At 39.6% G+C, this 72,089-nt stretch overlaps 1 protein-coding gene and 1 pseudogene across 2 annotated transcripts; both read left to right on the top strand.

Moving 5' to 3' along the window:
- The first annotated feature begins 17,014 nt into the window (after nucleotides 1-17,014).
- Nucleotides 17,015-18,040, top strand: LOC127105905 (heavy metal-associated isoprenylated plant protein 39). 2 transcript variants are annotated; one of them, XM_051043119.1, is made up of 3 exons: nucleotides 17,015-17,181; nucleotides 17,355-17,433; nucleotides 17,614-18,040. In XM_051043119.1, the coding sequence occupies exons 1-3, from the start codon at nucleotides 17,173-17,175 to the stop codon at nucleotides 17,841-17,843; spliced, it is 318 nt and encodes a 105-aa protein (XP_050899076.1). In that variant the 5' UTR covers nucleotides 17,015-17,172; the 3' UTR covers nucleotides 17,844-18,040. The 2 variants fall into 2 exon arrangements, with proteins under 2 accessions (XP_050899076.1, XP_050899075.1); XM_051043118.1 differs by having other exon boundaries at nucleotides 17,017-17,181; nucleotides 17,599-18,040.
- A 129-nt stretch (nucleotides 18,041-18,169) lies between these two features.
- LOC127105906 (high mobility group B protein 15-like) lies at nucleotides 18,170-22,273 on the top strand (annotated as a pseudogene).
- The last annotated feature ends 49,816 nt before the right edge of the window (nucleotides 22,274-72,089 follow it).

Raw genomic sequence — 72,089 nt, 5'->3', positions numbered from 1 at the left:
ACCTTTGCTCATAGACTTTAGTGCAATTTTAATCACACAATTGATAAGTCTTCTTCAAGCAAGCATATCAAGCATGCAACACTTCAATAATTGAGCACTGTTGCTATTAGCAACCTGTGGTTGTACACCCTCTTTCATTCAACTATTTGCCTTGAGAGGTGGTAAACCTTGGCACTTATTACTTGCCTTGAGAGGTGGTAAACCTTGACACTTGTTCTTTGCCTTGTAAGGTGGTAAACCTTGGAAACTCATTTCTGTGCCTTGTAAGGTGGTAAACCTTGGCAATTCAATTCCTCACCTTGTAAGATGGTAAACCTTGGCACTTGTTCCTTTCCTTGAGAGGTGGTAAACCTTGGCGATTTAGTTCTTTTTTCCTAGAGAGGTGGTGAACCTTGGCAGTTTAGTTCCTTGCTTTCAGAATTATAAACACTGGTAGTGATACCTTGCCTAGAAGGTTGTGAACCTTGGCACTCCTTTTTCAGCCTTGAAGGGTTATGTACCCAGGCAAATCAATGTATCTTCCTTTGTTTCAGCCGTAGTAGGTTGAACTACAAAAGCTCTGATTTTCTCATTGCACAGTCAGAATATGTAGGCCAGAGAATTCATATTCTCCACGAGCTACCTTATTTATTATCCATCATTCTTTCATTAACCAATACCATCTTTTTGAGATTGAATACTTTTCTCCTTGGATTCCATAATCAATGCTTTTCTGTGAACTAAGAGTTGTTTGGCTTATACCCAAACACTTATTTCTCTTTGTTTTTGGTTATGACAGGAGTGGGTATGCCTATGTCCCTCCACATCCTATTCTATACCTCTTTTGCTCTTCGACTCAGGATTTATTCCTTCATAGATCCAAGGCCATATTTCTCTTTGATCTCAAATTGTTTTTTCCCTAGCAAGTGATATATTCTTCCTTGTATCCAAACAACACTTTCTTGTGGGTCCTATACCCATCCTTTTAGGACATTTGTCCATCTTATGAACCAAGAGATGTTCGCCTTGATGCCAAACACCTAATTCATTCTTTTTGGTAAGACAATACAGTGGGCATGCCTCTGTCCCTCCTTATCTTAGTCTGTACCTCTTTATTCTTGGGTTCAAAGCCAGTTTGCCTTTATGGGTTCCCAGGTTACCATTATGTTGGTATAAGTTATGTTGTTCATCGTTGCAACCATGTCCTTGAAGTTGTTTGTCTTGTTAGTCCTAGTTTCTTAGGAAAACAGTTCCTTTTCTTTGTTTTCATGGTTCCACGAACTACAAATGATAATTCCATGGGTTGTGTTCTCGGTCAACACGACGAGACAAGTAGGAAAGAGCATGCCATCTACTACCTGAGTAAAAAATTCACAGATTGCGAGTCGAGATACTCAATGCTTGAAAAGACATGTTGTGCACTTGCATGGGCTGCTAAGCGATTGAGACAATACATGCGATTGCGAGTCGAGATCCAGTCAAGTATATATTTGAGAAGCCAGCTCTCACCGGAAGGGTTGCTCGTTGGCAAATGGTACTGACAGAGTACGACATCCAGTATACATCCCAGAAAGCCATCAAAGGGAGTATTCTGTCAGACTATCTTGCTCAGCAGCCGATTGATGATTATGAGCCGATGAAGTTTGATTTTCCGGATGAAGACATCATGTTCCTCAAGATGAAAGACTGTGAAGAGCCAGTTGTTGAGGAGGGACCTGATCCAGATGAAAAGTGGACTTTAATGTTTGATGGGGCTGTCAATGCCAAAGGAAGTGGAATTGGTGCTGTCATTACCACTCTGAAAGGTGCCCACATGCCTTTCACCGCTCGTCTGACTTTCGAGTGCACCAATAATGAAGCTGAGTATGACGCTTGTATCTTGGGTATTGAGCAAGCCATTGATTTGAGAATCAAGACTTTGGACATCTTCGGAGATTCAGCTCTAGTGATCAATCAAGTGAATGGTGATTGGAATACTCTCCAGCCTAATCTGGTCCCCTACAGAGATTACACGAGAAGACTGTTGACTTTCTTCACAATAGTAAAGTTGTATCATATACCTCGTGATAAGAACCAGATGGCAGATGCTCTTGCTACTCTATCCTCCATGATCAAGGTGATTCGGTGGAACTATGTTCCCAGGATCGATGTTATGCGCCTTGATAGGGCCGCGTATGTGTTTGCTGCTGAACTGGTAGTTGATGACAAGCCCTGGTATCACGACATCAAGTGCTTTCTGAAGAGTCAAGAGTACCCTGCAGGGGCATCCAACAATGATAAAAAGACTTTGAGAAGATTGACAGGCAGTTTCTTCTTGAACAAAGACGATGTGTTGTATAAGAGGAACTTCGACATGGTTCTGCTCAGATGCGTGGATAGACACGAAGCAGACATGTTAATGCAGGAAGTTCATGAAGGCTCCTTCGGTACTCATGCCGGCGGACATGCAATGGATAAGAAATTGTTGAGAGTAGGTTATTACTGGATGACCATGGAATATGATTGTTTCAAATATGCTAGGAAGTGTCATAAATGCCAGATTTATGTGGATAAGGTGCATGTGCCGCCAAATCCTCTGAATGTGATGTCTTCGTCGTGGCTGTTTGCTATGTGGGGCATTGATATGATTGGAAAGATTGAGCTGACTACCTCCAATGGGCATCGCTTCATCCTTGTTTCCATCGACTATTTTACCAAGTGGGTCGAAGCCGCGTCATTTGCGAAGGTCACCAGACATGTGGTTGCCCGATTCATTAAGAAAGAAATCATTTATCGTTATGGGGTTCCCGAAAGAATCATTACTGATAATGGTTCTAATCTCAATAACAAAATGATGAAGGAGTTGTGCAAGAACTTCAACATTCAACATCACAATTCTTCCCCTTATCGTCCTAAGATGAACGGTGTTGTTGAGGCAGCAAATAAGAACATAAAGAAGATTGTGCAGAAGATGGTCGTTACGTACAGAGATTGGCATGAGATGCTACCCTTCGCCTTGCATGGGTACCGTACATCAGTACGTACATAGACCAGGGCAACCCCTTACTCCCTTGTGTATGGTATGGAAGCAGTCCTACCTGTTGAAGTGGAGATTCCTTCTCTAAGGGTCCTGCTGGATGTCAAACTAGACGAAGCTGAATGGATTCGGACAAGGTTCAATGAGTTGAGTCTTATCGAGGAGAAGTGAATGGCAGTCATTTGTCATGGGCAGTTGTATCAAAGTCGGATGAAGAGAGCCTTTGATTAGAAAATGTGTCCTCGATGCTTCCAAGTCGGAGATTTGGTGTTGAAAAGGATCCTTCCTCCTCAGACAGATCACAGGGGCAAGTGGACTCCTAACTATGGATGGTGAAGACTTCACTTCCCCTGTAAACTCAGACGCAGTTAAAAAATACTTCACATAAAATAGACCCGCTGGACAATAAAAAGAATAGTCCAGGCAAAACAATGGGCATCCCAACGAACCAAAAAAATGAAAAAGGTTCGGGCAAAAGTTAGGGATTAAAAATGAAAAGATTGTACACCCGGTAAGTTGAAAACTTGAAAAGGCAACTTAGGCAAAAATGGGTATCCCGGTGGATTGAAAACCCGAAAGGGCAATCCAGGAAAAAGTTAGGGATTAAGCGAATGACTGCGTTCTGAGTAGTTATGAATCTCATCTCATGTCGATAACTGGAAACTTTTGAAGGATAGGAAACAGTCCAATCACCTTTTTCAGAAAGCTGATCATCTGGAGGATCTTGAAGACGAGCGAGTCATATCAGGATTGGAACCCGATAGAAATCCATTTCACATTGCCATTAGATTAATTTTTGTTTTTATCTTTTGTGCAATTACCTCTTTCCAGGGATTGCTTCCTGATGTAAATGCCTATTCAGAGGCCATTCAATCAATAAAATCACGTTATTCAGTATACCTCTGTGTTCATTTTTCATTTTACTATTTTGTTTGTAAAAATGACGTCCAAATTTTTGATAAACATTGCATCATGAAACATAAGAGCTTTACAGGTACATGCTTAATGAACATTTAAAATTGCTGTAAATTTTAAGTGCTTTGGATCGTCTATTCAGAACAGGTACACTTGGGGCATTTCCTTGAGGTTCCCAACAGATGATCACGGATGTTTTTCTTCAACAGTTGGTATTCGGTATCTTATCCCTGCAGAGCTGGTCCGAGCATTGGATTCTTCAATCCCCAGCAGTTTCTCACTACTGCACTTCCCCAAGCATTTGTTTCAGATTATACACTCCCCAGTAGAGTCGACTGTGCCAGACTGTATATCCCTAATAGAGTCGATAGTGCCAGACTATATATCCCCAGCGAAGTCGACAGTGCCAGACTGTATATCCCCAGCGGAGTTGACAATGTCAGACTGTGTATCCCCAGCGGAGTTGACAGTGCCAGACTGTATCTTCCCAGTAGAAGCGGCTGCTCCTCAGAGTTCGATACCAGATCGACGATCTCGACGCTATATCCGTGGTCTCTTTCCTTGAAGCAGAATCTCGATACCGTATCGATGTTTGCTTCCCCTTCTGAGTCGTCAATCTCACAAATTATGGTTGCCAGAACCACTGTCATTTTCCTCAGCAACAAGCTTTTAGTGTCATTCTCTCCCCAGTCAGAGTTTCGGTATTTTGTTATTGCCAGAACTCCGCGTGGGTGGTCATTTCCCCAGCAGAATTCCTTGCCTCGGCTTGGTGTTCTCTCTAACCTAGCATTTCGCATCCCTGCATGTAGAATCATATCGCATTGCATCCTCCCAAATTGCGTAGCATTTCCATTTTCATGGAGTATTACGCCATTGAAAAATTCAAACATATGCATGTGAAGCATAAGACATTCTCAAGATCCCAAGTGATAAGCCAGAAGTTTATTTCCAGTACTCAGACTGAAGTTTGTTCATGACTTATTATTCCTAGCAGGGGTCGTTGGCCCACGCGCCGCCTCAATTATCATCTCCCTATTTCTGTCGATACTGACAGGCATGACAGTTTCCGGTATTCAGACCGAAGTGGTATTCAGGCCAGTTTTCCGGAATCCAGACCGAAGTGGCATTCAGGCCAGTTTTCCGGTATCCAGACCGAAGTGGCATTCAGGCCAATTTTCCGGTATTCAGACCGAAGTGACATTCAGGCCAGTTTTCCGGTATTCAGACCGAAGTGGCATTCAGGCCAGTTTTCCAGTATTCAGACCGAAGTGGCATTCAGGCCAATTTTCCGATGTTCAGATCGAAGAAGTTTCTGACGTTCAGGTCGACGTAACTTGTGGCATTCAGGCCAGTTTCTGGTGATCAGACCGAAGTTGCATTCAAGCCAGTTTTCCGATGTTTAGATCGAAGAAGTTTCTGACGTTCAGTTCGATGCAACTCGTGGCATTCAGGCCAGTTTCCGGTATTCAGACCGAAGTGGGATTCAGGGCAGTTCTTCGATGTTCAGATCGAAGAAGTTTCTGACGTTCAAGTCGACGCAACTTGTGGCATTCAGGCCAGTTTCCGGTATTCAGACCGAAGTGGCATTCAGGCCAGTTTTTCCGATGTTCAGATCGAAGAAGTTTCCGACGTTCAGGTCGATGCAACTTGTGGCATTCAGGCCAGTTTTTCCGGTATTCAGACCGAAGTGGCGCTCAGGCCAGTTTCCCGGTGTTCAGACCGATGCTTGATAATCTCATATCTTCCGATGCTCAGATCGAAGTCATTTCCAGTATTCAGATTGATGAGCCGCATTCAGGCCATGGTTATTTCTGTGTTACCATTTATTTTGGTATTCAAGCTAACATTCTTTTTTCTGTGTTCAGACCGACTCTCACCGTACCAGACGAATTCTTTGTTGATACTCAGATCAAGACCACCTCTTTGCCGATCCTGACAGGCATTATTACTTTATTTTTCACTTTCCTACTTCAGTGTAAATTTTCGGGCTTTTATTGTATTCAATCCCTTGATACCTCGAAAGTGTGAAAGTCGTTGCTATCTTCCTTTCGGGTCTCCAACTAATTGAATATGGGCAGCTGTAATACCCTAAAATTTACCCTTCATTTTCCTGGAAGTATAGGATTGTGTTTCACACTTCATTGGCATCGTACTAGGTCATACTCATTGTATACTGCATTAGTGACTGGGGAATCGGGTTTTTGATTGATCACTCCTTAGCAGAAGGAACCTACACAAAGCAAGATTAAGAATTGGACTTCATTTTCTAAATATACACGTCTCAAGGGTCTCAGGGGGCTCCAAGTATCTTATTATGGTCCTCAGTTCATCAATGAAGGATTCAGAGCCATCAGAGTGTTCATCTGGATTTAATCAAGAAATTAGGGTTTCATGGCTACCTGCAACAGGCAATGTTTGGTTGGAAGAAGAAGAGCTCATCCATGTCATGATTAGAGAGGTATCTTGGCCTAGGAATATTCATAATTATCTCAGAAAGATTCATTAGCAATCAGTGCAATCAGTTCCTGATCATTTTGCCCTAAAATTAGAGTTTGGTATAAAATCAGTTTATTTCTGATTCTTTGGGTAAAACTCTTTTCCATGGCCCTCCATATGTCCACAAGGGTCTACATACAAAAAATCAGCTCTTTATTTGAGCCAGAGGTGCTTCAATTGATCATTGGAATCGGGAATCAGACAGTTTGGGAAAAGTCAACTGTGGGGGCCAGAAAAGTCAACTCCTGACATTTTGAGAGTGGAATCTCAAAATCCATGCCTAGGGGAGCCTACATGTGAAATTTGATCAAGGTTGGATCATGGATTCATCATTTAATCAGGAATTGGAGAAGTTACTTAATTTGGAAATGGTTGACTTTCCATTTATGGCAAGTTTTCATGATTGTTGCACTCACTTTAAGCCCATTTTCCATCAGGATAAAAGCTCCATTTGAAACATTTTCCAACATGAAAGTTGTTCCTCTTGTTCCAAGCTTTCTATAGATATAAAGTTTTCTCCATTTGGATCAAGATTGAGAAAGTTATGCTTAGTCAAAGTGAGACATTTTTTAGGACACTTAGAAAAATTTCTAAGTCCAAAATCTTCAAAGTTTGTCAAGACTTCTTGGCCAGTTTACTTGCACTTCAAGGCATCATTTAAAAATATTTTCTTCACAATAATTATACCTTTCCATGTCCTCTTTCACATCCTTATTGAATCATCTCATTTGGATCCTTGGTTTGAGAGATACATTCACCTAAAGTGGGCACCATGACATGACTTTCTAGGCAGATTTTAGGCCAAACTGGCCCAACCAGTTCTGCATGATGAAACCTGAACTTGAGGCCCATTTTTCACCTTCTTCCATTCATCATTTCAACTTGTGCTCAACATGAAAGTTGCTAAGCTCCATGATATCTTGCTATTGTTTGCATTATTTCTCTAATTGGTGACTTGAGCATCAAGTTACATGGCCATAAAGTCACCATCTTGGACTGTTTTCTTACTTGCCAAGCCATGCATAAAATCAGGACACGTTTTTTCCTCACTTGGCCACGCTTTGGATATTTAATCACTTAAGTTTGACCCAAAATAACAATATTTCACATGCCCTAATACACCTCACTTCACACTTTTATTCTCATGGATAAATCAATTATTTAAAAGCCCATGAAGCATGTGACCTACCTATTTAAAAGCATGAAACCCTAAACCTAAGAGGAAGCATTGGAATTTCGTGGTAAGGAGGCAAAGCTTCATCACATATCAGATTCCATTCCTCTTCCATTCCACTTCTATTTTTCATTAGGTAATCATCTCTTCCATGACCATGTTTTGATATATCTATGCTTGCTTACCATGTTCATCATCATTACCATGCTAGTCACCACATGCTTGTGTTCTTATTATTAATTTATGCATGCTGAATTTTTTGCCTTTGCCATGTCCATGTTGACCTCTTGTGGTCAACTTTTCTCCATGATTAAGCCATTATTTTTACTAAAACAAGTCACCATGATAATCTACACATTTCATACTTGAATTTTGGTCTTTATTTCGTGGCATTTGGTGCACTATAGAGCTTGTAATCTTGAGTGGAAGTTTTGAAAAACTCACTGCATATTTTCGTGGCTGTATGAGCTGCATGGTGTTAGGGTTTGGCTTGTGAAGAAGATGATTATGTGTCGCGTTACGAACCGTTAGATCCATCATGCATGTTTTAATCATAGCCGCCCATTATTTTTTGTCTTGTAGTGTTTAAGTGGACCTTGCCCAATTGATGTTATGTTGACATGATTTTTAAATTAAAATGTTATTTGGTCGTGTCACATGCTGAATAAGTGACTTGGACCATGGGCCTATGCATTTCGCTTTTCACACCCCACTCTCAAGGCCCACCAACAATCCATTTTATTTTATTTTTTTAATTCCATTTAATTTCTGTTTTTCTTTTAATTATTTAAAATATTTTCTTTGTCCATAAAATTATCCAAAAATATTTTTCACTTTTCGTAATGTCTTATTTAATTTTATTTAATTTTTATTTTCATATTTATTTAAAATTATTATTTTATTTTAATTATTTATTCCAAGTGGTCCATTTTAGCATACATTTTACTATTGATTTTATTTTCATGACTTAAAATTGTTTTTAGCTTTTGATTTTTGGGATGAAGGTTCACCACTGTCTCATGGTCAACCTGACCTTTTCTTGGAATTTTATTTCACATTTTCAATTTATTTTGGATTTATTTTTGACCTAGTTTGGTTGGTTGACTTTTAATTTGACTTCTATATTGTTTCAATTAATTTATGAACCAATTTTCATTATTTTTGAAATCTTTTTGGGGGATGATGATGTCCTGACCCCATCTTATTTAGTTTAATTTTTCATAATTTTCTTGATTAATTTATTATTTATTCTTGAGTTATTTCTAACCTGGTCTTGTTGGTTGACTTTTGGTTTGACCTTTGTTTTGTTTCAATTAATTCAATAACCAATTTTCATTATTTTTAAAATCTTTTTGGGGGATGATGATGTCCTGACACCACCTTACTTAGTTTAATTTTTCATAATTTTCTTGATTAATTTGCTATTTATTTGGTATTTTTTAAGTTGACTTGATTTTTCAGTTGACTCCTTTATGATCGATGTTTGACTTAGGGATTGCTTATGGCAATTGAAGAGATATTTTGATCCTCCCTTGTTCATCTCATATGCCATGTATTATAGGCCTCTCATCTTGATTTTATTTGATCCTCACCTCATTTCCTGATTAAATTATTCAGTGGACCCTTTTGTACATATTTTCATTTGTCTGATCCATCTGTCATTTGTTATACTTGTTTCTTTCATCCATGCTTTCTATTGCTTGATTGTTTAACATGTTCATACTTCTCATGCATTGTTTAATTCACCTTTATTTCATTGTTTGATTCTTTGACTTGATTATACACCTGTTTACTTATCTATTGTTTGATAACTGTTGCCTACTTGTATGATGTATGAGGCATATACTCTTATTGTTTGATTGCCATGAACAATCCCCATTCATAACAAATGTACCCCTCTCCCATAAAGTGTATAATATTTATTTCTTTATTTCTTTATTCATTTGTTAATACAAGAATTAAAACGAACTTCCGATAATCATTTCAAAACAAGATCAAAACCTCGATCCAACATCGAGTAATCATTTTCAAAACTTAACAGAACCAACACGTATTCATCCATCCTCTTGTAAGTCGATCGCTTCATGCATCGCCATTTCTCTTGTAAGTCGATTGCTTCAGGCATCGCCATCTACCTATAAGTCGATTTCCCCAGGCATCGCTATCTACCCTTATCCGTGACTCCTCTCCTTGCTCCATCCATCGACTCCTGTTCCGTTTAGGTAGCACCCATTAGGTAGAACCCTTTGTATGATAACATAGGTAGAATTCCCTTATTCTTTGCATGCTAACATTAGGTAGATGTTCCCCTCAAATCCTAACACATAGGTCCACATTGCATGACAACTCTAGGGCAGAGCTTCCCCATTTTTAGACCTTCCGTGCGTCTCCGATCCTGTGGCATGTCAGTCCGTTCTATTGCAAAGAGGTAACTTCCTAAGACTCAATTCAGCGAGCTGCGACACCTACTGCTAGGACGTTGAACACATTGCCCACTTTCCTTTGACACAGCTGGTATCTTCTTTTGTAAGTCCATGTTCAGATGGCAATCCTTAGCCCCTAGTTAGGCGAACTAAGACAACTCTGATTCTCATGCTCATATGAGATACGTAGGCACGAGACGCGATGTCTTGCCGAGTTTGATTTACTACTAACAACTAATCCTTGCTTGCTTTCGCCCTTGTTGTGATTCTTTTCTCTCTCCCTCGTTGCGATTGAGACTTTCCCTTTCTCTTGCCCTAGTTGTAATCGAGACCCTTGTTCCCGTAGTTAGCTGAACTACGTTTTGCTCTGATTCTCATTCCAGATGAGATACGTAGGCATAAGACGCGATGTCTTAGCGAGCACACTTCTCTTTAACCCATAGGTAGCTGAGCTACGAAGACTCTGATTCTCATGTTCAGATGAGATACGTAGGCAGTGAATGCGACATCCTTGCGAGTCATTTTCTTTTAACCTTCTTTTAGCAGATAGTACATTAGATAAACCTACACCCTTTAGACTAGAACAACAAGAGTGGATCCCGTAGAGTACTACGGATGCGTAGGGGTGCTAATACCTTCCCTTCGCATAATCGACTCCCGAACCCAAGATTTGGTTGCGAGACCTTGTCTTTTCCTTCTCTTCAGGTTTTCTTTTAAGATGTAACATGTACATCCAAACTGATGAAAATAAGACATTATTGGCTTTCTTCCGTTGAAAAGCACATATAAAGTTTTATTCAGAATATGCCTAATATAAATTCTATTCTAAACATAACATGTTGTGTTTACAGCTTCTACCCACAAGTATTTAGGTAAATGTTTTCATGAATCATGGTTCTATCCATTTCTTGTAAAGATATATTATTTCTCTCTACAACTCCTTTTTTTATGGAGTTCTAAGAGAAGAAAACTCATGGAGAATTCTATGTTTTTCACAAAAGATTTCAAGTGGCTCATTTTTAAATTCTCCTCCATGATCACTTCTGACTTTTAAAATCTTTGATTCTTTTTCAGTTTGTACTTGTATGTAGAAGATGTTAAACGTATCATATGACTCATCTTTAGTCTAAGGAATTTGAGCAAAGTCCATTTGATATAGTCATCAACTATGACTAATCCATATTTTTCCCCATTGATTGATGTAGTACCAACTGGACCAAATAAATCAATGTAAAGCAATTCTAAGGGTCTGAAGGTATAAACAATGTTCTTTGATTAAAAAAAGGTTTTATTAATTTTTCCTACTTGGCATGCTCGACAGGTAGTGTCTGAGTGATAATTGAGTTCTAGAAAACCTTTGACTTGTTTTAACTTTCTAAGCTTAAAGATTAATCTCCAGTTAGCATGTCATAGCCTTCTGTGCCATAGCCACTTTTCATCACTCACCGATAGAAGGAAAAGTACACTTTGATCAACCAATTTAGAGAAATTAAATTTATAGAGATTGCCTTTCCTCCTACCTTTGAATACTATGGACTTGTCATACTCATTCATGATTGTACAGTTGTTCTTATTAAATATCACTTCATAACCACTGTCACAAAATTGACTAATTCTCAATAGGTTATGTTTTAGTTCATCTACTAACCAAACATTATTAATAGAAATGGAAGCATTACTAATAGTACCTATACTAATGATCCTTCCTTTTTGGTTTCCTCCAAACCCCACAGTTCTTTCCTCTTTCAGAGTTAGGGTTTGGAAAATATGCTTTTCTCCTGTCATATGTCGTGAGCAGCCATTGTCCAGGTACCAAGACTGCTGCTTTGATTCTCCCTTGAAGCATATCTCATCTTTTTCTTTAGAATCTGAACCAAAATCTGAGTCGGATTATGTGTTTGAAGATGTTAGAGCCATTAGAGCTAGATTGGCTTGTCAAATTCTTCTTCATTGTCAAGAATTCTATGTTTCCATGAGACTCTGCTTGTTTATGAAGTTCTCCTTCTGATAGCCTCCTTTCTTCGACTTGTCCTTCTACAACTCTGGACAATCAACAATAAAGTTACCAGGATTCTTGCAATTGAAGCATCCCTTCTGATCATCTTTCTTGTCTTTGGAACTTGATCCTATGAAGCCACTACTTCTACCAGAGAAAATTTTTTCTTTTCTTTTTAGCTAGATACTAAAATCTTTTGAGTGTAAAAGCCATCTCTTCATCATCAATGTCTTCTTCAGAACCTCATGCATGAGCAGCTTCTCCAGGTTCCCATACTTTAGGAGACTTAGCAGGTTGACCAACAGATTTCAAAGTAAGAGACTTTGATTTATTTTCAGCTTCATCTCATATGAGGTCCATCTCATGACTCTAGAGATTGCTTATCAGACTTTTTAGACTTATTGTATTCAAGTCCTTGAATTCTTGGATGGTTGTCACCTTTGGTCTATATTTTATAGGAAGACTCCTAAGAATCCTCTTGACATGATCAGAAATTGTATAGCTCTTGTTCAAAACTTGAAGTACAAACACATGAACTTGAAACCTTGAGAACATGGTTTCAATATCTTCATTTTCCTTCATTTTGAACTATTCATATTGTTGGACCAGAAGGTTAGCCTTTGCTTCTTTTACCTACAAATTTCCTTCATAGGTAGCAACCAAGGATTCAAAGATGGTTTTTACAATATATTTGTTGATTATTTTGAGGTACTCGGAATGGGGTAGAGCATCTACTAGAATGTCACACACTCTGTGATGTTTTCTATAGGTCTTCTTCTGAGCAGGAATGAGGCTCTTTCTATCAGCCATCATAGTTTACAACAGTGTTTCTAGGACCAGAGGTTTCAGAAACATCGGTCATGTTTTTCTCTCAGGATCTTTTTTGTACCACTGTTAAGTGTTAGAGTACGGACCAAGATCTGATGCCAATTGAAGGTGAGAAAAACACCAGAAGGGGGTTGATTTGTGTTATCTTTTTCTTTCTTTTCTCTAAGTTTCTTATCAGATTCTGAATTAAAAGTCAACAATCTGATACTTAGTTAAGAGTTTACAGCGGATAAAACAAGTTTAGAGAGAGAGAGAGAGATAAGAAGATTTATCCCAGTTCCTCCCATAAATCGAGAGTAATTCATTCCCCTTGTATTTCTAAAGGATTCTACTATAATCACAATTGATTACAATTTGCACAAACACACAAGCAAGAGACTTTCAATGCTCAAACATACAACTAAGAGACTTCTAATGCTCAAGCACTCAACAAGAGATTTCATAATGCTCAAGCACTCAGCAAGAGACTTCATATGCTCAAGTACACATGCAAGAGACTTCTTACAACCTAACTTACAAAGAAAAGATTATTTGTTTCTTACAATTGATATACAATCAGAGGTGTAAACAAAATACAACACACTAAGACTCTTGAAGACTTAAGAATTTCTAAAATGTACAAGTGTTAATAAATTATAAATTAAACTTGTTCTTTTTGTTTGATAGAGTAACAACTTTTTTATTGTCAAAGGTTCATTGTTAATTTCTTCAAGTCTCATCTCCTTATATAGAGAGATAGAAAAGAGTTGTTGAAGAGAAAAGCTTGCACAAATGTGTCTTGGAGAATCTTGATCATAGACGTTAGAATGTTACTTGATATGGATAAACCCTTTGAAAAGATATTTGAAATCCATTTTCTTTAAGAGGAATTATTCGTTGAATTCCAGTTGTCTGTGAAGATTTTTTTTAAAATCTTCACGTGATCAGAAGAAGACAAATTGCTCTGAGTCCAAATGTGACATATTAGAGTCTCCTTGAACCTTACGTTGAATGACCTCAAAGTCTGATAGTAACCTATCTGAGTCTTCTTGATCCTTGTGTTGACTGACTTCAGAGTCCGAGTCTTCATAGTCTCAGGTTCTGATCCTTCAGAGTCTAAGTCTTTAGAGGCTGACTTTCTTTTGAGTATGGTCTTTAGAAGTTAACCTTATTCATAGTCAGAGTCTTTAGAATCTGGTTCCAATCCTTCAGATTCTGGATATTTTAGCTTCTCTTTAAATGTTCATCTTTAGTATCAGAACTGACTTTATATCAAAAAATTTAGTCATTGGTGTTGTACACTTGAATATATGTTAGTATTCCCAATTGTTCTTTAAATACTTTGCTATCATCAAAACCTTAGAGATATGGTACAAACTATTTTCGTTCCAACACAGAGTTCATGGTAGCCAACATGAAGCAAACAGTTTCATTGACATCATCATCATGCTTCTTATAAGCATCTCTTTCAACCTTATGAGTAGAACTAGGAGGCTCCTGTTCAGAAAGAGGTGTCTCTAAGACATACAACGTTTTATCATGTTTCGGGACAATCCTCAAGTTTTGGTGTTAATCTAGTAAATTTGTCTCAGATAATTTTTCCTTGTCAATGATTGATAGCAAAAAGTTGTTAGATGTGTTTATTGACATGGTAATCTACATAAAAAGATTGTGAAGATATAAGTATCATTAAAAACATATTCAATTAGACATTTAATTAAACATGATGCCACTATTTTACTCAAACCGAATGACCCTCACCATTTGATTCAAAAAATTCCGTTGGAAGATTTTCTAGTGGATCAAGATCCATATTTTACTCTGTTTTAAGTTAACGTTAGGTTGATTACATAAAACTCAGTTATTTAGGTAGAAACTCCTTCCAATTGTATCTAATACAATTAGTTAAGTTTGACCCAATATTTTAGCAATTGGATATTACATTTATCTCATTGCATCTTACTAATATAGAACATGGATCTTTTGTTAGGTGAAGTCTACATTATTCGATATTAGTTTTTATGAGTGCTAAAATTTGGAAAGCATAAATTTAATATTTATTTTGAGGGAATTTGTAATTAGTTTAATCTCACCGGTTTATTTATCATATATATCACCTCTCACATGCATCAACATACATAAATAAAATGAAACAATTATGACCCCTAACGTAATTGTTCACTGAAGCTAACTAGAGAACCTAAGCTAAACCTAATAATGATCTATGATTCTCCAAGCTAGATCTCCATGGTTGTTATTCCTTTGGTCTTGTCTTCTTCTTTTCTTTATTGCGTTACATTACATCAAAGAATACTCATTTTACATATGAGGGAGTGAGATGAGAAAAGAAGTTACATAAAAAGATTATAGAAAAAGACATGACACACATGTCGTATTTAAAATCCCAAAATAAAATAAGATTAATGTTATAACCGTTCACCAAAAAAAATTAACAATAAACATATTTTTTTATTATTAAATTATATTAATTAAATTAAATTTTGACAATTGATCACATTATATATAATTAATCGAGACTTCCACTATTTAATTATAAAAGTATATCAAATAATTTAAATAAATAATAATAATAAATTATTATAATAATTTAAATGATAATTGGTAAAGGTAATACATGATAAAGTAATATCATGTTACTATACTGCATAATAATTATTTTATCATGATAATTATCTTATAATGATATTTAGGATGCATAATAATTATTTTATCATGATATTTAGGAATTTCGGCGAGGTAACGATGATTTTTTATTTTATAGTAATATCAATACCAATAATTATTGTATTATAAAATTCCACAAACCTAAAAATTAAAATTTTTAGACCATTATAAATCTTAATTTTATAACCTTCGACAAACTTTTGTGTCGTCATAAATTTTAATGCAACTCATTTATATTATCAAAAATATAATGATCGATTATTCAATTAAAATGATCGAAATTTCATTGATTCACCATACAAATTTTAGATTTTAAAATAGAATGAATATTGATCATTCATATGAAACACAATCACTATAATAATCCAATCGATGAAATAAAATAACATATCAAATATATTATCGATGCATTAGGATTATTCATATCTTACAACATTAGGGCTTCACAATATCCTAAGAATTAAATACGAGATTCAAACACAAGATTTAAGTACTGAATCTCCACATACATTACTTCTAATGACTATATTCTCAATCAAAATCCTAAGAACACCAATTCTAACAATAACCTATCAAATTCAAACACAAGATTTAAGTACTCAATCTCCACATACATTACTTCTAATGACTATATTCTCAATCAAAATCCTAAGAACACCACATCTAACAATAACCTATCAAATTAGGGAAAAAATTTCCACATGTAAATTAAGTCGAAGTAGGGATTTAAGGGAAATCCTACTACCCTAAACGCTAAAATATCCTATTAAAAAACAATATTCCCCTTACCTTATTATGTTGTAGAAAATTCATCCACGTAGCTTTCAACAATGACGGTAACTCTCTTACATAATATTTACAACGATCTTTTTGGTGAATTGAGATTTTTCTCTTAGGTTTTTTTTGAGGAAAATGATTTTTTTAAAGATAATGGCTAGATTTTGCTTTTCTAAAAAATATGAGTTTTTCTCTTTTTATTCCTCTATTTCTCTCTCTTTTCTCTTTATTTCTTTGTTCAACTAATCAGATTTTACTCTCTTTTATTTCCTTCTTCTTCAATTTTTCTCTCCATTATCTCTACTAATTCTTAAATATAATCAACTCTCAATAATTCGTATTATTATTAATAATAATAATAATAATAATAATAATAATAAATAAAAAAACGAATAAAATAATATTTTAATTATTTTAAGAGTTACACACGAACCTGTCTGATTTTTTTGTGGGACGGCCGATCAAAGTTTTAGATACACACCCTAAAAAATATCTACTCCATCTCATCGGCGCTTTTACAAAATAAATCTAAACAATTCAGACATGTCTGGGATCGGCCATAATTACAACATCATAAGTTTATTTTTCTCGAGTATGACAAGATAACTATAACAATAAAAATAAGAAAGAAAAGATAAAAATAAAAATGGGCACACAAGATGACATCACAATGTCAAACCCTCCTAACATTGTCCTTTATGTTTGTTGTTAATGAATTTCATTTATAAAGGTCCATGTTTTTTGATGTGACCCCTACAGTCACACGCACATAATAAAAGAAACCATTTCCAAAACGTCACAACCCTTTACCCACTACTATATAGGTACTACAAAATTCTCATCAAAACTCTCTTACCCTTCATTTTCTTTCTTCTTTTCACACCCTCTTCCAATTCCTCTTCTCATGGCTCAGGTATTTCCCCTTTCATATCTTATTTTATTTTCTTCATTTTTTCTTCCTTTCTCTTGTATTCTTCATCACATACTCATCTTTGTTTAGCTATAAAATTAAAATATATTTGTTTATTAATTTAAATAATGTATTTACCTTTTTTTCCTTTGTACCATTGGATTGATTCAAAGCAGAAGGTTGTGTTAAAGGTGTTAACTATGACCGATGAAAAAACAAAGCAAAAAGCGATAGAAGCAGCTGCAGATATTTATGGTAAGTAATTCACAATTTTTCTATAAAAAATAAAATTTTAATTAACTACCATGATTATATATATATATATATATATATATATATATATATATATATGGAAAAAAAATAGTCATGTAAATAATAAAGGACAGATCTATTGAATTATTGTTGACTTTTGATGAACAGGAGTTGATTCAATAGTTGCAGATATAAAAGAGCAGAAATTAACAGTGACCGGTTCAACGGACACAGTGAAAATTGTGAAGAAACTGAAGAAAGTTGGAAAAGTAGATATTGTATTTGTTGGACCTGCAAAAGAAGAAAAGAAAGAAGAAAAAAAGGAAGAGAAAAAGGAAGAAAAAAAAGAGGAGAAAAAGGAAGAGAAGAAAAAGGAAGAGAAGAAAGAGGAAAAGAAAGATGAGAAGAAATAATTATTATCATGTTTTTTTTAATTATTAAACTTTTCATTTTCTTCTAATTTTTTGTTTAGCATATTTTTCTATATTGAGAAGGACGTGTAAGCTGAAAAAATTGTTTATAATTTTTTTTTTAATTTGTGTAATATCTTTTCGAATTCGGTGTTGAAGATCTTTTTAATTAAGCATTGAATAATCTTCAATTACTAGGATGAGAATGGGTTTGAAATGGTCGAGAATAATTAAGGACTATTATTATTTATTTTTTCTAGAATTCTTTCCTTTAAACTAGGCTTAAACATTGATAAATGAAACGTTTTAATCTTAATAATTTAATCGTACGACTGATTACTATATTCTTGATTTTATTCCTTTGGGTAGGGGTGGACAAGAAAAACCCACCCGAGAATAACCTACCGAACCGGTTGTAGGTGGATGTTTCGGGTCGGGTTAATTCGGTTTGACGGGTTGGACGGATGTTGCAAACGGGTTCAGAGGGGTATGTGTGGTCGGGTTCGGTTTTGATTTTTTGGCCCAACAAAATCCGAGCCCGACCGATTCCATTACATTACTATTACTATCAAGGAGAATTTTGGCACCTTGACCCAACAAAATCAGATTGCAAAATCAGAACTTGCGCCGTCTACTCTACCCTGAACCCTAAAGCTTGCGCCGTCCACCGTCCACCCTGAACTCTGAAGCTTGCGCTGTCCACCCCTCTGAAGCTTGCACCGTCCACCCTGAACCCCAAAGCTTGCGCCGTCCACCCCTCTGAAGCTTGCGCCATCCACCCCTCTGAACCCTAAAGCTTGCGCCGTCCACCTCTCCGAACCCTAAAGCTCCGTCCACCCCTCTGAACCCTAAAGCTTTAGCGTCGTCACCTTGCTTCATCTCCAAAAGTAAAACAATTGTCAGTAAAACCTTGCTTCAGCTCAATTGGCTCATGAGGTTATGGCTATTCAGGTAAACAGTGACTCCCAAACAGAGAATACTTTTCAATACAAATATAATTCTGGGTATAAACTTCCTATCATGATCACAATTGTCATATAGCAAGGAAGAGCTTTCAAGGTTGTTTCAGTTCTGGATTTTCTGATGCATGGTGATTTTATTGGTTGTTCTTTCTTTTTTCTGTTTTGTTGTCTTCAAGGTGGATGGGATTAGATTAGATGAGATGAGATGAGACAGTTTCTCTCTTCTTATCCTTAAAACTTGTCTGTTTCTTTTTCTATTTTTTTGTCTGCATGTATAGATAGGTAGCTTAGCCATTACATTTCTATTTCTCATTAATGTTTTTGCTTTTTTCTTTATCTACAAATACTAGATGGTTTTCATCTTCATGTTATTATGGTTTTTTGGTTTGTTTTACCTTGTTTTGTTGATGGTGATGTAGACAAATATTGAAGGCTGAATATATTGTGTTGTGAATGGCATCAACATCTTGTGTTATCAAGAGTCCATTAGCTATGAAAGAGACGGGTTCAAGCTGTGGTCAGTATCCTCCTCCTATGGCAACGTATGAAGAGGTTGTGGACAATCCTAAGCTCTTTTTGCATAGCTTGGAGAAGCTCCATGCTACAATGGGCACCAAGTTCATGTAAGTTTCTTAGATTAATAAACTACTAAAGATTGTGAATTGGTTTTTTCTTTTTTAAGATGTAGAAAACACAAGCATATCATATGGAATTTCTTGCATCATGGTGTTTGATAAGTGATGCATCATGCATTTGTTGCTGCTCTATTTAATCAAGTTGTCATTATTTGGTTTTGACATTGTGTTTATAATGAGGGAGGACATTCTAATGTTACAGTGGCTGCAAATGGTTCATGTTTTGGATCTAAATGATTTTCTTGGCCTCTAGTTTTGCTTTTTTGGAAATACTAAACACTATGAACTCATTTCGATTGCATAACTTTGTAATAACTACAAAAAACTTGGAATTTTATTGCAGGATTCCCATTATTGGGGGAAAGGAGTTGGATTTACACCGCCTCTTTGTTGAAGTGACTTCTCGTGGAGGGATTGAGAAAGTAAGATGTGATTATAATTTCGATTTTTGCTCTTATAATCTATGAAACATGGACACCGGCACCAAGTGAACAAGTAGACACCAATAGTGTCAGCACATAGCTTGATAAGAGATCTATTTTGAAATTCAATATTATATATTCATCATGGCATCATAAGAACTTGTTAGCATTTGCTTCTTTGCATGTTTTTGTAAATCGTAATTGATGGAAGATCTTGCCTTGATTGGTGATATACTTGAGTTGAATGTTCTGATATCTTCGTAAAATTCTTCAAATATTTTTTATTATTCTTTTAAATTAATGTATAACTTTGGTTTTTCCGCAATGTAGTGATATGGTGATCTTATCTTGTTAATATTTCTTGCAGATCATTAAGGATAGAAAATGGAAAGATATAACTTTAGTTTTCAATTTTCCATCAACGGCAACAAATGCTTCTTTTGTGCTGCGGAAGTACTATACTTCATTACTCTACCATTATGAGCAAATCTATTATTTTAAAGCTCATAATTGGACTCATGCAGCTTCAGGTATGTTCATTGGAACCACAATGCTGTTTGTACCAACATTTGGGCCTATTCTAATGTGCAAATTGTTAATTTCTCTATGGCAGATGTTTTGCAGAGTCCATCATCCACCCCAGTTCCTATTCTAATGTGCAAATTATTGATTTCTCTATGGAATGAAGTGAAGTTTCCCTGTTAACCATTCAATTTGGTCTGTTTTAGAACTGCAATATCTTTAACTTAACCAGTATTATTTATTCTCTTGTGCTCTCTCAGCTATGGCATCATCTTCGGCAGGGTCTCATGTTGTCGGGGTCATTGATGGGAAATTTGAAAGTGGGTATCTAGTTACTGTCACAATTGGTTCAGAGAAACTCAAGGGTGTACTTTATCAAACTCCACAGAATACTGTGTTGCCAGCACCCGACCACAGTGCTTCGGTTAATAACAACAACGCAGGTGTCCATCGTCGCCGGCGTAGGAAGAAATCAGAAATGAAGAAGAGAGATCCTGCTCACCCAAAACCAAACAGAAGTGGATACAATTTCTTCTTTGCAGAACAACACGCCAGGCTAAAACCTCTTAACCAAGGGAAGGACCGAGAGATCAGTAGGACCATCGGTGAACTCTGGAACAAGTTAAATGAATCTGAAAAAGCAGTAAGGAATTTGTTTATCTTACAGAATGGAATAAACCATTAAAATGTTATTCTCTCTTCAATTTAGTTATTAGGGACTTAATTGATGATTTATTCCACAACATAGGCTAACATAATATGCACTGTTTTGTTATTATGTTAACATGTTAAGTTGCACTGATATATAAGGTTTATCAAGAACAAGCCATGAAGGACAAAGAGAGGTACAAAACAGAAATGGAGTGTTACCGTGAGAAGGTTTATCTATCAAGGTTATCATCCTTTTGACAGTCCTCGATCATTTATCTCTTTTGTCATATAGCAAGGAAGAACTGCTGAAGCTGAAGTTGAGTTTGAAAGGCTTCTGGGTGTATCCGAAGCAAAGTTTGCAATATCACAGTTATCCAAGGTAGATAGAGGTGACGATACTGATACTGTGAAGTTCTCTGAATTGCTTCATTGTCATCATTCTAAAGGTATATAGTTTTTTATGTCTATCTCTAGGAAAGTCGCGTCATTGTGTGTTTATGTCATTGTTATTAGCTTGTCACTGGTTTCTTTAGGTATCCAAAAGTCATTTTTTATTCACGAGTTCGTTTTGCAGTTGTTTTTATTGGATCAACCCTATTTGCTTTACAACAGCTATCTGGTATAAATGCTGTGTTTTATTTCTCTTCAACTGTTTTTAAAAGTGCTGGAGTACCATCGGATGTTGCAAATGTGTGCATAGGCGATATCAATGATCATTCAAGCCACAGGAGCAAGTTCACTTTTACTAAACACGGGAGCTCTGTACCTATCTGTTGGTGGCATGCTAATGTAAGTATGCTGTAACTATGAATACAGATCTTGATTCTTGATAGATGCATCTGTAGTGAAAATTATGAGTTAAACAAAATTCATATTTCTAGAGTTCTAAAGTTCATTGCAATTTTGTACAGGTCTGTAATTTCCTTGTTGGGTTACTGTTCTTGCGTTTACTGGAGAAACTTGGTCCACAACTGCTTTACTCAATGTTTGCTACATTCTGCATGATGGCAGTAATCTTTGTAAAAAGAAATGTGGTGGAAACCAAAGGGAAATCACTTCAAGAAATTGAGATAGCACTTCTTCCCCAAGACTAGAGCTTCTTACAAAAACCCATTCACTGCAGTAATTTTGCATAATTTGGGGGCTATCATAGTGTCGGCTATGAGCATATTATGAACAAATGTTAACAATGATTGTTCAATCCATTTCCGAAAAATGCAGCAATTTCATAAGTTTTAAGATATATTGTTTTATTTTTTTGTTCATAAGTAAACTAAAAGTTTAAAGACTAGTATAAAATTGTGCTATTTAAATCCTAGATAAAATCCACTTGTGTTGGGTTTATTTTGGAATGAGCTCAATTATTTTTAAAACCGAATAAACCGCATTATGAAACCGAACCGAACAAAACCGAAACCGAAAATAACCGAATTGCAAACCGGTCGGTTTTGGTTATGTTTTTTCCAACCGATGGGTAGGTCGGATTGGGAATTTGGGCCCGAAAACCGATCCAACCCAACCGATGTCCACCCCTACCTTTGGGTATTAGTTTGTTTTTTTCCTTTTGTTTTTCTATTTATGACATGGCTCATGTGACTGATAATATCGATGCCAGTTGTTATGATTGCTTGTGAATTGTAAATGTTGGCAGCAGTTGGTTGTATACGATAACCGGATCAAATGACTTTTGGTATTTTTTTAATTAAAAAGTACTACTTTATGTGAAAATTAAATAAATAAATATTAAGGGTCTCGATAACTTGTGTCCTTAAGGCACAAGTTAAGAATACTACAATTAAAAAATTTGTGTGGAATAAAATAATGTTTTAAGTTTTAAAAAATTAAATATACGCATTCTAAAAAAATATTTCTATAAATAAGTCATTAACTTGTGTCCTTGGGGCACATGTTAGCATTAACCAAATATTAAAGCATTAATATTCTCAACAACATAAAAGATAAATGTCTCAAACTATATGATAAGTCTCAAACTATTATTTGTCATATTTTAAAATTTTAATGATGGTAAAATAAATTTAGATTCTATTTAACATAATTTAATAAGATAAATATTTTACGAGATTTTATTTAACTATAGTTTAATTAAGATAAATTTAAAATTAGGTAATTTGTCTAGTACACGTTGCTCTCAAAGAAAACCCAAATAGATATAATTTAATTTTAAATTTGATGTAATTTTTTTTGTCCTTTTCAACATTAGGAAAAATATAAAAATAGGTCTTTAACTATTTATAAATTATTTTTATTGAATCATACTAAATATTTGAAAGATAAAAATTCATCTGAAAACATGGTTAATAAAGACACCAATATAAATATAAATGAATCGTCCTAAAAATATGATGGACTTTGTTGTCGAGAGACCCCTTTTTAAGGGTTTGTCTTTAGTTGTCTATCATTTATTTTGTTATTATGATTTGATTTTAAGGACGTTAAAATTCTAGTGTGAAGCGTGAAGGATCTTTTTAATTGCAAAAGTCACTTTCGTTTTGTAAAATTGTGAACTGTTTCAAGTATGATATGGTTATTCTATGCGAAACTCATACAAAATATGATCCTTCAAAGAGATTTTGAGAAAAAGAAGGTTATATGATTGTTGATGTAATGGAGGTCGAAGGACACTCAGTTGGTTTGTAGGTATCAAATAATGATGCTAGGTCAATATTTATTTTTGTTGATCAACAGTGTAGTTCAATATATTAGTTTTATAATGATACAGTAATATGTCTTGAGTTTGCTAAGGAGTTTATATTAACCTAAAACCTAAAAAGAATTGTGAGCTTATCTTTGTGAATTGAGAACTCGTATTTGCAAACTGTGAATGTTATCGGGTGACTTCAATGATATTTTCATTCTCTTTGAAGAACGATAAGGTAACTTTTCTCAAGCAATGAAATATGATTTGACTTGACTGGTTTTTATTTCTTTTGAAGAAAATCCACTTGGCAAGCTCTATTAGAGTATGCCTTAAAACCTTAAGTGATGAAGAGAAAGAAAATATATTTCGAGATTGTAGAAATAAAAAATCAGTAAAAACATCTAGAAGACCGACAAAAGGTGTTGTAACCGCATGGAGGTTGTCCGATTGAGGTGGTCGACAACAGCATAAAGTGGCTCTCACAAATTGGCGCACGACCAATAGTGGAGGACGAGCGACGAATGATGGTTTGGGTTGGTCTGCGTGAAGGAGAAGGGCGATCCAAAATGCAGCGGAATTTAAAATTTCTCCTTTAGTGATTCTTACGAATGAGCATGATCAGCGATAGAATCGTTACCTCTTGTGGTGATTGTAACCTTTGATGTAGATCTACGGAGCGATCACGAACGTTGAACGATGACAACACCTCTACTCAGTCCACACGAACGGATTCCTTCAATCTCAGTGCTAGCTGCTACGAATGAAGGCTTTGAGTGAGAGAGAGAGAGAGAAACGAAATTGCAACTGCACAAATGCTTTTACACAAGGGTTCTATTTATAGAACCACTTGTGTGGGCTGCAAGCTAAAAAGCACATTCAAGTGTATGTAGCCCATATCTTATAATATGCCAATATCACTTAAGCGCGTGGTACCTTACCATATTTCGTATTCTACTTAAGTACACCGTACCTTACGATGTTCTACAATTCACTTAAGTGCACCGTACATTACGGTATTTCTTAGTTACTCTACCTCTCATCAATTTGTCCTTTTGTGTGTGACCCTGTAGGTTTTCGCGGCATTGACAATTATATTAAATCACGTATTTAACATAATAAACAGTGAGCAGTATCTAGCAACACATCACTGCTACCCAAGACACGAAAATGTCATGTGATCTAACAAATCCTTCTATGATAATACTTATGTGTACAATTACCCTTTTGCCCTTATGTCTATATTGAACACAAGGCATAAACCGTGTCATCCTTGTCCAGTTCAATATTGGGTCCATAAACATTTATCCTGTTACGTAGGATGGGCAAATTCCATCTAAGTCACTCATGTCCCTTAGCATGCTTCGTGGAGTACCCATCAACTGTCTTTATGGTCATCCAATTACGGACAACGTTTGATCAGCAATAAGGCACTCGACTCTACATCTAGGGTCCATAGTGGTTTCAGGTCGAAGGGTGGTATACACCATTATCACCATGAGAATAACTTATGACACTTTGCATAACATTCTATATAGTATTCTCATAGCGGGCCAATCTAGTATAAATATTATTCTTAATATTCATGCCTATGTTTAAGACTTGATAACTCCTTATCCATGATCCATGAGATGTGATCATCAGTCTATATTCATAACAGTCTTAATGCTTTAATGTTATCCCACTTCACAATAAAGCTCGACTACAAATACTTTAAGAATAATGTCCTTATGTTTAATGTGATCTCATGATTAAGTCACACTTGATACATTAAACGGACTATCTATTCTAGGGACTTTATTAAACAAACATAATAAAGAAAAAGCCTTTTATTCTTAATAAATAATTCGATACAAGTACCAAAAGTATTGGCCTCTAGGGCTTACACCAACAATCTCCCACTAGCACTAGAGCCAATCAGGCATACCCCTAATGCCCATAGATCTAGTATGGCCATCATGCTTCTGCTGCGCAAGAGGCTTTGTCAGTGGATCAACAATATTGTCAAGTGTAGGTACTTTGCATATTTTCACATCTCCTTGATCTATTATCTCTCGAATGAGGTGATAACGCCTAAGTATGTGTTTGGATCGTTGGTGAGATCTAGGCTCCTTAGCTTGTGCAATAGCACCATTGTTATCATAATAGAGACCAATGGGATCCACAATGCTAGGAACTATGCCAGGTTCACTAATGAACTTTTTGATCCAAACTGCTTCCTTTGCTACACTTGAGGCAGCAATATACTCGGCCTCGGTTGTAGAATCAGCAACTGTATCTTGCTTTGAACTTTTGCAGCTCACAACGCCACCGTTTAAGTAAAACACATAACCAGATTACGATCTAAAGTCATCCTTATCTGTCTGGAAGCTAGCATCGGTGTATCCAATTACAACCAACTTTTTCTGACCTCCATATATCAAGAATGAGTCCTTAGTCCTTCTCAAATACTTAAGGATATTCTTGACAGCTACCCAATGAGTATCACCAGGATCAGATTGGTACCTACTCGTTGCACTCAAAGCATACGAGACATCTGGTCGAGTACATAACATGTCATACATGATAGATCCTATTGCAGATGCCTATGGAATTTTATTCATGCGATCCCTTTCTTCCTTAGTTGAAGGGGATTGTGTTTTTGATAGACACAAGCCATGCTGCATAGGTATGAATCCTTTCTTGGAATCATGCATATTAAAGAATCTCAGCACTTTGTCTATGTACGTACTCTAACTTAGGCCAAGCAGTTTTTGTGATCTATCTCTATAGATTCTGATTCCTAATATATAGGCTGCTTCACCTAGGTCCTTCATAGAAAAGCATTTCCCCAACCAAGACTTTACTTGTTGCAGGGTAGGGACATCGTTTCCAATGAGTAATATGTCATCTACATATAATACTAGGAAAACGATCATGCTCCCATTAACCTTCTTATAGACACAAGGCTCATCTTCGTTCTTGATGAATCCATATTGTTTTACTGTTTCATCAAAACGAAGATTCCAGCTTCTGGAAGCTTGCTTCAATCCATAAATTGATCTTTGTAACTTACATATCTTTTGGGCTTCTTCTGGTATGTCAAATCCTTGAGGTTGTGTCATGTACACATCCTCAAGAAGATTCTCATTAAGGAAAGCAGTTTTGACATCCATCTGCCATATTTCATAATCATGATATGCAGCGATAGCAAGTAAAAAAATCCGAACAGATTTAAGCATTGCAACTGGTGAAAAGGTTTCATCATAGTCAACCTCATGAATTTGTTTATATCCTTTTGCAACCAGTCTTGCCTTATAGGTATGTACCTTACCATCCATGTCAGTCTTCTTTTTGAAGACCCACTTGAATCCTATAGGGTTAACTCCTACAGGAGGCTCTACCAAGGTCCAAACTTGGTTTATATACATGGAATCCATTTCAGATTTCATGGCTTCTAGCTACTTCTCAGGCTCGGGACCAGTTATGGCCTCTTGGTAGGTCACAGGCTCATCTTGATCCATGAGTAATACATCACCTTGATCAGTTATGAGATATCCATATCTCTCAGGTTGGTGACGTATCCTGCTTGACCTACGCTGGTCTTCTTCTACTTGAGCAGGTTGCTCTTCCACAACTACTTGTGTTTCCTGCTCTAATTCCTCCATAGGTGTATAGATGCTTTGTGATTCTTGAAATTCTTCAAGCTCTACTTTCCTCCCACTGATTCCTTTGGAAATAAAATCCTTTTCTAGGAAAACTCCAGTTCGAGCGACAAACACTTTGCCCTTAGAAGGATTGTAGAAGTAATACCCTCTTGTTTCTTTAAGATACCCCACAAATAAGCATTTGTCAGAATTGGGCCCAAGATTAGTTGAAATTTGTCGTTTCACATAAACTTCGCAGCCCCAAATCTTCATGTAAGACATATGTGGTTTCTTACCACTCCATATCTCATATGGTGTCTTCTCAACCTTTTTGGATGGAACACGGTTAAGTGTGTAAGCTGTTGTCAGTAGTGCATGTCCCCAAAAGGAGTTTGGAAGATCGACATGACTCATCATGGATCGGACCATGTCTAATAGGGTTCGATTTCTTCTCTCAGATACACCATTCCATTGGGGTGTTCTAGGAGGAGTAAGTTGGGATAGGATCCCACACTCTTTCAGATGGTCATCAAACTCTAGGCTTAAATACTCACCACCTCGATCTGATCGAAGAGTTTTAATATTCTTATCTAGTTGGTTTTGTACTTCATTCTTGAATTCCTTGAACTTTCCAAAGGACTCTGATTTGTGTTTCATTAAATACACATAACCATATCTACTGAAATCATCAGTAAATGTGATGAAGTACTGAAAACCTCCTCTAGCTGGTATGTCTAGTGGTCTACATACATCAGTATGTATGAGGGCCAAAAGATCATTAGCTCTTTCACCTTTTCCTGTGAATGGAGACTTTGTCATCTTTCCAATTAAACAAGATCTTCATGTCTCATATGATTCATAATCAAAAGAGTCCAAGAGTCCATCTTTATGGAGTTTGGAAATGCGTTTCTCATTTATGTGGCCTAATCGACAATGCCAAAGGTAAGTTGGATTTAACTCATTAGGTTTCATCCTTTTAGTATTAATGTTATAAATAGGCATTTCAAGATCAAGGACGTATAGTCCATTGTTCATTTGTGCAGTAGCATAGAATATATCATTCAAATAAATTGAGCAACAATTGTTCTTTATTATAAATGAAAAACCAAACTTGTCCAAATAAGAAACGGAAATAATATTCCTGCTAATTGCAGGTACATAATAACAGTTCTCTAACTCAATTATTAAACCACTAGGTAAAGTCAATACATAAGTTCCTACGGCTAAAGCAGAAACCTTTGCTCCATTGCCAACTCGTAGGTCAACTTTACCTTTTGCCAAATCTCTACTCCTTTTTAGCCCCTGCACATTGGTACAAATGTGAGAACCGCATCCAGTATCTAATATCCATGATACAGAAGTAGATAAATTAATTTCAATAACAAAAATACCTGAAGTTGAAGTCTCTACTCCATTCTTCTTATCTTCCAGGTACTTTGGGCAGTTTCTCTTCCAGTGTCGGTCTTACCGCAATGGAAGCAGGTGCCTTCCTTTGCTATGCCTCCACTAGGCTTCAAAGCAGCAACAATGGGTTTGGGTTAGGCAACTTGGGCTTCATCTGATGCAAACCTTGGATCTTGTTTGAATTCATTAGCTACTCCGTCTTTATGCTAATTGTCATTTTGACCTTGTGTCTGATGCTTTTCTTTAAGTTGATCAAGGAATATTTCATCTAATACATGAGAAGACAAAGAAGACTGCTAGCTTCTGGGATTGCTTGCTTGGATGTGGCTATCTTTATTTGATGCCTTGATCTTCATAATGTATGGATATTACTAATTGCTCATTGATTATTGCTTAATTCAAAGTCCAAAGGGAAAATGGGTTTTCTATATGACATTATTGTCTGTTGGATTGCATCCCATTGGTCATATCTTTTCAACTCTTAACTTTTAATTTGTGCTTAGGATAGCCTCTTCATCTCCTCCCACTTCTTAAATTTCAAATCTCTCCCTCTTTTCAAAACCTTCTTTGCTTGTGATTTCAATCTTAGACTCTGTTTTAATGATTAGAAACTTTGGCCTTATGCCAATGAATTTTCAAACCTTTTTCTTAAATCAAACTTGTAAACAAACTTAACCATATTGACTTGAAATTTTAAAAGACAAAATGAACTAACAAGTTCATTCAACTTTTGGGCCTTTTGTGCCTTTTTCTTATTAAACTTTTTGTTAAAAGCAATTCACTAACTTTGAAATTTTTACCACGAACTATGAGGTTTTGATCCCTCATTTTTATGTTGGTACGTAGAAATAAGTCCGAAGGTCTTGTCAAACACAAAAGTATAATCAATGAATTCTTTTCTCCCCCCCCCACACTCTATTTTTGTCAAACATATTTTATACCAAACACATATGCACACATAAGAAAGGGCTCCCTAGGAGTACCTAGGACACTTTGGGTGCTAACACCTTCCCTCTGCGTAACCAACCCTCTTACCTATAATCTCTAGCATTTTTTTAGTTTTGATTCGAAAACTTCTTATCTTTGGGTTTTGTTCGTAATTTTCCCTTTTCCTTTGGAAACAATAAAAGTGTGGTGGAGACTCTGGTTTTATTAATGATAAACTTATTCATGGCTTGATGGTCATGAATTTACTGCTACAAAAATTAAGTGGTGACTTTGCTAGGGATGATTGTTGTCCTCAGTGGGTTTAGCCTACTTTCTTATGTGTATAAATTTGTATATTTGATGTTTGAATATTGTTTATGTGATATGATCTGTCTGTTGTGCTCGGTGATCTCTAAGTGGTGAGATAAGTTCTAACCCGAACTTGAGTGCAATTAAGATAGGAGGATGGTATAGTAATGTTCAACTTGTGTGGAGTAGTACTTAACAAGTTGGCTTGAGACCAATCTACTAAGTGGAGACCATTTTGGAGTTACTCATGTCACACAAGTTATTTGTGGTTAGGAATTACTTTCTCTGATTTGGGGTCAAGAAGCTGAGGACCTAGAACATTTAACCCAACTTGGCCTATTTAGGACGTAGTACGGAGGCTGTTCAGGTGTAGACCTGATAACAGTTGTTACGCGATACTACACTCAGACAAGTTTCTCTTGAGAATATTATGGGTTGATGAGTCAGTCATCCTAACCTATAATATCCGAGAGATGGGATTAATACTTTGGGAACTTTTTAGAACATGATCTACAGGTTTTATCCTTAGTACACTCCTTTGGGATGGTTCTTAACCTAACTCCATGCTCGTGACTCGCAACAAACCCTTTGATTCTTGCTTGATCCGATCAAGTTTTGTCAATATCTATGGAACTTGGGTGTTGATAAGGTGAAAACCATAATCCACCAAAATAAGTGATTGATCTTGATGATGACTTGATCCGTCCCTAGACCTTTTCTTGTGTTTGCCTTGTGTGTGATCCCTTGTGTATGATTGTTGCATTCATGCATACATGCACATCATAACATTCATCACAAAAAGGTAAATTTTAAGGAACTAAGGTCTCATTTGCAAATATTTTCAGAGTCATGGATTATGGACGAAGGAACACTAAGAAGTACAGTTTCGGATGTTTTAATTTGAAAGAGCTAAGGAAGTTGTCATCCTTTGTATTAGATCCCTTGGACTTCAAGCAACGTCATGGGAAGCCATTGTCCGTGTTATCTACTGATGTGGTTGAAGGGCTTTTGAGTGTGTTGGTTCATTTTTACGATCCTATCTATCGGTGCTTCACTTTTCCTGATTATCATCTTGTCCCTATGTTGGAGGAGTATGCTCATCTCTTGGGTATACCCGTATTTGACAAAGTACCTTTTAGTGGATTGGAGGAGATTTCCAGATCACATATCATAGTTGAATCTCTTCATCTAAAGAAATATGAGATTGATGCTCATTTGGTGAAGAAAGGAGGTATTCTTGGGTTGACTTCTGAGTTCCTCATTGGTAAAGCTACTATTTTGCTCAAGTCGGTAGTATGGATGATTTTGAAGCCATCTTTGTATTGCTCATCTATGGTTTAGCCTTGTTCCCTAACATTGACGGTTTTGTTGATGTTAACGCCATCAAAATCTTTTTAATTGGGAATCCTATTCCTACTCTGTTGGGTGACATGTATTTCTCTTTTCATTTGAGGAATTCTAAAGATGGTGAGAATATTGTGTGTTGTGTTCCTATTCTATATAAGTGGTTTATTTCTCACTTGCCTCAGACGCCTGCTTTCTTGGAGAACAAGCAATGTCTACGGTGGTCTCAGAGATTTATGTCTCTCACTAATGATGATATTGTTTGGTATGATTTTGCATTTAGTAGCTTGGATATTATTAACAGTTGTGGTGAATTATCTAATGTGCCTCTCATTAGTACACAAGGAGGAATCAACTACAACCCTGCTTTGGCTCGTCATCAACTTGGGTTCCCCTTGAGAGATAAACCGAATAACATTCAGTTAGAAGGTCTTTACTATCAAGAGGGTAAAGATCCCCAACATTTGAAGCAAAGGATGATACATGCTTGGCATAATATGCATAGGAAGGGAAGATCCGAGCTTGGTCCGTGCAACTGTGTAACTTTGGAAGCTTACACTATTTGGGTGAAGAAGAGAGCTTTAGAGCTGAAGATGTCGTATGCTTGTGAAAGACCTATTTCTTTGGTTGCGGCTGATACATTAACTCTTCCTAACCAATATGTAGAGGAGTTGGAAGATGCACTCACCAAGATGAAACAAGAGAGAGACATGTGGGAAGAGCGGTTCCATGCTTTGAGTCGAAAACATGAAGAGTTGCAACTTGAGTCGAAAGACAATGATGCACTTATTGAGATTCTTGAAGACCGAGCAGTAAAGATACAGAGAGAGCCAGAGGGTCTATCTTCCTATAGTATACCTCATCCTTCCGGTGCTTGGAAGAAGGTTGTTGATCAGCTAGTTCTTGAGAAGGCTCAGATGAAGACATCCTTTGAGTCTGATATTCGACGCATCCGAAGGAAGTACACATCCACATCCAGATCATCTGATACATTTGCTAAGGGATCCTTAGGATGATAGTTTCCTTTTCTCTTGTATTTATACTTTGGTTTCTAAAATTGTACTCAGTGTAATCCTTCCAAAATTTATGAATAAAAAGAGATTTTTATGGTCAATCAAATTGTTGTTATTATCATTATTTATTTGCAAATAGCGCTTCATATGTTCCTTGAAATTAAAAACAATAAAAAAAACATTGCATTTCATGCATCATTTGCATATCAGGTTTTCTTCCGCCAGATGTCTTATCAGTTCTTCTTTTGTGCATCAGCCAAGCTGACTCACCGTTACAATACTCGCACTAATCAACCAAGGATCATGGAGCATCTAGAGCAAGAGAACCGAGAGCTGAGGACGAGATCACCAGATTAACGGCTATGATGGAATCTTTCATTGCTGCACAGAATAAATCTTCACCAACTCCTGCAACTCCTCCCTAGAGGAATGTTATTTCTGAGGTTGCTACCTTAACTGTTCTTGTTGCTACTGCCAGTCAATCCATGCCCTCTATGCCTGCTGGATTTCCTTAGGGAATGCCATCAAACTTTATGCCAAAAGGGTATGCACCCACATTTATTTCTATGCCCGCATCTAGCCCGATCATGTCAGTGCCACCTCCGGTTGTTCATACTCTTCCTCGTGTTGAAGACATTATCTACCATTCTGAGTCGTCAGAGGGCACAGATGTATATGAGAAGATGGATGAGATGAAAGATCAATTCCTAGAGTTGCGCAAATAATTGAAGACTCTGAGAGGAAAAGATTTGTTTGGGAAGAGTGCTGTTGAGCTCTGCCTGGACCCCAATGTTAAGATCCCGATGAAGTTCAAGGTCCCCGACTATGAAAAGTACAAGGGGAATAATTGCCCACTAAGTCATCTTATGATGTACGCCAGGAAGATGTCTACTCATACTGATAATGATCAGTTGTTGATTCACTATTTCCAAGACAGTTTGATTGGAGCTGCCTTGAGGTGGTATATGGGTTTGGACAATGCAAGCATCCATACTTTTAATTACTTAGGCGAGGCCTTTGTTAAGCAGTACAAGTACAATGTGGATATGGTGCCTGATAGAGACCAATTGAGGTCTATGTCTCATAAAGATAAGGAGACATTCAAAGAGTATGCCCAGAGATTGAGGGAACTGGTTGCCCAGATTAGTCCACCTTTGGAAGAGAAAGAAATGACGAAAATCTTCTTGAAGACGTTGAGTTCTTTTTATTATGAACGTATGATTGAAAGTGCCCCCAATGACTTTACTGAAATGGTAAGTATGGCGATAAGGCTAGAGGAAGGAGTCCATGAAGGATGTTTGTCTAAAGAAGAAGCATCATCCAGCAAGAAGTATGGTGGGAGTTTCTCCAAGAGGAAGGAGGGAGAAACTAATTTAGTGTCAATAGGGAGGCAGAGGAGGCCTCATGTCAGAAAGAGTTCTCAACCTCGTCAACATCAACATCAAATTTCTTCAGTAATTCCGGTTTTTTCCAACAATTCTAATTAACCAGTTCCAATTCAACAACAACATCAACAACAACCGCAACAAAGAACCAACTACAACAACAACAATAATCATCAACAAAATTTCGAGAGGAAAAAGGTATCCTTTGACCTTATTTGTATGTCTTACGTATAACTGTACCCATCATTGGTTCTCAAGAACCTCATTCAACCAAGAAATCCTCTGCAAATTCCTGAGCCACTCGAATGGTGGTTCAAACCTGAACTTCATTGTGTTTTCCACCAGGGAGCCCCTGGCCATGGCATAGAGAACTTCTATCCGTTAAAATATAAGGTCTAGAAACTTATGAAAAGTGGTATGGTGTCCCTTGAGGATAGAGCGCCAAACAACAAAGCTAATCCATTGCCTGCTCATAGTAATACTACTATCAACATGGTGGACAGTTGTCCTGGGAATTTCCGAGTATTCAATGTGCGACGTATCCGTAGGTTGTTGGTGGAAATGCATAGAACTTTGTGTTCAATCAGTGACTGTGAACATGACCATGATGGTTGTGTGATCTGCAGTGTGAACCCCCGTGGTTTGATGGTTGTCATGAGGGATATCCAGAAGTTGATGGATGAGAATGTAATCCAGATTCAACAGTCGAGTGATATAGATGATGCGAATGTGATTGTGAATGTATTCAAGACCCCTGAGCGGGTAATTATCCATTTTGATAGTAGCAACAGCAACAATGTCAGTAGATCGGTATCACCGTTAGTTATACGGTTAACAGGCCATGTTTCATCTGCATCTGATAAAGCTGTTCCATATCAATACAATGCCACTATGATTGAAAATGGTCAAGAGGTCCCTCTACCAGTCGCAGACTCAGTGGTGAATATTGCAGATATAGCAAAGGTGACCCGTAGTGGTCGTGTTCTCGGTCCAGTCTTTTCAAAAGAAATAGAAGATGTTTATGCAAGTAAGAAGGTAGAGATTCCAGTAGTGAATCCGGTTAGGGCTTCAATGTGTCAGTCTGGTGAATCTAGCAAACTGAAGGCTAACGATGATGATGAAGATTTAAAGTTGATCAAAAGAAGTGAATTCAATGTGGTAGAGCAGCTGCTCCAGACTCCGTCAAAGATCTTCGTGCTATCACTGCTGATGAATTCTGAAGCACATAGGGAGGCATTGTAGAAAGTGTTGGAACAGGCTTACATTGAGCATGATGTGACCGTGGATCAGTTTGGCCACATAGTTTCCAACATTACTTCTTGTAATAATTTGAGTTTTTATGATGAAGAGCTTCCTAAGGAAGGCAGAAATCATAACTTGGCGCTGCACATTTCAATGAATTGTAAAGAGGACGCTATGTATAATATGTTGGTTGACACTGGGTCATCTTTGAATGTGCTACCAAAATCAACTTTATCAAAACTCTCTTACCAAGGTGCCCCAATGAGGTACAACGGCATGATTGTAAAAGCGTTCGATGGTTCGCTTAAAACTGTCATTGGTGAAGTGGACCTTCCAGCAAAGATAGGTCCTAGTGATTTCCAGATTACTTTCCAAGTAATGGATATCCACCCGGACTACAATGGCTTTCTAGGAAGGCCATGGATTCATGAAGCTGGAGAAGTGACGTCTACTCTACACCAGAAGCTGAAATTTGTGAAGAACGACAAGCTTGTCGTTGTTGGTGGAAAGAAGGCATTGTTGGTGAGCCATCTGCCATCTTTCACTTATGTTGATGTTAAGGAGGAGGTTGGAACGTTGTTCCAAGCCTTATATATTGCTGAGGAAATGAAAAAAATTGGGGCACCCATGTCTTCTTTGAAGGATGCACGAGATGCTATTGAGACTGGCAGCATTGACAAATGGGGTTGTATGGTGGAAATTACCGAGAAAAAGAATAGAGCCGAATTGAGTTTTCGACCAGGGATGTTCAGTGCCAGAACTGAAGTTGTGCAACCAATTTTCCAAAGTGGATGGTTCATTCACGGGAATGATCAACACTCAGCTGCCGTAATTGAAGACAATAGTGATAAAGACGAAGCTTGCGCCAACTTTGTGACGCATGGCCGGACTTGCAACAATTGGGTTGTTGTTGATGTTCCTACTATTATCCATCGCTCTAAGTAATTTGTTTTCATTTATTTTAAAGAAATATCCTTCTCCTATGCCTAAGGGAGAAGTGAACATTGTTGGGCATTTTCCTGATTATCATAAATAAAAGACAATTTTATTCATCCATATTTATGATGTTTTATTTTTGCTTTTTGCTTTTTCTGAAAATGATAATCACAAAAAACATGAATAAATAATAATCTTCCATCTGCATAATATTTAGTCACACTCTACTTCTATAAAATCAAAATATCAAATCATTATGCAGGTTGGTTCTCAAGCTCATTGAATACAATGATCCTACTCCCTCTCCAAACTTTGATCTCCCTGTGTTTGAAGCTGAGGAAGAGATTGATGATGAAGAAGTATCTGATGAATTATCTCATTTAATTGAGCACGAGGAGAAAACCATTCATCCATTTGAAGAGCATATTGAATTAGTCAACTTGGGTTCCGAAGATGATGTGAAGGAAGTCAAGATTGGGTCTCAACTGAGTTCAGAAGCTAAGAAGGGGTTGATTGATCTTCTTCGAGAGTATTCTGATGTGTTTGCTTGGTCCTATCAAGACATGCCTGGTTTGGATTCTGAGATTGTGGAGCATAGATTGTCGTTGAATCCAGAATGCCCGTCGGTCAAGCAGAAGTTGAGAAGAACTCATCCTGATATGGCAGTAAAGATCAAAGAGGAAGTATAGAAGCAGATTGATGTTGGTTTTCTTGTTACCTCCAAGTATCCGCAGTGGGTGGCCAACATTGTGCATGTTCCAAAGAAAGATGGAAAAGTCCGCATGTGTGTTGATTATAGAGATTTGGATAAAGCTAGTCCGAAAGATGACTTTCCTCTGCCGCACATTGACATGTTGGTAGACAATACATCTAAATTCAAAGTCTTTTCGTTTATGGACGGATTTTCCAGTTATAATCAAATCAAGATGGAACCTAAAGATATGGAGAAGACCACATTCATTACGCCCTGGGGAAAATTCTGTTATAGAGTGATGCCTTTCGGTCTAAAGAATGTTGGTGCAACATACCAGAGGGCTATGACCACTCTTTTTCATGATATGATGCATAAAGAGATTGAAGTTTATGTTGATGATATGATTTCCAAATCAAGTGATGAAGAAGAGCATGTTGAGCCTTTATTGAAGTTATTCCAGCGTTTGAGGAAATATAAACTCAGTTTGAATCCCAATAAGTGTACTTTTGGTGTTCGTTCTGGTAAGTTGTTGGGCATCATTGTCAGTGAGAAGGGTATTAAAGTTGATCCTGCCAAGATCAAAGCAATTTAAGAAATGTATGCGCCCAAAACATAGAAGCAAGTCAGAGGTTTTCTCGGTCGCTTGAACTATATCTCAAGATTTATATCGCGTATGACTTCCACGTGTGCGCCTATATTCAAGCTTCTTCTGAAAGATCAGTCTTGTGATTGGACTGAAGATTTCCAGAAAGCTTTTGATAGTATCAAAGAATATCTGCTTGAGCCTCCGATTCTGTCTCCGCCTGTTGAAGGAAGATCGTTGATCATGTATCTGACTGTGCTTAATGAGAGTATGGGTTGTGTTCTTGGTTAGCAAGATGAATCTGGAAAGAAAGAGTATGTCATTTACTACCCCAGTAAGAAATTCACCGAATGTGAGACTCGGTATTCGATGTTTGAAAAGACATGATGCGCATTGGCTTGGGCTACTAAGCGTCTGCGCCAGTATATGTTGAATCATACTACTTGGTTAATATCTAAAATGGATCCAATCAAGTACATTTTTGAGAAGCCTGCTTTAACTGGGAGAATTTCTCGTTGGCAGATGTTGTTATCTAAGTATGATATTGAATACCAATCTCAAAAATCTATTAGAGGTAGTTCTTAGCTGACCATTTGGCTCACCAACCGATTGAAGATTATCAGTCAGTGCAATGTGATTTTCCTGATGAAGAGATCTTGTACTTGAAGATGAAAGATTGTGATGAACGATTGCTTGAAGAAGGGCCAGAACCTGGTTCCCATTGGGGCATGGTATTTGATGCAGCTGTTAATTCATATGGTAATGGCATTAGGGCATTGATTATTACTCCTCAAGGAACTCATTTTCCGTTTACAGCTAGATTAACCTTCAAATGTACGAACAATATGGTGGAGTATGAAGCTTGCATTATGGGGCTTGAAGAGGCCATTGATCTCAGAATTAAATATCTTGATATCTATGGAGATTCAGCTTTGGTTGTAAACCAAATCAAACGTGAATAGGAGATGAATCAACCCAGTTTGATACCATATAGAGATTATGTGAGGAGAATTTCAACTTTCTTTACAAAGGTTGAGTTTCATCATATCCCTCGAGATGAAAACCGGATGGCGGATACTCTTGCAATGTTGACTTTAATGATTGTTGTGAAATTTCGGAATGAAGTTCCCAATTTGACTATGACGCGTCTTGATATGCCATCTCATGTATTTGCTGTTGAAGAAGTCAAAGATGAGAAGCCATGGTATTTTACCCGCCTGAGGCATCTTTGAAATATAAGAAGACTTTGAATATTAGCTGGAAACTTTTACCTGAATGGTGATGTACTTTACAAGAGAAATTTCGATATGGTTTTGCTCAGATACGTGGATAGACACGAAGCAGACCTGTTGATGGCTGAAGCCCGTGAAGGTTCCTTTGGTACCCATTCTAATGGGCATGCTATGGCAAAGAAGATGTTGAGAGCAAGTTACTATTGGCTGACAATGGAATCTGACTGTTGCAAGTTTGTGAAGAAATGTCACAAGTGTCAAATCTATGCAGATAAGATTCATGTTCCTCCAACACTATTGAATGTAATTTCCTCTCCATGGCCCTTCTCCATGTGGGGAATTGATATGATTGGTATGATTGAGCCTAAAGCTTCGAACGGACATCATTTTATTCTGGTGGCTATTGACTACTTCACAAAGTGGGTTGAAGCGGCATCGTATGCAAATGTGACCAAACAAGTTGTTATGAGGTTTATCAAGAATCAGATTATATGCCGGTATAGTGTGCCAAGTAAGATCATTACTGATAATGGATCAAACTTGAACAATAATATGGTGGATGCTCCTTGCAAAGACTTCAAGATTGCACATCATAATTCTTCTCCCTACAAACCTAAGATAAATGGTGTTGTTGAAGCTGCAAATAAAAATATCAAGAAGATCATTCAGAAGATGGTTGTGACATTGTTCGCTGTGAATTTTGGCGAACAACCTCTGGTTTACCAAAACTTGTAGAATTGGGTTACTTGCAGGATCAACCACACAAATCCTAGGACATGTGCAAAATCTAAAGAACTTCGTAAATCTCTAGACCGGCGTTTGTATCTTTCACTTTTAGTCCTCTGAATATTTTAGGTCGAAAGATGTTGATGAAAGATGTTTAAACAAATGTAATTTGACAAGATAAGATAAATGGCAGAAAATAACTGACGAAATGTAAATTGTCGAAAAGAAATTGTAGAAAGATAATTGACTAGAAAACGTAAAATAAATTTGTAAAGAACTTTAAACTTTATGAAATAAACTTTGAAGGAATTGGTGTTTGTTTACACATACATGTTCCAAATATGACTCTTTTCTCTCACACGGGTACTTTGAGTATTTTCAGGAATTTTGTACAAGTAAAAGTTCACACCTCTTTTTCAGATAACAACTACCCTATTTATATACAAATAACATAACCGTTATTAACTACCAAATCCTAAAACTGTGACAAACGACTTTCTTCTTTTCGCCCAAAGGCTTCCACGCGTCTCCTGCCAAACGTCACAACTCTCCTGAATTTGAATGTTTACACTTTACGTCGAACTGACGTCTTTCTTCAGGCTTTGTCGAATTGTCGAAATACTATAACATCCTCCATGTCTGTCAAAGTGACTTCCCATTGTAGCACCTCAAATTTGCACCTCCCATTTTGTACATTCATTTTCATGTTAGGTCATTAACATTAGCATTGTCCACTGCATAGCATTGCATTGTCCATTGCCAAATCATCAAGACATCAGTCAAGACTGGTCAGGAGATCCAGTTGTGCAAGCAAGCAAGTGCAATTCCTATGGAAGCAAAGCCCTAGGGTTGGTTCATTGAGTTCATGTGACCTAGGGATCATTTTGAAGTGGTTTTACCAAAGGTTGGATATTCAGAGCTCATCAGTCAAGCTGAAGTTCATCTGAAACCCTAGAAAGTCAACCAAAGTCAACTGTGCATTCAATCATGGATTTGAAGGTGGGAGATGGTTAGAGAGGCCTCATTCATGTACATACAAGTCTCATTTGACATTTCAAACATCAACAATGAAGAATTTGAGGTCAGATGAAAAGTTTCCAAAAATAGTAAGTGACCTGTAATTAGAAATTGCCAAAAATGGAAAGGTTTTCTCCTCAAGTTTACATCATCAAGAAAGCTTCAAATGAAATTTTGTCCAACATGAAAGTTGAAGATCGTGTTCTCCCAATTCCAAAAAGTCCAAGAACATGAATTTCTCATGTGTGGTTGGAAAGTTATGGATCAATCTTGGTCAAGAAAATTTGAAGTTCAAAAGGGGATAACTTTCACACCAAAAGGCCAATTGAAGTGGGATTTTTTGTAACATTCTTATTTTGACATGATCTATCCAAAACATACATCAAAAACCATGCATCTCCATTACAAAATTTTGGCATTTTTCATTTGCAATTTTGGAGGGAAAAATCTAATTTGAAAAATAGGCATTGGCTTTACATTTTTTCACTTGCATTTGCCTCCTAACAACATTTGAAGTGGATTTGGCTCAAAAACTGTGCACTGTTCCATTGGATTCATGCACATGAGGGTGAATTTCCAATTTGCACTTACACTTGCATTTCCACTAATACACTTGCATTTTGGCTAAGTGAGATTAAGAGCTTGATTAGTGCAACATATATATAGCCTAAGCATAACAGAAATGAGATTAACAGCTCATAATTTTCAGATCTAAAACTTTTTTTCACTTTGCTCTCAAACTTTTTCTTCATTTTTCTGCAAATTTCTTCGAAGGCATTGCTTGGTTCTTGACTAATCTATGATCCACAAGCAATTCTGAAGAAGATTGAAGAAAGAATCCATCATTTTCGTGCACATTGTGGAACTGTTGAAGCAAGCTTCCATTCATGGCAGTTGAGGAATTGAGCAACATCAAGGACAATTGAGCAACAATCCTTCATCCATTCATCTACCTAAGCCTTGAGGAACTTCTGTTTGCACCTTACCAAGCTTGAAAACACTGATTTCAGTTCTGCATCTCTTTGAAGGTTAGGATTCGAATCTTGTAATTGTTGAAATTAGGATATGCATGTTGTAGATCTTGAATTCCTGAGTGTGCTGAGCTTTATCTCGTGTATTTTCATCAAGAATTGAGAAAGTTATGTTGAATCTAAGATTGACATGTGAAATTTCTTTTGCTCGATCCAGGCTTGTTAGTGAAAATTAGGTTAAATTGATCATTGATTAGTGATGTACATTAGAAGAGGAGTCCAATGGTATAGGTTTTGTCCGTTTCTATGCATGAATGTTCTTGAGCCTATGAATGCGTATGAACATGGATGAAGATCTAGGGTTTTCGTTCCCAGAAGTGAGTTTGATCTTGTGAGCGCCATTCTGCATGTGTTTTGATGTTAACCGCCATGTATTGGACCACGTGTGCATGACTTGGCTGAATGATTGGTGTAGCGCGCTTCTAATTGCCATGTAGACTTAAGTGAAACGTAGAGTTTCACTTAAGTAGCGCTTGGTTTGAATTCCACCACGGTTCGAATTTGGCTGATGTTGGTTTCCACATTGGCCTTGCATTTTATTTCCATTATTTCCTCCATGTTCATGTATGCCATTCCATGTGATTTTTATTTTTTCACTCATTTAGAAAAATCATATCTCCATGATTAATAATCCAATTGACCTGGAATTTTTTGCATGATGTTCCTCATGATCTCTAGAATTTTATGGTGATTTTTCCAGAAATTGTGCACGCATGGATTTTAATTTTGCCTAGGGAATGTTCATACATGTGTTTTCTTGATATGCCTTGCCATTTTGATTGTGAAATGATGAGTTTTGCTCCAATGACTTTGAAACTTTGCATGCTTAAACTAGACACCTTTAGGGATTTTTTGGTATAGAGTTTGCAGTTTTCTCATTTTTGGTTGTGGAGATATGCTGTGATTAAGGTAGGTGTGACAATGTGTGTCACACCTTTGCTTGCTTGACTTTCTGATTTTATTTGCCATGCCAATTCAATGCAAATTAATCTGATCTTTTGCATGATGATACTTATGGATGTTAGTATTGCTTGTGAATTTTTGTGGAATTTTTGGGATTCAATTTGGATTTGTTTGAGATTTTCCTTTCTGTTTGACCATTTGTGGACTTTTGAAGAGTCATGAATTTAGATGATTTGTGAAATGCTGGATGTTGATCATATGAACTTGAAAATTTGCACATGTTTTCTAGATACTTTGAAGTTTGTCTTGGCTTTGGTTTGATGTCTATATCATGTTTGGATTCTGTTTTAGGCTTGTGTGAACTTGATGCATCTAATTGTGCCTTGTTTGAGCTTGTTTGTGCATACCTTGCCTTATGGATTTATTTTCTATGCTTAGACTTGTCCAAATGCCTTGATTTTTGGTGTGTTGACCATGTGATGAGTGATGTTTAGCCATGATTTTTCTTGGGATTTATTGAATTATGTTTGAGTTGATGTGGATTGATTCATTCTGTTTGCTTCAATGAGCTTTCAACTTGCATGCTTTACCTTATGTGCATTGTGAAATAAAATTGATTGATTCTATTGACATGGGACCACTTGGATTGTGTTCATGATTGGTTTAATTTGATTCATGTCAATTTTCATGTTCTGTTTTGAATTATTTCTCTCTCTTTGACCCTAGGCCTTGTCCTAGTGGTTTGCTTCTCATGTTTGAGCTTGGTTTGCAGGTTAAGAAGCATATGGCTATGAGGGAATTGATTCACATTGCTTGAGTTGACTATTTGGTTTATCTTGACTAATCTTGATTGGTTTTGTAGGTGGATTTTAGCTCATTTGAATTGAGCTTGTGGCTTGCACATTGGTGCTTGATGCATTGCTTTGCTTGTTTGTCTGAGTTGTTTGTTGACTGTTGACCATTAACTGTTTGACTTTTGGATTGTATACTGATTGTGTTGGATTGTTTTCAGGTACCTTAGTTGCTATAGTTCATTGTGAACTTGCTTTTGCTTTGCTTGATAGCTTAAGCATTGAGGTATAACTTCTCTGACTTCATGTAGTCTGGAAGACCTATCCTGTTACTTGGGCAGGCACCTGTCTGAAGTCCTCCTTAAGAGGCAATGCTTATGTTTGTTTATTTTTGTGCCAAGCAGGAAAAGACCTTTGATAAGGAAATTGGCAGATAAAAGAGATGTGTAGTCCATCTCCTGCTAGTCAGTGTGTCATCCCTTTGCTCACATTACATGTTGATGCATTGTGGATATTAACCCAAGATCCTTGTTGAGTCAGTCATAAGTGTAGAAGGGTTCCAACTTTCTGAACCCACACTTTCATCTGTCTAAAAGCTCTCCTAGGCCAAGGATAAGAGCTGTGAGGCACACCCCTCACTTCCCATTTCATCTGCTTCACCCTAACTCTCAATGTTAGGGTTAAGAGCTAACATCACCCGATTCCAGTTGGTTTGTGTTTCACAGCCTAACCTTGTGTGAGCCCACTTTGTTTGTATATAGTGTGTGCTATTTGTGTGATTGATTGCTTTGCTTGTGCTGCTTAGGTTTAGCTTGCTCCCTGTGCAAGTTAGCTAGAAACCTTGACCTAGGACCATGGTGAATTTGCATGATAACTATTAGGCTCGAGTTAGTCTCCCTTCTAGTATGTCATTTCCCAGTCTCTGGTTAGGCTAGTCTTTTGTCCCTGCGTAGGGGAACTACGTCGCCCTGATCCTCATACCAGATGAGGTACGTAGGCAGGAGATGAGCTGATCTCTCCGGGCGCCCTTTTTGTTTTGTCTTGTGTGTGTTAGGAGATGGATGTAAGACCAGCGATTGACATTCCGTATCCTATTGTTGTGTGCTTGGAGTCTGATGTAAGTCCAACGATTGGCATTTGGTTTCCAGTGTGGGTGTGTTTGGTTCGAAGTCTGATGTAAGTCCAGCGATTGGCATTCGGTTTCCATGTTTGCCTGCTTTTGTGTGGAGTTTGACGTAAGTCCAGCGATTGGCAGTCGATTTCCCGGGTTGTTTTGTCTTGCGTGCGTTAGCCGAGCTACGAGTGCTCTGATTCTTCTTTAGTCCGAGAAGATACGTATGCATAGGATGCGACATCCTCGCGAGCACGTTTCCCCCTAGTCCGAACTACGTCGACTCTGATGTCTGTGCCTGACAGACTACGTAGGCCCAGGATGCGATATCCTGCCGAGTTAGTTTCTTTTGTTTTCTTGTGTCTCTTTCAGCCAGTGTGTTCGTTTGTGAGCAGTGTTTTAGCAACCATATTCCTTCCTTTTGTGCGTGGATCCCGTCGAGTACGATGGATGCGTAGGGGTGCTAATACCTTCCCTTCGCATAACCAACTCCCGATCCCATTCTCTTTGGTCGCGAGACCATGTCTTTTCCAGGTTTACTTTGAGCGTTTCCTTTCCCTCTTTTGGGATAAATAACGCACGGTGGCGGCTCTGTTGTTTCGTTTTCCCGCCGGTTTTTCGCGTAATGCGACAGCTGGCGACTCTGCTGGGGAAAATGGAGAAGTTGACCTATTGCTGGTCCATCTTCCCTAAGCGAGTCTCTCCTAGCGCTCTCTAGGTTAGGGTTTTGGTTGCTGTTTGCTGTTATTTATTGCATTCATTCATTTATTGTTTGCATTTATGTGTGCATTAATGTTTGCATTCATTCATATTCATCTGTGCTGGCTGTGCTGTGTTTCTCTGTTTGGGGTGGGAGTTACTCGAGGTAAAAGGCCCAATACCCAGGCTATGAGTGAAATCTAGGAAACCTAGGAATAGAGTGATTCATGGGAAGCGGGTGGTATGCGCCACTTAGCGGAACATTGATATCACGAGCAATTCAGACTCTGGTGGGATATTATCGTTACATACTTCGGGTGTGTATATGATGATATTCTGCGAAAGGTTATTTATGCTGCGTTTCTCTCGACCTTACCCTGGCCTAGATGACACCCGTGAGTGGGGAGGGAATGATCATTATTACAGGTACAGTTGGTGACTTGTTGGTGACTTGTGGTCCTGTTGGTGACTTGGTTCCTCAGATTGGGTTCAGATGACCGTTTATCAGATGACTTTGGGTTTCAGATGAATTGTGGTTCCGAGTTCAGGCCGAAGCTTCGATCCAGTGTTCCGAGATGCACAACCTGCCAGTCTTGTCTGCATCATTTGCATCATAGCATGTTTATTTTCAAAAGAAACGCAATGAAAAAATAGAAAAAAAAAGAAGAAAAGAAAAAGATAATATCTGCATGCATATCATTTCTCAGGTACATTCCAGAGTCTGTTCACTGATAGAGATGGCAACAGTCCCAGAGCCGAAGCGGAAGACTTGTTCCTATAGCTTTCACCGTGAGCCTTTGACGTCTCTGATAGAGTTGAGTAACCTTGTGACCAGTGGTAATCAGAAGGGGTTTGTTGATCAATATGGAGATATTCTGACACTGTTGAAGATGGTAGTTGATCCGGTGCCGTTGCAGACTCTTCTTCAGTTCTACGACCCAGAGCTTCGTTGCTTCACCTTTCAGGATTATCAGTTGGCACCTACTCTTGAGGAGTACTCCATTCTATTGAATGTTCCGATCCGGTATCAGGTTCCTTTCTTAGACGTGCCTAAGGAGGTTGATTTCAGAGTTGTCTCTAGAGCTCTCTATTTGGGTATCAAAGAAGTCAGTGATAATTGGAGGTCCAGTGGGGATGTTGTGGGTTTGCCTTTGAAGTTTCTATTGAGAGTAGCTAGAGAAGAAGCAGAGAAGGGGAATTGGGAAGCTTTCCATGCTCAGCTAGCTGTTATGATCTATGGGATTGTCTTGTTCCCGAGTATGCCCAACTTTGTGGACTATGCTGAAGTCATTATCTTCATTGGAGGAAACCCGGTTCCTACTCTGCTAGCTGACACTTACTATGCTATCCACAGTAGGCATGGTAAGGGTGGAGCTATCAGATGTTGCCTGCCACTTTTGCTCAGATGGTTCTTATCTCTCCTGCCAGTCAGTGGACCTTTTGTAGATGCTCAGAGCACTCATAGGTGGACTCAGAGAGTTATGTCTCTTACTTCATATGATATCAGATGGCAGTCTTACCGGATGGATGTGCGTGGTGTCATTATGAGTTGTGGAGAATTCCGAAATGTGCCACTTGTAGGGACTAAGGGTTGCATCAATTACAACCCGGTTCTTTCTCTTCGCCAGTTGGGGTTCGTGATGAATGGAAGACCACATGATGCTGAGATAGCTGAGAGTGTATATTTTGAGAAGCGAAGTGACCCTGTTAGCTTGGAGCGAGTGGGAAGAGCTTGGAAGTCTATTGGTGTCCAAGATGGAGCTGTCTTAGGGAAGAAGTTTGCCATTGCTATGCCTGATTACACTGAGTGGGTCAAGAAGAGAGTGGAAACTTTGTTGTTGCCCTACGATAGGATGAATCCTTTGCAAGTGCAACCGCCTTTGATCCTTGCTGAGAGTGTACCTGCTGAGCAGTACAAACAAGCCCTGATGGAGAATCGCAGGTTGAAGGAGAAAGAGCAAGATGCCCAGATGGAGTTGTATCAAGCCAAAGCTGATAGGTTGAACCTGACTCATCAACTCAAAGACATCCAGAGTGTAGATGTTGGTGGAGTAAGGAGCAAGAAGAGGTCTTACGAAGAGATGGAGAACTTGATGAATGCAAAACACAGAGAGTGTTTGAGATTGCAGAGAGCTGAGGCCAGTTATCTGAAGAAGATCAAAGACTTGGAGAAGCAACTCAGAGACAAAGATGTCCAGTTGAAGAAGGAAGTCGACCAGAGACTTGCATCAGAGAACCAACTCGGAGGAGAAGTTGTGGAGCTTAGAAGACAGTTGGAGGAGAAGATTACTCCCTTGCCAGAATGTTCAGAGTGTGAACTGTTGATAGACCAGTATCACTACTTGAAGACGCTCATTCCTGGAAGTCGTTTGTCTTAGCTTGTATTCCTGATGTTGAGAATCACCCTCAGGCCTGTTGGGTGGGATTCATTGTTGTACTTTGATTTTATGGATTTTCGTTGACATTGTTGTGGGATCCATGTTGCTCATATATAGATGAGGTTGTTGGTTTCACTCTGTACTCATTGCTCTTTTGTATGTTGTCTCTGTGCTCCTGTGTTGTTATCATTGCAGGTTGCCATCTTTCGAAGATGAATCAGGCTCTTTGAATGCCTGAGAAATGAACATATCATGTGCATCATATGCATTAGCATCATACATATCATATTGCATAACAGGTGCTCTTGTTCGCGACTTCTCACTCTGGTTCCTGTGTCAGGCAGGATAGCTGATCGAAGACCGCACCGATATTCAACCAGACTCAATCAACAGAGAAGTATGGATCAAGTTCAGACGGAGTTGGCCGAGTTGAGGGCGAACATGGCCCAGTTTATGACAATGATGCAAGGGGTTGCGCAAGGTCAAGAAGAGCTTCGGGCCTTGGTTCAGAGACAAGAGACCGTGATTCCGCAGTCCAACCGCGCGTCGCCGGTGGGTGTACCTGTTCATGAGAATGTTAATGATGCTTCTCCCGCCAATGACTATGCTATGGGCGATGAGTTAAGGGGGATCAGAATCAACGGACAGCCTCTTGCTGCAGAGACTGTCAATGTTAGAGCTACCCGGGCTCCATTTCGTCATCCTGCTCCGATTGTTGATAGACAAGAGGACATGTTCACACTGCTGAGTGAAGATGATGAGGTTGTTGGAAGAGTTGAGGATATGGATCGTAAGGTTGATGCCCTTGCTGAGAAGATAAGAGCCATGGAATGTCAGAATTCCTTGGGTTTCGATGTGACCAATATGGGACTAGTGGAAGGGTTGAGAATCCCTTACAAATTCAAAGCACCCTCATTTGACAAATACAATGGTACTTCTTGCCCTCGCACCCACGTGCAGGCTTATTATCGGAAAATCTCTGCTTACACCGATGATGAGAAAATGTGGATGTATTTTTTCCAGGACAGCTTATCTGGGGCTTCCTTGGATTGGTACATGGAACTGAAGAGAGATTCTATCCGCTGTTGGAGGGATCTGGGTGAGGCCTTCTTGAGGCAATATAAACATAATATGGACATGGCGCCTAGCCGGACTCAGTTGTAGAGTCTATGTCAGAAATCCGGAGAGAGCTTCAAAGAGTACGCCCAGAGGTGGCGTGAATTGGCTGCTAGAGTACAACCCCCTATGCTGGAAAGGGAGTTGACTGACATGTTCATCAGTACTCTTCAAGGTGTGTTTATGGACCGGATGGGGAGTTGCCCATTCGGTAGTTTTTCTGATGTGGTCATCTGTGGGGAGAGGACAGAGAGCTTGATTAAAGCTGGTAAAATTCATGATGTTGGGTCCTCGTCGTCCAAGAAGCCGTTTGCTGGGGCACCTCGTCGGAGAGAGGGTGAAACTAATGCTGTTCAACACCGCAAAAATCCGAATAGAAATCAGTATCGTCAGGTTGCTGCAGTGACAATTCCAGCACCTCAACAACATCAACAACCGCAACAACAGAGAGTTCAACAACAAATGCCACAACAACAACAACAGCAACGTCCGTATCAACCGAGGCAGAGGATGCCTGATAGACGTTTTGACCCACTGCCAATGACATATGCTGAGTTACTGCCTGAGTTGCTCAGACTAGGGTTTGTCGAATTGAGGACTATGGCGCCGTTGACAAAGATACCACCTGGGTATGATGCCAACGTGCGTTGTGACTTTCACTCTGGTGCGCCGGGACACCACATTGAGAACTGTAGGGCTTTTCATCATAAAGTCCAGGACCTGATTGATGCCAAAACTATCAATTTTGCTCCTGTGCCAAATGTTGTAAATAACCCTATGCCTCCGCATGGTGCGCACAGAGTGAACAATATCGAAGGGGAAGAAGCTGAGGATCTGATGGTCAGTGTTGATGAGATTCAGACTTCTTTGTTGATTGTTAAGGCTCAGTTGTTGAATGGAGGTATATACCCGGGCTGTTGTGAGGGCTGTATTGATTGTGCTGATTTTGAGAATGGCTGTGGTTAGTTAAGGGCCGGTATCCAGGGTTTGATGGATGAGGGCTGTTTGCAATTCAGTCGGGCTGTCAGAGATCGTGGGTCAGTGTCAACTGTCACTATCTACTTCAAACCGTCTGAAGGACGTGGTCAAAGGGTTGTGAGTGCGCCTACAACAAGTGGTACCCCTGTTACCATTTCTGCACCAGTAACTGCCAGTAATCCGACAACCATGGTTGCGCCAGTCAGAAGGGCTGTGGATAGTCGGGCTGTTCCGTGGAAATATGACAATGCCTACCGTAATAATAGAAGGGCTGAGAATCAGACGAGGCCGGTTAATCAAGCGCCTGTGACTATTGCTGTGCCCAGTAGAACTCCTGTGGTTGTGAGTCCAGTTGTGGACAATGTTGGTGGACCAGGAGGTTTTACTCGAAGTGGACGTCTGTTTGCTCCACAACCTTTAAGAGATAACAATGCCGAGGCTCTCGCCAAGGCTAAGGGCAAACAGGCTGTCGTTGACGAGGAACCGGCTCAGAAGGAGGTGCCTGAGGGTTCATTCGAGAAAGATGTGGAGGAGTTTATGAAAATTATTAAGAAGAGTGACTACAAGATCGTAGATCAGCTTAATCAGACTCCGTCCAAGATTTCAATTCTTTCTTTGCTGCTGTGCTCTGAGGCACATCGTAACGCCTTGTTGAAGATGCTGAATATGGCGTATGTACCTCAAGAGATATCCGTCAACCAACTGGAAGGTGTGATTGCTAACGTGAGCACCAGGCATGGTTTAGGATTCACTGACCTAGACTTGACGCCTGAGGGACGTAATTATGATAAGGCCTTGCATATCACTATGGAATGCAAGGATGCTGTTTTATCTCATGTGTTGGTAGACACCGGCTCGTCGCTGAATGTGTTGCCCAAGCAAATTCTGAAGAAGATATCTGTTGAGGGGGTTGTGCTTACTCCGAGTGACCTGATAGTTCGTGCATTCGACGGATTCAAACGTTCTGTGTTTGGTGAAGTTACCTTGCCGGTGAAGATAGGTCCGGAGGTTTTCGATATCATCTTCTATGTTATGGACATTCAGCCTGCCTACAGTTGTTTGTTGGGGCGTCCGTGGATCCATGCAGCAGGGGCTGTTTCGTCAACTCACCACCAAAAGCTCAAATATGTCTGGACCGGTCAGATTATGACCGTGTGCGGTGAAGAAGATATTCTGGTGAGTCACCTATCCTCTTTCAAGTATGTAGAGGTGGATGGCGAGATCCATGAAACCTTATGCCAGGCATTCGAGACTATTGCTCTCGAGAGGGTGGCGTTTGCTGATCAGAGAAAACCAGGTGCTTCGATTGCTTCGTACAAGCAGGTTAAGGAGGTTGTTGACTCTGGCAGAGCTGAAGGCTGGGGCAAGATGGTGGATTTGCCGGTCAAAGAGGATAAGTTCGGTATTGGCTATCAACCTTTGCAAGCGGAGCAGGGTGTCCAAGCAGGTCCGAGTACCTTTACCAGCGCTGGGCTGATGAATCACGGTGACGTCTTTGCGGTCAGTAGTGAAGATGGTGACAGTGATTATGATCTCGACAACTGGGTTCGCCCGCGTGCACCAGGGGAAGTGATCAAGAACTGGACGGCAGAAGATGTAGTCCAAGTTACTCTTCAAACAGAGTAATTTTCTTTTGTTTTTTCATTCTGCACAAAACCCTACGTTCTGCCCAAGGCGTAGTGGTTCATTGTAGGGCCACAACATGTTTTCAATGATTATCATTAATAAAGGACGTTTTGCAAACAATTTTGTGATCCTTGTCTTTCTATTTTTGTTTTCATTTTTCAAAAAAAATGAAAATGGCGATGTTTTTGTTTTTGTGACTTTCTTGAACTCTTTTTCTAAAATAAAGCATTAAAACATGCAGAAGTGATCTTATGGCATCCTATATGAACAGTTCTGTTATGGCTCAATATGATTTCGACAATCCCATCTACCAAGCTGAAGAGGAGAGTGAGGAAGACTGTGAACTCCCGAAAGAATTGGTCAGATTGTTGAAGCAAGAGGAAAGGGTCATCCAACCTCATCAGGAGGAGTTGGAGATTGTCAATCTTGGTACTGAGGACGCCAGAAGAGATATTAAGATCGGGGCTGCTTTGAAGACAGAGGTCAAGAGCAGGTTGATTGAGATGCTGAGAGAGTATGTGGAGATATTCGCCTGGTCTTATCAAGATATGCCTGGGTTGGATACTGATATTGTGGTGCATAGACTACCTCTCAGAGAAGAGTGTCCTTCGGTCAAGCAGAAGCTTCGCAGAACGAGTCCTGATATGGCGGTAAAGATCAAGGAAGAGGTTCAGAAGCAGTTCGATGCTGGTTTCTTGTCAGTGACGACTTATCCCCCTTGGGTGGCCAACATCGTTCCCGTGCCGAAGAAGGATGGCAAAGTCAGAATGTGTGTCGATTACCGGGATCTGAATAGAGCAAGTCCGAAAGATGATTTCCCATTACCTCACATTGATGTATTGGTTGATAATACGGCTCAATCCTCGGTGTTCTCTTTCATGGATGGTTTTTCTGGGTATAATCAGATTAAGATGGCGCCAGAGGACATGGAAAAGACGACATTCATTACACCTTGGGGCACGTTCTGCTATAAGGTGATGCCGTTTGGGCTGAAGAATGCCGGTGCTACCCATTAGAGGGCTATGACGACTCTCTTTCATGACATGATGCACAAAGAGATTGAAGTGTACGTGGATGATATGATTGCGAAGTCGCAGACAGAAGAGGAGCACCTGGTTAATTTGCAGAAGTTGTTTGATCGGTTGAGAAAGTTCAAACTGAGGCTGAATCCGAACAAGTGTACGTTTGGTGTGAGATCTGGAAAGCTGTTAGGCTTCATTGTCAGTGAGAAAGGGATTGAGGTTGATCCAGCAAAAGTCAAAGCTATTCAAGAAATGCCTGAACCGAAAACAGAAAAGCAGGTTCGTGGGTTTTTAGGGAGATTGAACTACATTGCAAGGTTTGTATCTCACCTAACTGCCACGTGTGAACCGATATTCAAATTGCTCAGAAAGAATCAAGCAATCAGGTGGAACGATGATTGTCAGAAAGCTTTTGACAAGATAAAGGAGTATTTACAGAAACCTCCAATCCTTATACCTCCCGTTCCAGGGAGACCTCTGATAATGTACCTGTCAGTGACTGAGAATTCGATGGGGTGTGTATTGGGACAGCATGACGAGTCTGGTCGAAAAGAGCATGCCATATACTACCTTAGCAAAAAGTTTACCGACTGTAAAATCAAATATTCATAGCTTGAGAAAACTTGCTGTGCTTTGGCCTGGGCTGCTCGCCGACTGAGGCAGTATATGTTGAACCATACCACTTTGTTGATTTCTAAGATGGATCCAGTAAAGTACATCTTTGAGAAGTCGGCTCTCACTGGACGTGTTGCCCGTTGGCAGATGATTTTAACAGAATATGATATCCAGTACACGTCTCAGAAGGCCATCAAAGGTAGTGTTTTGTCAGACTATCTCGCCGAACAGCCGATTGATGATTATCAACCGATGATGTTTGAATTCCCTGATGAAGACATCATGTATCTTAAGATGAAAGATTGTGAAGAGCCTCTTGTCGAGGAAGGACCGGATCCTGATGACAAGTGGACATTGATGTTTGATGGGGCTATGAATGTGAATGGTGTCGCATTACGCGAAAAACCGGCGGGAAAACAAGAACAACAGAGCCGCCACCGTGCGTTATTTATCCCAAGAGAGGGAAAGGAAACGCTCAGAGTAAACCTGGAAAAAGCATGGTCTCGCGACCAAAGAGAATGGGATCGGGAGTCGGTTATGCGAAGGGAAGGTATTAGCACCCCTACGCATCCGTCGTACTCGACGGGATCCACGCACAATAGAAAGGAAAATGGTTGCTAAAACACTGCTCAAACACACACACACACTGGCTGAAAGAGACACAAGAAAACAGACAAGACTGACTCGGCAGGATATCGCATCCTGGGCCTACTTAGTCTATCAGGCATAGACATCAGAGTCAAAGTAGTTCGGACTGGGGAAACGATACATGCTCGCTAGGATATCACGTCCTATGCATACGTATCTCCTTTGGACGAAGGAGAATCAGAGCATTCGTAGCTCGGCTAACACGCACCAGAAACAAACACAGGCAAAGGCAAACGTGGAGCCTGAATGCCAATCACTGGACTTACATCAGCATCCGAACCAACAAACCCACATTGGAACCCGAATGCCACTCGATGGACTTACATCAGCTTCCAAGCACACAACAACACACACAGAGGGGTTGAAGACACAAAGGTTGAAACAGAAAAAGGGCGCCCGGAGAGATCAGCTCATCTCCTGCCTACGTACCTCATCTGGTATGAGGATCAGGGCGACGTAGTTCCCCTACGCAGGGAAAAAGGACTAGCAAACAAACTAAAAGGGAGACTAGAGCTCGAGCCTAATAGTTGCCACGCAAACAAAAAGAGACGCTGAGACGTCAGAAGGAACACAAAGGTTGAAAGGACAAACTAATAGGGAGACTAGAGCTCGAGCCTAATAGTTGCCAAACACACACAAAAAAAGGAAAAAAAGGCGCCCGGAGAGATCTGCTCATCTCCTGCTTACGTATCTCATCTGGTATGAGAATCAGGGCGACGTAGTTCCCCTACGGAGGGAAAAAGGACTAGCCTAACCAGATAACAGAGGGAGATACAACACTAGGGAGACTACGACTCGAGCCTAGATGTTGTCATGCAAAGTCATCCCTAAGTTAAGGTTTCTAGCTAACTTGCACAGGAAGCAAGCCTATCCTAAACATGACTTGCACAGGAAGCAAGCCACACATAACCTAACTTACACAGGAAGAAGAAGGGTCTCGATTGCAACTAGGGCAAGAGAAAGGGGAGGTCTCAATCGCAACGAGGGCGAGAGAAGAGAATTAGTGTTAGTTGTTAGTCAAACTCGACAAGACATCGCATCTCGTGCCTACGTATCTCATCTGGACATGAGAATCAGAGTTGCCGTAGTTCGACTAAACTATTCCCGTTGGTTTGTGTTTTTTAAGTGGACAACGTCACTGCGCAATCTACCTGATGCTCGACCTTTGGAGACTTACTCACCTGTAGTAGAAGGAGTTAACGTATCCTTAAGAGGGGATAATGTTTGTTTGTGTTTTAGGAAAGCTCAAGCAAGAAAGGAAGTCCTATACGAAGGAACCGTGCTACCTTAATTGACATGCAAACGAGACTACACGGAGTGTAACAAACCTAGGGGATACAATCACACCACACAAGCACATACAGCATGAAATAAACACACCAACAAGGGGCTCAAACATCAAGGCTAGGTTTTAGTCGAGGGGTCATATCAACCTTAACAAACAAACCACTGGAACTGGGTAGTGTTAGCTCTTAACCTTGCCATTGAGGGGCTAAGGTGAAGCAGATGAAAGGTGAGTGAAGATAAGACTTCACAGCTCTTATCCCTGGCCTGGGAGAGCTTAAGACAAGAATGTGTGGGTTCAGAAAGTGGGAACCCTTCTACACATTTGAAACTGACTCAACTGTACAATTGTACAAGATCTTGGGTTTGTATCTGCAATGCATCAACACAGTGGTGTGAGCAAAGCAGATGACACACAGAATAGCAGGGGATAGGTTGCATATCCCTTGGGTTCTGCCAATTGCCTCTTCACTTAGGAGGTCTTTGACTCTATACAAGGACAAATGTAAACAGTCACAAACATTGCCTCTTAAGGAGGACTTCAGACAGTTGCCTGGCCAAGTAACAGGCCAGGTCTTCCAGACTACATGAAGATGAGAAATTATACCTCAATGCAAATTGCTATTCAAGCAAAGCAAAGCAAAGTTCACAAGGAACTAAAAGCAACTAAAGTACCTGAAATCAGTCAAGCACAGTTAGTATACAAGCCAAAGTTAAATCAGAATGAAACAAAGGTTAACAGTCAACACAAGCAGATTAAATGTGCAATGCACAAAGCTCAAGGCATGTGAACCAAGCAACCTACAAAACAAATGGATTAGTCATGATAAACAAGCAAACTCAATCAATTTGAATTGATCTCATTGGGTAATTGTTGCTTAACCTGAGAAAAATGAGCTCAAACATGAGTAACAGGACCACTAGGACAAGCCTAGGGTCAAAAGGGGATGAGAAAGTCAAAACAGCAAATGAAATTCAATCAAAATCATCTTCAAACAATCAAGAAACAAACTCAATTGGGTTCACATTCATATCAATCATCATCATCATTTTATAAGCAAAAGAAGTCAAAGCATGGCATATGGAAGCTCATAGAAGTCAACAGCAAGACTTAACTCAAAACCAATCATAAACAATTCCAAAAATCATCAAATAAATCATGATCAAACACAACCCATAGCATGGTAAGCATGTCAAATTTCAACTCATTTGGACAAGTAGAAGGTGGTCAATGAAAATCAGAAAGGCAAGGCAATTCTAAACATGTTCAAAGAAGTCAACCAAACATGCATCAACTTGAAAAAATCATAAGTCAGTGATAGCATATGAGAAATGAATGGGACTAAAACCATGATAAACCTTAAGATGTCTACTAATCACATATAAAATTTCATGTCCATCTAATAAAATATGAGAATTTCACAAATGAAATGGGAACATGTGTCACAAAAATCAACATTTTGGTCAAACAGGGGAGAAAATCCCAAATAATTAAGAAAATGCCATAAACAATTCCACAAAAAATCACATGTAAACTAGACATACTCAAGTACATTCATGCAAAAATTCAATCCAATTTGAGGTCAAAAGGCATGGTATTGAAAATCATCAAGTTGCACATCAATGGTGTGACACAAATTGTCACACCCTACTTCAAAAAATCATAACTCAATGACCAGAGATGATAAATTCACAAACTTTATACCAAAATCACCACGAATGTGTCTAGTTTATGCACAAAAAATTTCAAGGGCAAAGGATAAAGCATCATCATTTCACAAATGTTTTTGCAAAAGGTACAAAAATTGAGTACATGAACAAAACCCTAATACCATTTAAAATCCACTCATAAAAAAAAATCAGGAAAAAACATGACAGAATACTAGAGATCCAGATGAACACAATGCAAAAATTCCCATTAGTTTTGGATAAAGCATGATTGACTTAGGAATTTTAGAAGTTGAGTAACAAAATGAAATAATTATTGAGAAAATAAATGAAATAAAACATGATTAATTAAAATAATTGGTGACCGGTGGCATTGTGGTAAATACTGGGATAACTTATTGAAACGCAGCGTACAGGCCATGGGAACAAAATAACGTGATTGGTTGATGGATGAAACAGTAACATGCACACGTGAACAGGAAAAATCTGGGCATGGCAACGAAGAACTAGGGTTTGTAGCAACAGTATCATCATCTTCATCCTCAAGAAATCGTAAAAAACATTTTCGCCCAGAAATTGGAATTGAGTATACCATCATGACCAGCAAACATCACACATCAAGAATACATCATCCATTTTAACTAAATCAACTTATCCAGCATGAATCGAACAAAAACAATAATGAACAACAAAATTCATTTCCACATAACTTCAAAAATACACAATCATTTTCAAAACCAAGACTACCATAGAACTCAGCATACAAAGACCTTTCTAAAACATGTCAAGATTTATCAAATGGTGATACTCGAAAACTTACCAAATCAGCAAGACAATGGTGATTCAGTGAGGATTAGGCCATGAAAGCTCAAAACAGATGCCCAGTCAAGCTTGAAATGATGGATGAGTGAAGAAGTTTAGCTCAGAAGCCCTTGAGAAAGCTCCACACTAGTTCTGCCATGAGAGAGGGTTGTTAAAACAGTTGCGAAATCCTTGCTTCCAGCTGGTATATGAGGCTTGCAATCAGCTCAAGATGATGATAAATGATGAAGCCAAGACCCAGGGCTCGAGTTCTTTTGCCAATTTTCAGTAAAATCTCAAAAGTGAAAAAGTGAGAAATTGAGAGGAATGAGTTTTTCTGTTGGTATAGAGTGGCTGCTAGGGCTTCAAATGAGCAGAAAATCATCCTTATATGTGCTGTTTAAGGTTTGCTAAGTGAATGCTAATCACAATTTTGTTTAATGAGAAGTTTTGCTAATTTGCATTTTTACTCAAGTGGTGAGGTGCAAGAGGCTGCAGCTCGAATTGGGCCTTGTAACATGTCAAAAATGCAATTTCTGAACTATTCCAAATGGCCAAAATGATTGAAAATGGTTATTTCAAAAAGTCAAATTTCACCCTCACTTGAAATTAATTCAAGTAAGTTAAAAAATGCCATTTTGATTGGTGATGTTTTGATGAATGATGATGACATTTTTGGAAAGAGGGGATCAAATGTGACTTGTTGCAAAAAACCCCACCCAATTTGGCCAAATGGTTTGAGAGATATGGCCTTTTGAAGTTCAAAAATTTCTGAAAATGATTTGATCATAACTTGCCAACCATACATGGGAATTGAGTGTTCTTGGACTTTTTGAAAATAGGAGAACAAGATCTTCAACTTTCATGTTGGGCAAAAATTCATTTGAAGCTTGTATCATGATGTAAGTTTAGGATCAAGAAGTTTCCATGTTTGGCAAATTCCAATTACAGGTCAACTTTCTATTTCTGGAAATTTCTTGTCTGGCTTCAAATTCTTCCATGATGGTGTTTGACATGTTATATGAGGCTTATATGGACATGAATGAGGCCTCTCAAACCAATTCCTACCATCCAATCACTGATTAAATGCACAGTTGACCAACAGTTGACTTTCTAGGGTTTCTGGTAGACTGCACATTGACTGATGACTTATGAGCATCCAAACCTTGACCAAATCACTTCAAAAGGACCCCTAGGTCATGTGAACATGTTGGACCAACCCTAGGGCCTTGTCTCATTGGAAAATGCACTTGATTGCTTGATTGACTGATCTCCTGACCAGCTTGACCTAATTCTTCTGACTGGCTTGCACTTGAGGCAAAAGGGACAATGCAATGCTATGCAGTGGACCATGTTATGTTATGACCTAATATGAGAATGTATGTACAATGATAGGTGCAAATTTGAGGTGCTACAGCTGCCCCTATTCAATCCACTGGGAACCCGAACGGATGATAGCAATGGCTGTCAGACTTTCAGGGTAAACAGGGATTGAATACCAAGAACCGTAGAATTTGCACAATGCAGGGATCCAATAATGGAAACGTCCACTGGGATCTGATACTTATTACTGGGTATTTTTTTTCAAAGGATACGGCCACATCCAGACATCACAACGATGATGAATGGGAATAAAAATCACAACTAGATGCCGACGGACAACTAGGAAAAAAAACTCAACGTTTACCGAGACCAACGGAGAGGTAACCAGACATTAATGAATGACTGGAAGAGATACAACCATACGTCAACGGACGAAATGGGAAAAACTCAACGTTTACCAAGACCAACGGAGAGGTAACCAACTGGGGACGACCAGGAAAAACTCGACGTTTATCGACACCAACGGAGAGGAGGACTACTGCTGGGGAGACAGAACACAACCAAATCATCAACGGATGATTGGGAAAAACTCGACGTTTATCGACACCAACGGATAGGAGGATTAACTGGGGACGACCCTGCGGGGAAAGATATCAACTATACGCCAACGGACGCATAGGAAAAACTCGACGTTTATCGACACCAACGGAGAGGAGGAATACTTCACTAGGGAAGAAGGACACAACCAAATCATCAACGGATGATCGGGAAAAACTCGATGTTTATCGAAACCAACGGAGAGGTAACTCTGCATGGAGAGGGGTACAACTAGACATCATCGAATGACTAGGAAAAACTCGACGTTTATCGACACCAACAGAGAGGAGGAAACTCTACTGGGGAGAGTGAACACAACCAAATCATCAACGGATGACCGGGAAAAACTCGATGTTTATCGACACCAACGGAGAGGAGGAATACTTCACTAGGGAAGAAGGACACAACCAAATCATCAACGGATAATCGGGAAAAACTCGACGTTTATCGAAACCAACGGAGAGGTAACTCTGCATGGAGAGGGGTACAACTAGACATCATCGGATGACTAGGAAAAACTCGACGTTTATCGACACCAACGGAGAGGAGGAATACTTCTTCGATCTGAAAATCGGAAATTGGCCTGAACGCCACTTCGGTCTGAATACCGGAAAATTGGCCTGAGTGCCATAAGTACATCGACCTGATCGTCGGAAACTTCTTCGGTCTGAATACCGGAAAATTGGCCTGAGTGCCATAAGTACATCGACCTGATCGTCGGAAACTTCTTCGGTCTGAATACCGGAAAAAACATAAGTACATCGACCTGATCGTCGGAAACTTCTTCGGTCTGAATACCGGAAAAACATAAGTACATCGACCTGATCGTCGGAAACTTCTTCGGTCTGAATACCGGAAAAAACATAAGTACATCGACCTGATCGTCGGAAACTTCTTCGGTCTGAATACCGGAAAAACATAAGTACATCGACCTGATCGTCGGAAACTTCTTCGGTCTGAATACCGGAAAAACATAAGTACATCGACCTGATCGTCGGAAACTTCTTCGGTCTGAATACCGGAAAAAACATAAGTACATCGACCTGATCGTCGGAAACTTCTTCGGTCTGAATACCGGAAAATTCATGAGACATATTATCTATAGCCGTCAAAACGTAGATAATACACTCGCATGGAAGATTATCCATAACCGGGTTGTAGGTTGTTAGATGGATAAACGACCGAAAAGAAAGGCATCAGGGTACCAGGACTAGGTATGCAAAAGATGACCAATCAAAAGAGGATAAAGTTGCTTACTCGGAGCAAGTATCCAAAAAGAAGGGGAAGACCCAATGGGGACAATACTGCTTGATCAAGGCAAGTATCCAGAGGGGAAAGAATATCAATACCGCAAAGAGGGGATTACATCTACCGGCTAGTAGGCAGAAAACCACGGAAAAGTAACCAGTCATCGATAGGATGAGCACAAAGGGTTAACTCCAACAAGGGGATGAAAGTGGGATTTTACAACTACCAGCTAGTAGGTAGAAAACCACAAAGATAGGACTTACAACTACCGGTTTGTAGGTAGAAGCCAACAAATTCCGCTGAGGATAAGATGAATGAGTGCCGGTTAGTGAGCGACTATTCATTTATGCCCCAGGGAAGCACAGGAGACAGCCAACAGGAAGCCAATTTAGGATCGATCCAAAAAGGCAGACTGAAACAAGACTCATCCTAATGAGGAAAGAACTCGATAGGGAAAACCCATCCCAATGTGTGTTGGGAGGGAACGGAAACAACCGTCATCCACGAGGATGTATCTCAGTGGGGAAATGGCAGGAAAGGATATACACTTTCTGCTTAAGGGGTTGGCTCTACATGGAGAGATCAGACACACCCACATCTGCTAGGGGAAAATCTACTGGAGAGATTCTTATCACCAAACAGCAAGAGACAACAATCAACAGATACACGGCAACAGCTGCAACATGAGTATCCAAATGCTATGATTATGCATGTATGCATTCTACCTAAAATGTATGATGAATGCTGACAAACAGACATGCTCAATACAAAGATCCGGGAATCAACCATCCGGCACCACTCTTCAGAGGGAAAACCAAAGTCATCATCCTGCAGGGGAGGAAGAGCCACAAGAGGCTTCCGGAGGGATCGTCGGTCACAACCGGAGAGTAGCGTTTAATACACAGGCGGACGCGCCAGAACAACTCGTGCTGAAAATCAGATATACCAGGAAGCAACTCGATCTCTGATGAGGATAGATAGGCATAGAGATCGTTCATCATGCCAACAACTCCGCTCGGGGATCTACCTGAGGACATGATGGAGTGATGGGTGTCAATCCACGAAATACCGAATCTTTGCAGAAAAGCACCCACGCCGGGGGGAGAGGAAGATTGCTCTGCTGGAGAGACGAACGCTAACGTCTTCAGTAAACACTATGCTTGGGGAACTGCCCCACAAAAGTATTTCAAAAGCAACCTTGCTGGGAATGCCCCACGGTAGGGCTCAAACAAACCTATACTGGAGATGCCCCACAAAAGGGCTCACAGGGACCTGGAGGAAGAAAGTTGTACTGCCGGGAACGTGAAGATAAACAACTTCAACCAACACTGCACTGAGCAACCTTGCTGTGGAGAAACCAAAAGAGGTTCGACAGGAGAAAGATAAAGTTATGCTCGAGATACGAACAAATGTCTTACCTGTTGGTAATCATACCACCTTCGGGAGAGCACTGCGGATCTCCTAAGTATCCTTCCATCATTGTGAATGTTCACTTTGTTTAAGAACAATTTTTTGAAAAATTTGTTTATTTTGAAAACAATGATACTTTATCATTTAAAAACATGTAAAACATTTGTTGAGTCGAAACAAATAAGAGTGCAAATAATTGGATAAAAGCTCAAATTAATGTGATGGAATGGTAGTCTACAAAGGGCAAGACTCCACAGGTCTGTACAAGTTTGAAATCGGTGATATATATTGGAGAGGGCTGCATTGAACGTAATGACCTTTCCTCTACCATTCTGAATTTTCGATGTATTCAAAGCTTCAGTCGACGATGAATCGAGAATTCCTGACGGATGACAGATGTACAGCACAGTCTTGTCAGGATGCAGTTACTTGCCAAATCCCTAATTTTTGCCTAGATTGCCCCAGTGTGAGGTGATCAATCTAGCAGGATGCAAATTCCTTTTTTCAACGTCTCTAACTTTTGCCTGGATCGCCCTTTCGGGTTTTCAATCCACCGAGACGCTCCTTTTTGCCTAAGTCGCCCTTTGGGGTGTTCGACTTAGCGAGCTTTTGCTTTTTTTGTTTTTTGCGAAGTATTTCTTGACTGCATCGGAATTCACAGGACGAGTGAACTTCTCCATCCATTGTTGTAAGTGTCAAAACATTGCCTGAAAAGGCTCTCTTGAAAACATATGGACGTTCCTAGCTTGGAGTCCACTTGCCCCTGGAATCGGGCACAAAAGACAAGACTTTCTTGAGCACAAGGTCCCTCGGAACACACGAGGCTTGACCTTCTTATCGCGTGCTTTCTTCACTCTCTGCTGATGTAACTGACCATGACACATGGCAGTTGATCTCTTTCTTTCGATCGGATTCACTTGGTCGTAGTGACTCTGAATCCACTCGGCATCAGTCAACTTGGGACTTTGAGGGTGCTATTTTTCTTTTGTTTCTTTCTTTCTTTTTCTTTCCTTTGATTTTGATTTTGATTTTTTTTTCTTATTTTGCACCCTCCTCTTTTTTGTTTGTTTTTTTTTTCTTCTTTTTTTTTTGATGCCCCAGTTGGCTGTTCTGTTGATTCTCGAGATGCAGCTGAGTGATCTTCTTTTCTTGCTCAAGAAGTCGGGAAATCTCGTCAGGAATCCCTTCAACATCATCTTCTTCCGCTTCGAATACAGGGAATTCAAAATTGGGAGATGACGTCTGATCAATATGTTCAATTGGGTTTAAGAAACAACCTGCATAATGATTTAGAGATGAAGAGCTTTTTGAAAAACAAACAAGACAAACGTTATGCAGATGAAAAGATTGCTTTTATTCTTGTTTTTAGGGTTTTTTGTGATCACCAATTTCATGCAAAAGCGAAAAGGGAAAACAAATGGAAAAACAAATGTTTAACATGAATTTATTTGAATGAAAATATCATTGCACAAAATGTTGCCAACAATGTCATCACTTCTCCTTTTGGCATGGGAGAAGGGTTTTTAAACAAAGTGATTATTACTCTGACTTATGAACAACTGTAGGAAAGCCCACAATGACCCAATTGTGATAGATCCCACCGGGGATGACAAATGTCAGTATCTCTTGCATCAGCAGCTTCTGTTTTCTGAACAACCCTTCTGAAGAAAAGTCGGCGCCAGCCCAGGACTTGTTATCTTCAAGCTTGATTAACATGGGGACCTAAGTCTTCAAAATTCAGAATACCTGACCTCACGAGGTCTTGAATCTTCATCTTCAACTGAAAGCAACTATCCACGTCATGACCAGGAGCACCCGAATGATACACACAATGCTGTTCAGGCCTATACCACCACCGAGGGTTGACGGGTATGGGCGGCGGGTCTCTGGGAGTAATCAAGTTCCGCTCTATCAACGAGGGATACAGCTCTGCGTACGACATAGGGATCGGATCAAAAATGATCCTCTTCCTCTCATTACCCGTATTGGCTTGATTATCATAGGGAGGCTGGTAAGCCTGCTGTTGAGGACGATGTTGCTGATGTTGATATTGCTGAGTTGGTCTTCTCTGCTGTTGGGGTTGAGTAGCTGGAATAGTCACAGCAGCAGCCTGACGATACTGTCCTCTGTTTGCGCTCCTCCGACGGTGCACAACATTTGTTTCAATCTCTCCCCTTTTGGGTGCCCCAGAGTATGTCTTTTTAGAACTGGAAGAACTTGAAGAGCCAGGATGGCGAACCGGAGCGCGGGTTGCTCTGACATTAACAGTCTCTGCAGCAAGAGGCTGTTCACTGATTCTGATCCCCCTCAATTCATCACCCACGGCATAATCATTGACGAGAATAGTGACAACAGCAGTCTCATGAACGGGTACACCCACCGGTGAAGCACGGTGGACTGGTGGAATCACGGCTTCCAGTCTCTGGGCTAAGGCACGCAGCTCCTCTTGCCCCTGAACAACTCCTTGCATCATTGTCATGAACTGGGCCATGTTTGCCCTCATCTCGGCCAATTCTGCTTGTACCTGATCCATAATCCCCTGATGATTGAGTCTGGTTGAGTAGCGGTGCGGACGGCGACCAACAATCTTGTCTCAGTCAAAACCCAAAGTGAGAAGTCGTGTCCCCAAACATGTCTGCAATGCAAGGATGATATGTGCATGATATGTGTATGATGCGGATGCTATTTTATCATGAATGATCCTGAAAAGGATATGGATATGCGAGTTAACTTTTTTCTTTTTCATGCACTATTATTATTATTTTTTTTGGAAAATAAACATGCTATGATGCAAATGATGGAGCCAAGACTGGCAGGCTGTGCATCTCGGCACACCGGATCGGAGCTTTGGCTTGAACTTGGAGTCACAATTCCTCTGAAACCCAAAGTCAATCTGATCAACTGGCATCTGAACCCAAATCTGGAGAACCGAGTCACCATAAATCCGACTTGTGGAGTTCCGAAATAAACGGAACTGGAGATTACATTACTATCATCACAGGATCATCCATTGAATGGATGACAGCCAGATCCTCTAAACAGGTACTCTCGAATTCAACCCGGGGATCCGAAATAAACGGAACCCGCTGATGAACCACGGACAGAACTCCGGCGTCCCAGAAATAAATGTCCATAATTCACAGTCACCACAGTACCGGGAGTCACCAACTGTACCTGTTAAAAAGATCATTCCCGCCCCACTCACGGGTGTCGTCTAGGCCGGGGTAAGGTCGAGAGAAATGCAGCATAAATAACCTTTCGCAGAATATCATCCTGTGCACACCCGATGTATGCACCGATAATATCCCACCAGGGTCTGAACTGCTCGTGATATCAATGTTCCGCTAAGTGGCGTACACCACCCGCTTCCCATGAATCACTCTATTCCTAGGTTTCCTAGATTTCACTCATAGCCTGGGTATTGGGCCTTTTACCTCGAGTAACTCCCACCCCAAACAGAGAAACACAGCCAGCACAGCAGAATGAAAATGAATGAATGCGAACATTAATGCAAATAGTAAATGCACATATATACAATGAATGCAATAAATAACAACACCAAGCAACCAAAGCCCTAACCTAGAAAGCGCTAGGAGAGACTCGATCAGGGAAGATGGACCAGCATAGGTCAACTTCTCTATATTCCCCAGCAGAGTCGCCAGCTGTCGCATTACGCGAAAAACCGGCGGGAAAACAAGAACAACAGAGCCGCCACCGTGCGTTATTTATCCCAAGAGAGGGAAAGGAAACGCTCAGAGTAAACCTGGAAAAAGCATGGTCTCGCGACCAAAGAGAATGGGATCGGGAGTCGGTTATGCGAAGGGAAGGTATTAGCACCCCTACGCATCCGTCGTACTCGACGGGATCCACGCACAATAGAAAGGAAAATGGTTGCTAAAACACTGCTCAAACACACACACACACTGGCTGAAAGAGACACAAGAAAACAGACAAGACTGACTCGGCAGGATATCGCATCCTGGGCCTACTTAGTCTATCAGGCATAGACATCAGAGTCAAAGTAGTTCGGACTGGGGAAACGACACATGCTCGCTAGGATATCACGTCCTATGCATACGTATCTCCTTTGGACGAAGGAGAATCAGAGCATTCGTAGCTCGGCTAACACGCACCAGAAACAAACACAGGCAAAGGCAAACGTGGAGCCTGAATGCCAATCACTGGACTTACATCAGCATCCGAACCAACAAACCCACATTGGAACCCGAATGCCACTCGATGGACTTACATCAGCTTCCAAGCACACAACAACACACATAGAGGGGTTGAAGACACAAAGGTTGAAACAGAAAAAGGGCGCCCGGAGAGATCAGCTCATCTCCTGCCTACGTACCTCATCTGGTATGAGGATCAGGGAGACGTAGTTCCCCTACGCAGGGAAAAAGGACTAGCAAACAAACTAAAAGGGAGACTAGAGCTCGAGCCTAATAGTTGCCACGCAAACAAAAAGAGACGCTGAGACGTCAGAAGGAACACAAAGGTTGAAAGGACAAACTAATAGGGAGACTAGAGCTCGAGCCTAATAGTTGCCAAACACACACAAAAAAAAGGAAAAAAAGGCGCCCGGAGAGATCTGCTCATCTCCTGCCTACGTATCTCATCTGTGTAGGTGTTTAATTGGCTGCATTATATGGTAAAACACAAATGTCTTGACTGATGTCATGACATGCATATGTGACTACATTGTAGTTACTGCAGGACTAGCTAACACAGGATTTATTGAATGTCAAACTGGACGTTGTGACATTCATACCTGTCAACAGATACTAAGGAATAGAACATCAGGAGTTCTGTTAGAACTTAGTATTCACTTGCAGTCTGGTTATCAAGGAAGAACCAGACCTGGCATAAGGCCTACTGATTGAATGTCAAACTGGATGTTGTGACATTCATCATTGACAGCAGCTACTGAAGATTAGGCAGAGTGGTGTTCTGCTATACTTCAACATTTTACTTAGTTTGTTCTTCAAGAGAATAACAGAACTAACTTAAGGCCAACTGTGTAAATGTTAAGTTGGACACTTTGACATTTACTAATGTAAGTTGGTACTGTAGTATGGTCATTTTGATCATGTACAGGTCAGCAGATTTGTACAGTCTGTTTTCTGGAAAAACAGACTCAGCATATGGACCTTGATGTCAAGCTGAATGTCGTGACATTCATCCCTGACAGCATATGCTAAATTGTAGGTTGTTCAGTTTTCTGTTACAGCTTTCTCAGGCTATTCTTTAGGAAGTCAACAGCTTAGAGAAAATCCAGAAAATCAACAACCAAGCTACATTCAATGAACCTAACAAATAGCCTATTTGTTAGCAACCTAAATATTGAATTTGTGGGAACTTATGTGACCTAAAATTCAGGAAAATACAGGTGCAAAAGCCCAGGTGCTGCAATATAAAAAGGAAGGCATTCCTCCATTCAGTTTCAGGGATTTTGAGGCGTGAAGATTAAGTGTGTCCATCATACTTCACTGCTTTATTTTTGTGAGTCTTGTATTAGACGTATCTTGTAAGCCAAGTCATTATCAAGTAGATGATTGCTTTGGCATAGGGTGTTCATTGAGTTGTAAGTGTTGTGTCACTCGAAGCTTTTAAGCGTGAGTGCTGTGTATCTTGGTTTAAGCTGTGAAGCATAACCAAGAGTTGTTTTTGAAGTGTGACTTCAAAGTGTTTTTAATATCACTGAGGTGATTGAGGGGGAGTGAGTAGGAACTCTGATCTTAGATTAAGATTGAAATTGCATTGGGTAGGGATTAAGTGATAAGTTGTAAACGGGTGAGTTTAGCTTTGAATTGATACTACTAATAGTGGATTTCCTCCCTGGCTTGGTAGCCCCCAGATGTAGGTCATGTTGGACTGAACTGGGTGAACAATTACTTGTGTTATTTACTGCACTTACTGTTAAGTTCTGCATAATCCCTGTCTGTGCAGAATTGGATGTCATAACAACCAGTGTGACATCCAAAGTCTGATAACTAGAATTTCAATTGGTATCAGAGCAGGCACCCTGCCTGTGAAGTTCTGGGTGAGATCTAGGGAAGTTACTTTCTAGTACCATGGACAAGGATTTAGGACACTCAAATAGACCACCCATGTTGGATGGCTCTAATTATGATGACTGGAAGCCTCGTATGATAGCCTTCTTAAGGTCTCTAGACAGCAAAGTCTGGAGAGCTGTCAACAAAGGATGGGAACATCCAATGAGGACAGGTGAAGATGGAGTCAGTGTGCAGATTCCTGAAGAAGAGTGGGACAAGGAGCAAGAGGCACTAGCTCTTGGAAATTCCAAGGCCTTGAATGCATTGTTCAATGGAATCAGCAAGAACATCTTCAGACTAGTGCACCATTGTGAACTAGCTAAGGAAGTTTGGGATACCCTCAAGGTAACTCATGAAGGTACTTCCAAGGTGAAGATGTCCAAACTTCAGATGTTGACAACCAAGTTTGAAAATCTGAGGATGAAAGAGGAAGAGACTATTCATGAATTTCACATGAATATTCTTGAAATTGCAAACACCTCTGGTGGACTAGGTGAGAAAATGACTGAAGAGAAACTTGTAAGAAAGATTCTCAGGTCCTTGCCTAAGAGGTTTGCTATGAAGGTCACTGCCATAGAGGAGGCTCAGGACATCAGCAATATGAAGGTAGATGAGCTCATTGGTTCTCTCCAAACCTTTGAAATGGGCTTAGGTGAGTATGCTGAGAAGAAGAAAAGCATAGCCTTTATAACAAATGCTGAAGAGGAGTCAGAAGAAGGATATACAGGAGGTGATGAAAGTATATCAGAAGCCTTAGCCATGCTTGGGAGGCAATTCAACAAGGTCATGAAGAAGATTGATCAAAGAGGTAGACCTAATGTCAAGAACATCCCGTCTGACATTAGGAAAAGATCAACTTCTGATGAGAAGTTCAACCATGGGAAGGGAATCCAGTGTCATGGCTGTGAAGGGTATGGACACGTCAGAGCTGAATGCCCTACTTACCTCAAATTGCAAAGTAAGGGGCTAGCTATCACATGGTCTGAAGGAGATTCTGAAAGTGAATCTGAAGGAGTATCTGCCAAACATGTCACTGCACTAACCAGTGTGTGTGTCTCTGAAGATGACACAAGTGCAGATGAGCTGACATTTGATGAACTTTCTGCAGCATACAAGAAGCTGTGTACCACCAGTGCAGATGTGCGTGCACAAGGAGAAAAACAGAAGAAACTCATCAAGGAACTGGAAGATGAGAGACAGAAACAAATGTCTGCCATAGAGGGGCTAAATGATGAGATAGCCCTGCTGACCTCCAAGCTGAACCAGATGACCAAATCCATCAGAATGATGAATAAGGGAACTGACACCTTGGAAGAAATACTAAAGGTGGGACAGCAGTCTGGAACCAAATCTGGGCTAGGATTTGGAAAAAGAGCTGAACACAAACGCCCAAAGGCTAGAGTTCAGAAGTTCAAGCAGATGTCAAAGCCAATGTCTCAACATCGAGGAGCTAGGATGAATGATCTTCAGAAGAGAATATACCAGAATTGGAGGTGTCACCACTGTGGCAGGCTTGGGCATATAAAAGCCTTCTGCTACTGGATTCATGGCTTCCCTAACAGAGCCTCACATGTCAGACCTAAGCATAACACACGTAAGCGATGTGTTCCCATTAAGAAGCAACAATGGTATGCTAGGATAGCACACACTGCCCTAAGGGCCTCTTCCAGAGAAGACTGGTACTTTGACAGTGGATGCTCAAGACATATGACTGGTATGGAAAATCTACTGGTAGACATTCAACCTCACACCACCAGCTATGTGACTTTTGGTGATGGAGCCAAAGGAAAAATAAGAGGTGTGGGCAAACTGGACTGTTCTGGAGTGCCAAAACTGAACAATGTGCTGTTAGTAAGAGGACTAACTGCAAACCTTATAAGCATAAGTCAGCTGTGTGATCAAGGTTTTGATGTTCAGTTTACTAAGGAGCTGTGCATTGTGACAAATGGTGACAATCAGGAAGTTATGAGAGGAACCAGGTCCAAAGACAACTGCTACCTGTGGGAACCTGATCTCTCTAACTTTTCCACAACATGCTCCTCAGCCAAGGAAGAACAGGAGGTGAAGCTGTGGCATAGAAGACTCGGACATCTCCACTTACGGGGAATGAAGAAGATTATATCCAAGGAAGCAGTCAGAGGAATGCCAAAGCTTCTGATTGATGAAGGAAGAGTCTGTGGAGAATGCCAAGTGGGCAAGCAAACCAAGATGTCACACCCAAAGCTGGGACATTCCACAACCTCCAGAGTTCTGGAACTGCTGCACATGGACCTAATGGGACCTATGCAGGTTGAAAGTCTTGGTGGGAAGAAGTATGCCTACGTGGTGGTTGATGACCATTCCAGATACACGTGGATAAGCTTCATCAGAGAGAAGTCCGATGCATTTGATGTCTTCAAAGATCTGTGCCTAAGACTTCAAAGGGAAAAGGACAGTAGTGTGGTCCGGATTAGAAGTGATCATGGTACTGAATTCAAGAATTCCAAGTTTGATGAGTTCTGCTCGTCTGAAGGAATAAGCCATGAGTTCTCCTCACCTATAACTCCTCAGCAGAATGGAATAGTTGAAAGAAAAAATAGAACTATTCAAGAATCTGCCAGAGCAATGATTCATGCAAAGAAGCTCCCTATGCACTTTTGGGCTGAAGCAATGAATACCGCGTGCTATGTTCACAACAGAGTCACCTTGAGAAAAGGAACCTCCTCCACTCTGTATGAAATATGGAAGGGTAGAAAACCCACTGTGAAGTACTTTCATATTTTTGGAAGTAAATGCTACATCCTCACAGATCGTGAACAGAGAAGGAAGCTAGATCCCAAAAGTGATGAAGGCGTATTTCTGGGATACTCCACTAACAGCAGAGCCTATAGAGTGCTCAACTACAGGACCAATGTCCTGATGGAGTCCATAAATGTCATTGTGGATGATAAAGAGGAAGGAACCGATGTCATGGAGGATGTTGAAACATTCCTCGACAGTCAAACTGACAGTCCAGTCAAGTCTGAAGAAGTACAGGAACCTCCTCCTGAATGTGAAGTAGAGGCAACCACCAAAGTGCCATCTATCAGAATTCAGAAAGACCACCCTAAGGATCTCATCATAGGGGATCCCACCAGTGGTGTAACCACCAGGTCAAGAGGAATAAACTCAAATTCCTGCTTTGTTTCCAAGGTTGAACCAAAGAATGTGAAAGAAGCCCTGACAGATGAATACTGGATCAGTGCCATGCAAGAGGAACTCGAGCAGTTCACAAGGCATGAAGTATGGGAGCTGGTTCCAAGACCTGAAGGGTCCAACATCATTGGTACCAAGTGGATCTACAAAAACAAATCTGATGAGAAAGGAGTAATTACTAGAAATAAAGCAAGACTAGTAGCTCAAGGATACACTCAAGTTGAAGGAGTAGACTTTGATGAGACATTTGCTCCTGTGGCTAGACTTGAGTCCATCAGATTGCTGTTGGGGGTAGCTTGCATCCTAAAGTTTAAGCTATTCCAAATGGATGTGAAGAGTGCATTCTTGAATGGCTACCTGAATGAAGAAGTCTATGTGGAACAACCCAAAGGGTTCTGTGATCCTAACCAACCTGAGCATGTATACAAGTTGAAGAAAGCCTTGTATGGGTTGAAGCAAGCACCCAGAGCTTGGTATGAAAGGTTAACCGAATTTCTGACCTCAAATGGATACAGAAAGGGTGGCATAGATAAAACCTTGTTTGTGAAGGATGAAGAAGGCAAAATCATGATAGCTCAAATCTATGTTGATGATATAGTCTTTGGTGGAATGTCAGAACAAATGGTTAAAAAATTTGTTCACCAGATGCAGTCTGAGTTTGAAATGAGTCTAGTGGGAGAACTGACCTATTTCCTTGGAATGCAAGTAAACCAAATGGAGGACTCTATGTTTCTCTCCCAAAGCAAGTATGCCAAGAACATAGTTAAGAAGTTTGGTATGGATCATGCCAGGCACAAGAGGACTCCAGCTCCTACTCATCTGAAGTTAACCAAAGATGATGGAGGGCCTAGTGTTGATCAATGCCTGTACAGGAGCATGATAGGTAGTCTGCTGTATCTAACTGCAAGTAGACCTGACATTTCTTATGCAGTTGGAGTATGTGCCAGATACCAAGCAGAGCCCAAGGTGAGTCACTTGAATCAAGTCAAAAGGATTCTCAAGTACATCAATGGGACATGTGACTATGGGATGCTGTACTCACATGGGTCTGAGCCTGTCCTATCTGGGTACTGTGATGCTGATTGGGCTGGAAGTGCTGACGACAGAAAAAGCACATCAGGTGGATGTTTCTTCTTAGGAGAAAACCTCATATCGTGGTTCAGCAAGAAGCAGAACTGTGTCTCTCTGTCCACTGCAGAGGCTGAATACATAGCTGCTGGAAGCAGTTGCTCCCAACTGGTTTGGATGAAACAAATGCTCACTGAGTACAATGTCACTCAAAATGTCATGACATTGTTCTGTGATAATCTCAGTGCCATCAACATCTCCAAGAATCCCATCCAACACAGCAGGACCAAACATATTGACATTAGGCACCACTTCATCAGAGATCTGGTGGAAGACAAGGTGATCACTTTGGAACATGTAGCCACGGATCTTCAACTGGCTGACATATTTACAAAGGCTCTGGATGCTACTCA

The sequence above is a fragment of the Lathyrus oleraceus genome, chromosome 7, assembly GCF_024323335.1.
Source record: "Lathyrus oleraceus cultivar Zhongwan6 chromosome 7, CAAS_Psat_ZW6_1.0, whole genome shotgun sequence".
NCBI classification, from domain to species: Eukaryota; Viridiplantae; Streptophyta; class Magnoliopsida; order Fabales; family Fabaceae; genus Lathyrus; species Lathyrus oleraceus.
Note: the sequence above shows the minus strand (reverse complement) of the source record. Positions and strands in the feature narration are given on the sequence as shown.

What these genes read in the sequence shown, in the direction of transcription:
- LOC127105905 (XM_051043118.1), top strand. An exon ending in AGCAGCTGCAGATATTTATG is followed by an intron (nt 17,434 to 17,598) that starts GTAAGTAATTCA and finishes TTTGATGAACAG; the next exon opens with GAGTTGATTCAATAGTTGCA.